The 71,884-nt window shown below is 45.9% G+C and overlaps 1 protein-coding gene and 1 pseudogene across 2 annotated transcripts in view; one reads left to right on the forward strand and one right to left on the reverse strand.

The window, feature by feature from the left end:
• Positions 1-40,076: 40,076 nt before the first annotated feature.
• On the reverse strand, positions 40,077-60,473 carry il2rga (interleukin 2 receptor, gamma a). Its single transcript, XM_084338223.1, has 8 exons — positions 60,383-60,473; positions 57,669-57,753; positions 54,586-54,758; positions 51,147-51,280; positions 49,407-49,581; positions 45,470-45,569; positions 41,754-41,829; positions 40,077-40,340 (listed from the first exon to the last, which is right to left on the reverse strand). Exons 1-8 carry the CDS (start codon positions 60,441-60,443, stop codon positions 40,104-40,106), a joined length of 1,041 nt encoding a protein of 346 aa, XP_084194349.1. The 5' UTR covers positions 60,444-60,473; the 3' UTR covers positions 40,077-40,103.
• Positions 60,474-64,158: 3,685 nt separating this feature from the next.
• The window catches only part of LOC311223372 (E3 ubiquitin-protein ligase TRIM35-like), a 36,820-nt pseudogene continuing 29,094 nt past the window's right edge, over positions 64,159-71,884 (forward strand). Inside the window, exon 1 of the transcript in view lies at positions 64,159-64,272. The product of the transcript in view is annotated as an E3 ubiquitin-protein ligase TRIM35-like (transcript). The remainder of the gene's footprint in view (positions 64,273-71,884) is intronic.

Below are 71,884 nucleotides of genomic sequence, written 5' to 3' on the forward strand. Positions count from 1 at the left end.
AACCATCACAGTCAGGACAGCTGAAACCATCACAGTCAGGACAGACAGCTGAAACCATCACAGTCAGGACAGACAGCTGAAACCATCACAGTCAGGACAGCTGAAACCATCACAGTCAGGACAGACAGCTGAAACCATCACAGTCAGGACAGACAGCTGAAACCATCACAGTCAGGACAGCTGAAACCACCACAGTCAGGACAGCTGAAACCACCACAGTCAGGACAGCTGAAACCATGACAGTCAGGACAGCTGAAACCACCACAGTCAGGACAGCTGAAACCATCACAGTCAGGACAGACAGCTGAAACAATCACAGTCAGGACAGATGAAACCATCACAGTCAGGACAGACAGCTGAAACCACCACAGTCAGGACAGCTGAAACCATCACAGTCAGGACAGACAGCTGAAACCATCACAGTCAGGACAGCTAAAACCATCACAGTCAGGACAGATGAAACCATCACAGTCAGGACAGCTGAAACCATCAAAGTCAGGACAGACAGCTGAAACCATCACAGTCAGGACAGACAGCTGAAACCATCACAGTCAGGACAGCTGAAACCATCACAGTCAGGACAGACAGCTGAAACCATCACAGTCAGGACAGACAGCTGAAACCATCACAGTCAGGACAGACAGCTGAAACCATCAGAGTCAGGACAGATGAAACCACCACAGTCAGGACAGACAGCTGAAACCATCACAGTCAGGACAGCTGAAACCATCACAGTCAGGACAGACAGCTGAAACCATCACAGTCAGGACAGACAGCTGAAACCATCACAGTCAGGAGCTGAAACCATCACAGTCAGGACAGCTGAAACCAACACAGTCAGGACAGACAGCTGAAACCATCACAGTCAGGACAGACAGCTGAAACCATCACAGTCAGGACAGACAGCTGAAACCATCACAGTCAGGATAGACAGCTGAAACCATCACAGTCAGGACAGACAGCTGAAACCATCACAGTCAGGACAGCTGAAATCATCACAGTCAGGACAGCTGAAATCATCACAGTCAGGACAGCTGAAACCATCACAGTCAGGACAGCTGAAACCATCACAGTCAGGACAGCTGAAATCATCACAGTCAGGACAGACAGCTGAAACCATCACAGTCAGGACAGACAGCTGAAACCATCACAGTCAGGACAGACAGCTGAAACCATCACAGTCAGGACAGACAGCTGAAACCATCACAGTCAGGACAGACAGCTGAAACCATCACAGTCAGGACAGCTGAAACCATCACAGTCAGGTCAGCTGAAATCATCACAGTTAGGACAGCTGAAATCATCACAGTCAGGGCAGCTGAAACCATCACAGTCAGGACAGCTGAAACCATCACAGTCAGGACAGCTGAAACCATCACAGTCAGGACAGCTGAAACCATCACAGTCAGGACAGCTGAAACCATCACAGTCAGGACAGACAGCTGAAACCACCACAGTCAGGACAGCTGAAACCATCACAGTCAGGACAGCTGAAACCATCACAGTCAGGACAGCTGAAACCATCACAGTCAGGAGCTGAAATCATCACAGTCAGGACAGACAGCTGAAACCATCACAGTCAGGACAGACAGCTGAAACCATCACAGTCAGGACAGCTGAAACCATCAGACACAGGACAGACAGCTGAAACCATCACAGTCAGGACAGACAGCTGAAACCATCACAGACAGGACAGACAGCTGAAACCACCACAGACAGGACAGACAGCTGAAACCATCACAGACAGGACAGCTGAAACCACCACAGTCAGGACAGACAGCTGAAACCACCACAGTCAGGACAGCTGAAACCATCACAGTCAGAACAGCTGAAACAATCACAGTCAGGAGCTGAAACCATCACAGTCAGGACAGACAGCTGAAACCATCACAGTCAGGACAGACAGCTGAAACCACCACAGTCAGGACAGACAGCTGAAACCATCACAGTCAGGACAGCTGAAATCATCACAGTCAGGACAGATGAAACCATCACAGTCAGGACAGACAGCTGAAACCATCACAGTCAGGACAGCTGAAATCATCACAGTCAGGACAGCTGAAATCATCACAGTCAGGACAGACAGCTGAAACCATCACAGTCAGGACAGCTGAAACCATCACAGTCAGGACAGATGAAACCATCACAGTCAGGACAGACAGCTGAAACCATCACAGTCAGGAGCTGTAACCATCACAGTCAGGACAGACAGCTGAAACCATCACAGTCAGGACAGCTGAAACCATCAAAGTCAGGACAGACAGCTGAAACCATCACAGTCAGGACAGCTTAAACCATCACAGTCAGGACAGATGAAACCACCACAGTCAGGACAGCTGAAACCATCACAGTCAGGAGCTGAAACCACCACAATCAGGACAGATGAAACCATCACAGTCAGGACAGCTGAAACCATCACAGTCAGGACAGATGAAACCATCACAGTCAGGACAGATGAAACCATCACAGTCAGGACAGATGAAACCATCACAGTCAGGACAGCTGAAACCATCACAGTCAGGACAGATGAAACCATCACAGTCAGGACAGCTGAAACCATCACAGTCAGGAGCTGAAACCACCACAATCAGGACAGACAGCTGAAACCATCACAGTCAGGACAGATGAAACCATCACAGTCAGGACAGCTGAAACCATCACAGTCAGGAGCTGAAACCATCACAGTCAGGACAGACAGCTGAAACCATCACAGTCAGGACAGCTGAAACCATCACAGTCAGGACAGACAGCTGAAACCATCACAGTCAGGACAGCTGAAACCATCACAGTCAGGACAGCTGAAACCACCACAGTCAGGAGCTGAGACCATCACAGTCAGGACAGCTGAAACCATCACAGCCAGGACAGACAGCTGAAACCATCACAGTCAGGACAGACAGCTGAAACCATCACAGTCAGGACAGACAGCTGAAACCATCACAGTCAGGACAGCTGAAACCATCACAGTCAGGACAGCTGAAATCATCACAGTTAGGACAGCTGAAATCATCACAGTCAGGGCAGCTGAAACCATCACAGTCAGGACAGCTGAAACCATCACAGTCAGGACAGCTGAAATCATCACAGTCAGGACAGACAGCTGAAACCATCACAGTCAGGACAGCTGAAACCATCAGACACAGGACAGACAGCTGAAACCATCACAGTCAGGACAGACAGCTGAAACCATCACAGACAGGACAGACAGCTGAAACCACCACTGACAGGACAGACAGCTGAAACCATCACAGACAGGACAGCTGAAACCACCACAGTCAGGACAGACAGCTGAAACCACCACAGTCAGGACAGCTGAAACCATCACAGTCAGAACAGCTGAAACCATCACAGTCAGGAGCTGAAACCATCACAGTCAGGACAGACAGCTGAAACCATCACAGTCAGGACAGACAGCTGAAACCACCACAGTCAGGACAGACAGCTGAAACCATCACAGTCAGGACAGCTGAAATCATCACAGTCAGGACAGATGAAACCATCACAGTCAGGACAGCTGAAATCATCACAGTCAGGACAGCTGAAATCATCACAGTCAGGACAGACAGCTGAAACCATCACAGTCAGGACAGACAGCTGAAACCATCAGTCAGGACAGACAGCTGAAACCATCACAGTCAGGACAGACAGCTGAAACCATCACAGTCAGGACAGACAGCTGAAACCATCACAGTCAGGAGCTGTAACCATCACAGTCAGGACAGACAGCTGAAACCATCACAGTCAGGACAGCTGAAACCATCAAAGTCAGGACAGACAGCTGAAACCATCACAGTCAGGACAGCTTAAACCATCACAGTCAGGACAGATGAAACCACCACAGTCAGGACAGCTGAAACCATCACAGTCAGGAGCTGAAACCACCACAATCAGGACAGATGAAACCATCACAGTCAGGACAGCTGAAACCATCACAGTCAGGACAGATGAAACCATCACAGTCAGGACAGATGAAACCATCACAGTCAGGACAGATGAAACCATCACAGTCAGGACAGCTGAAACCATCACAGTCAGGACAGATGAAACCATCACAGTCAGGACAGCTGAAACCATCACAGTCAGGAGCTGAAACCACCACAATCAGGACAGACAGCTGAAACCATCACAGTCAGGACAGCTGAAACCATCACAGTCAGGACAGATGAAACCATCACAGTCAGGACAGCTGAAACCATCACAGTCAGGAGCTGAAACCATCACAGTCAGGACAGACAGCTGAAACCATCACAGTCAGGACAGCTGAAACCATCACAATCAGGACAGACAGCTGAAACCATCACAGTCAGGACAGCTGAAACCATCACAGTCAGGACAGCTGAAACCACCACAGTCAGGAGCTGAGACCATCACAGTCAGGACAGCTGAAACCATCACAGCCAGGACAGACAGCTGAAACCATCACAGTCAGGACAGACAGCTGAAACCATCACAGTCAGGACAGACAGCTGAAACCATCACAGTCAGGACAGCTGAAACCATCACAGTCAGGACAGCTGAAATCATCACAGTTAGGACAGCTGAAATCATCACAGTCAGGGCAGCTGAAACCATCACAGTCAGGACAGCTGAAACCATCACAGTCAGGACAGCTGAAATCATCACAGTCAGGACAGACAGCTGAAACCATCACAGTCAGGACAGCTGAAACCATCACAGTCAGGACAGACAGCTGAAACCACCACAGTCAGGACAGCTGAAACCATCACAGTCAGGACAGCTGAAACCATCACAGTCAGGAGCTGAAATCATCACAGTCAGGACAGACAGCTGAAACCATCACAGTCAGGACAGCTGAAACCATCAGACACAGGACAGACAGCTGAAACCATCACAGTCAGGACAGACAGCTGAAACCATCACAGACAGGACAGACAGCTGAAACCACCACTGACAGGACAGACAGCTGAAACCATCACAGACAGGACAGCTGAAACCACCACAGTCAGGACAGACAGCTGAAACCACCACAGTCAGGACAGCTGAAACCATCACAGTCAGAACAGCTGAAACCATCACAGTCAGGAGCTGAAACCATCACAGTCAGGACAGACAGCTGAAACCATCACAGTCAGGACAGACAGCTGAAACCACCACAGTCAGGACAGACAGCTGAAACCATCACAGTCAGGACAGCTGAAATCATCACAGTCAGGACAGATGAAACCATCACAGTCAGGACAGCTGAAATCATCACAGTCAGGACAGCTGAAATCATCACAGTCAGGACAGACAGCTGAAACCATCACAGTCAGGACAGACAGCTGAAACCATCAGTCAGGACAGACAGCTGAAACCATCACAGTCAGGACAGACAGCTGAAACCATCACAGTCAGGACAGACAGCTGAAACCATCACAGTCAGGACAGCTGAAACCACCACAGTCAGGAGCTGAGACCATCACAGTCAGGACAGCTGAAACCATCACAGCCAGGACAGCTGAAACCATCACAGTCAGGACAGACAGCTGAAACCATCACAGTCAGGACAGCTGAAACCATCACAGTCAGGACAGATGAAACCATCACAGTCAGGACAGCTGAAACCATCACAGTCAGGAGCTGTAACCATCACAGTCAGGACAGACAGCTGAAACCATCACAGTCAGGACAGCTGAAACCATCAAAGTCAGGACAGACAGCTGAAACCATCACAGTCAGGACAGCTTAAACCATCACAGTCAGGACAGATGAAACCACCACAGTCAGGACAGCTGAAACCATCACAGGGCAATATCAGTTTAGAAATTGGAGACAAAATTTCAGCAGACAAATCAGAGGTGGCAGACTGTCTGAATAGCTATTTTACTATAAAAAACTATATCTGAAAACATACCAGCTAAACCCGGCAACAACATAGAGAGTGAAGTCCAAAAATTCTACCTAGATCAGGGGGTTAAAGCAAATGCTTTTTCCTGTAGGAAAGTGACTGAGATGGAGGTCCAGGAAAAGCTTAAAAAACTTGACACCTCAAGGGCTACTGGATTACATTTACATTTAGGGATTAGACAACATCCCTGGTAAATTTTTGCAGGATGCTGCAGAAATCATTGCCCCATATGTAGCTCACATAACCAACCTAGCCATTGACACAGGAACATTTCCAAGCTAAATGAAATCGGCAAGAGTTATTCCTCTCCACAAAAAGGGAAACAAATTGGAACCGGGTAACTACAGACCCATTTCCATCCTGCGCGTTCTATCAAAAACCATTGAGAGGCTAGTATATGAGCAAATAGATGGGTATTTCTCCACTAATAACATCTTGTACAAATACCAATCTGGTTTCAAGAGGTCCCTCTCCACAGACACCTGCCTGCTGTTCCTCACAGATTACATCCGGAAAGAGGTAGATGAGGGAAAGTTCTATGGAATGGTAATGTTAGACCTCCAGAAGGCATTTGATTCAGTGGATCTCAACATCCTGTTAATGAAGCTTAGGGCCCTAGGCTTTAATGAGGCAGCTCAGAAATTGATAGGTTCCTACCTAACAGGGAGACAACAGGTGGTAGATATAAACGGAGTACTCTCCAGTCCTCGGACAGTAGAGTGCGGGGTCCCGCAAGGGAGTGTTTTGGGTCCGCTCCTCTTTCTCCTGTATATAAATGACCTGAAAGCAGCTTGCTCATGTGACCTTTTTTATACGCAGATGACTCCGCCTTACTAGTGTCTCACAAAGACAAACAAGTGGTTGAGCAGACATTGAGTGCAGAACTAGAGAAGGTTAGCGACTGGCTAGGCCACAACAAGCTGTCCCTCCACGTGGGGAAGACTGAGTCCATTCTATTCGGGTCAAAGGTCAGGCTCAGAAAATCGCCAGGTTTTAACATTAGAATAGGAGATACTGTTCTCACAGACAAAACATCAGTGAAATATCTCGGTTGCGTCCTGGAAAACTGTGAGGTTCGCCTTTCCCTTGACCTTTAATTCCCTGTCTCCTCACCTCACTAGCCCCCACCCTCGCGTTCGTTTACTCTCGTTTGCTCTTCAGCAGCCACACCCTTGGACTACCTGTCATTATGTGTTTGATTGGTCTGGTGCCGAACACACACTTCTAGTTCGAGTATCAATTACCATCACGCACCTGATGTGTATTCTAATTAGTGCCCCTGTGGGCTTTAAGTACCTCGCTCTTCCCCTCAGTCCGGGTCGGGTCGTTCCGTATCATATCTCTATCACCAAACTCCTTCGGGAGGTTCTCTGTCTGTAGGCTCCTACGGGAGTTTCTGTTTCTGTCTGTATGCTGTTTTATCTCCGGCGTGAGATGCGCTCAAGCCTTCGCCTCCTGTCGCCGTTTGCCTGGAGGGAGACACTGAACTGCGCTCTCTAAACCTCTACGGGGGGTATTCCAGTGTTCCACTCCAGACCTCCGAGCCAGACGCGCTCTTCACTCCAGACGCGCATCCAGACGCGCATCCAGACCTCCGAGCCAGACGCGCTCTTCACTCCAGACGCGCATCCAGACGCGCATCCAGACCTCCGAGCCAGACGCGCTCTTCACTCCAGACGCGCATCCAGACCTCCGAGCCAGACGCGCTCTTCACTCCAGACGCGCATCCAGACGCGCATCCAGACCTCCGAGCCAGACGCGCTCTTCACTCCAGACGCGCATCCAGACCTCCGAGCCAGATGCGCTCTCTGTACCGGCGCGTACTCCAAGCAGACGCGCACCTCTCAGACCTCCGCGCCAGATGCGCTCTCCGTACCGGCGCGTACTCCAAGCAGACGCGCACCACTCAGACCTCCGCGCCAGATGCGCCCTCCGTACCGGCGCATACTCCAAGCAGACGCGCACCACTCAGACCTCCGCGCCAGATGCGCTCTCCTCCAGACGTCTAGCCTGCACGCTCCTACTCTATCCCTGTAAGCAGCTCTGACCCTCGCCCAGTTCCAAGGCCCGAACCCTGTTTTCTCTGTCCCTGTTTCCCCTCTCTAGTCCTCCTAGTCCTCCTTGTCCAGTCCTCCTAGTCCTCCCTGTCCAGTCCTTCTAGTCCTCCCTTCTAGTCTTCCTAGTCCTCCCTGTCCAGTCCTCCTAGTCCTCCTAGTCATCCCTGTCCAGTCCTCCTAGTCCTCCCTGTTCCTGCCTTGTCCCTTGCCCCGGCCCTGTCCGTTAGCCTTCCCTTAGCCTTCCCCTTAGCCAGCTCGCCTCTTAAAGGCACTGTGCCTATTTTCCCAATTCATGTTTTCCTGTAAATTGTGTTCTCCCTTAAAGGGACAGTGCCGTTTTCTGTTGTTTTCAATAAATGCCCAGTTCTTGGCTTACTCTCATACCTGTCTTGTGTTGTGCGATTGGGGTCGGTTACAAACCATAACAGTACGACCCGACCAGTCGACGACCCCAGCCAGTACAGACAGTGTATGTTGAGTTTGCCTTTTTTTTTTGTTCCCTCTAGTTCCCCTGTTTAGCCTGTTAGTCTCCCCTGTTAGCTTCCCTGTTAGCTCCCCTGTTAGCCCTGTTAGCTTCCCTGTTAGCCCTGTTAGCTCCCCTGTTAGCTTGTTAGTATCCCCTGTTAGCTCCCCTGTTAGCCTCGTTAGCTCCCCTGCAGCTTGTTAGGCCTCTACTACCAGCATGGCCCCAGTCTGCTAGCTTAGCCCCGGCTGCTAGCACAGCCTCTATGTTAATGCAGCCCTTGCTGCTGGCATAGGCCCTGTAGCTAGCCATGCCCAGGCAGCTAACCCAGTCCCTCTGCATGGCCCCAGTCTGCTAGCTTAGCCCCGGCTGTTAGCACAGCCTCTATGTTAATGCAGCCCTTGCAGCTAGCAAGGTCAGTTTTCTCCCACTGCTAGGACTGCCCCTTCAGCTAGCAAGGTCAGTTTGCCCCACTGCTAGGACTGCCCCTTCAGCTAGCAAGGTCAGTTTTCTCCCACTGCTAGGACTGCCCCTTCAGCTAGCAAGGTCAGTTTGCTCCCACTGCTAGGACTGCCCCTTCAGCTAGCAAGGTCAGTTTGCTCCCACTGCTAGGACTGCCCCTTCAGCTAGCAAGGTCAGTTCCCCACAGCTAGGACTGTCCTTCCAGCTAGCTTGTTCTCTCATGCTGGTCCAGCCCTGTCTGCCAGCCTAGCTCCGGCAGCTAGCGCAGCCTCTATGTTAATGTAGCAGTACAGCTAGCATAGGCCCTGTAGCTATCAGTGCCCTGGCAGCTACCCTTTCCCTCTGCTAGCCCCTTCCCTGTTTCCCCTCTCCAGTGCCCCTGTTCCAGCCCTGTCTGCTAGCCTAGCTCCGGCAGCTAGCGCAGCCTCTATGTTAATGTTGCATTACAGCTAGCATAGGCCCTGTAGCTATCAGTGCCCTGGCAGTTACCCCTCAGCTCCTCTAGTTACCCCTCAGCTCCTCTAGTTACCCCTTCGGCTACCCTAGTTACCCCTCTGCTACCCTGGTTACCCCTCAGCTACCCTTTTCCTTTGCTAGCCCCACTTTTGTTGTTGCTTCCCCTGCTAGCATGCCCAGTACTTTTTGTTTTGTTGCCTTGTATTTTTCCCCTGCCCCTCTGTCTGTGTTTTTGGGTCGCCCGGTGGCTCCCGTGGAGGGGGGAGTACTGTGAGGTTCGCCTTTCCCTTGACCTTTAATTCCCTGTCTCCTCACCTCACTAGCCCCCACCCTTGCGTTCGTTTACTCTCGTTTGCTCTTCAGCAGCCACACCCTTGGACTACCTGTCATTATGTGTTTGATTGGTCTGGTGCCGAACACACACTTCTAGTTCGAGTATCAATTACCATCACACACCTGATGTGTATTCTAATTAGTGCCCCTGTGGGCTTTAAGTACCTCGCTCCTCCCCTCAGTCCGGGTCGGGTCGTTCCGTATCATATCTCTATCACCAAACTCCTTCGGGAGGTTCTCTGTCTGTAGGCTCCTACGGGAGTTTCTGTTTCTGTCTGTATGCTGTTTTATCTCCGGCGTGAGATGCGCTCAAGCCTTCGCCTCCTGTCGCCGTTTGCCTGGAGGGAGACACTGAACTGCGCTCTCTAAACCTCTACGGGGGGTATTCCAGTGTTCCACTCCAGACCTCCGAGCCAGACGCGCTCTTCACTCCAGACGCGCATCCAGACGCGCATCCAGACCTCCGAGCCAGACGCGCTCTTCACTCCAGACGCGCATCCAGACGCGCATCCAGACCTCCGAGCCAGACGCGCTCTTCACTCCAGACGCGCATCCAGACCTCCGAGCCAGACGCGCTCTTCACTCCAGACGCGCATCCAGACGCGCATCCAGACCTCCGAGCCAGACGCGCTCTTCACTCCAGACGCGCATCCAGACCTCCGAGCCAGATGCGCTCTCTGTACCGGCGCGTACTCCAAGCAGACGCGCACCTCTCAGACCTCCGCGCCAGATGCGCTCTCCGTACCGGCGCGTACTCCAAGCAGACGCGCACCACTCAGACCTCCGCGCCAGATGCGCCCTCCGTACCGGCGCATACTCCAAGCAGACGCGCACCACTCAGACCTCCGCGCCAGATGCGCTCTCCTCCAGACGTCTAGCCTGCACGCTCCTACTCTATCCCTGTAAGCAGCTCTGACCCTCGCCCAGTTCCAAGGCCCGAACCCTGTTTTCTCTGTCCCTGTTTCCCCTCTCTAGTCCTCCTAGTCCTCCTTGTCCAGTCCTCCTAGTCCTCCCTGTCCAGTCCTTCTAGTCCTCCCTTCTAGTCTTCCTAGTCCTCCCTGTCCAGTCCTCCTAGTCCTCCTAGTCATCCCTGTCCAGTCCTCCTAGTCCTCCCTGTTCCTGCCTTGTCCCTTGCCCCGGCCCTGTCCGTTAGCCTTCCCTTAGCCTTCCCCTTAGCCAGCTCGCCTCTTAAAGGCACTGTGCCTATTTTCCCAATCCATGTTTTCCTGTAAATTGTGTTCTCCCTTAAAGGGACAGTGCCGTTTTCTGTTGTTTTCAATAAATGCCCAGTTCTTGGCTTACTCTCATACCTGTCTTGTGTTGTGCGATTGGGGTTGGTTACAAACCATAACAAAAACAGCTTATCAGGGGAAAGCATGGCTCACCAAGCACTTACAAAAATCAATAACAGGACTAGATACCTAGCCAGAATCTCAATTTTTTTAGATCAGACAGCGATAAAGATTCTTGCTGGAACTCTCATACAGTGTCACTATGACTATGCGTGTGGCTCCTGGTACAACAGTGCCCCCAAAAGTCAGAAAATAAAACTACAGACATCACAAAACAAGCTAATCAGGGTAATACTAAGGCTACCTGCCCGAACCCACCTTGACCCATCGCACTTTGAGATCATGAGATGGCTTAAGGTGGAAGACAGAGTAAACCAGATAGGGATGTGCCTAGTTCACAGAATAGTGCACGGGTAGTGCCAGTGTACTTTAACAACTACTTCAACCGAATCAGAGACACCCATGCATACCAAACTAGGCGCAGCTCAACTGACTTTGTGCCAGTCAGATTCAGGAGCTGTATGGGGAAGGAGTCTTTTCTGTATTCAGCAGCTGTCTATTGGAACAGTCTGCCCAGTGAACTGAAAATCATAGACAATGCCGTTAGATTCAAGTCCAGCCAGAAGACATGGCTCAAAAGGGACTATACTTAATCAAATCAAATCAGATTTATTTATAAGGCCCGACAACACACGTTAATGTCCCCATGGGCCGTACAGGTCTTCTTTAAACAAGTCAAGAAGAAAACATAACAATAAGTCAAGAACAGAACAAGAGCACCATAAGGTCAAAAAAATTTAAGATAAATGCAAGTAAATGAAAGAATGCAAGCACTCCCAGACATACCCCACGCGAAGGTAAGGAAAAACTCACTAAAACCTAACAATAGGGGAAAATGCTCCACAGGCAGTGTGGAGGAGAGAAACCTTAGAAGGGCCATTCAAGGGGGGATCTCCCTTCTTAGATGTCTGTGATAGTAGTGTTGCAGACTAACAGTTGGTAAGCATGCACTCAAGTGTGTAGAGAAACACAGATGAGTGCAAGCAATAGCAAATGGACATTTTGAAAGATGACTTGACCTAGACACTTAGCTTAAGGCACCCTTGCATGTTGTATGAGTCTGTATGTATATATATGTTAAATGGTACTGTATATGTGATGTGATGTCACGTTTTGTATGATGCATGTATTAAGCATCACACTCCCCTACCCCCCTACAAGGACCACAATGGAAATAAGCTCTGAGCTTTTTTGTGTTCATCCTTGGCAGTATATCCTGACTGTGCTCTTCTGTCACATGTTTATTTTTATATTGTCAAATAAAGTCATTCATTCATTCACAGTCAGGACAGCTGAAACCACCACAGTCAGGACAGCTGAAACCATCACAGTCAGGACAGCTGAAACCATCACAGTCAGGACAGCTGAAACCACCACAGTCAGGACAGACAGCTGAAACCACCACAGTCAGGACAGACAGCTGAAACCATCACAGTCAGGACAGCTGAAACTATCACAGTCAGGACAGCTGAAACCATCACAGTCAGGACAGACAGCTGAAACCATCACAGTCAGGACAGCTGAAACCATCACAGTCAGGGCAGACAGCTGAAACCATCACAGTCAGGACAGCTGAAACCATCACAGTCAGGAGCTGAAACCATCACAGTCAGGACAGTTGAAACCATCACAGTCAGGAGCTGAAACCATCACAGTCAGGACAGTTGAAACCATCACAGTCAGGACAGCTGAAACCATCACAGTCAGGACAGACAGCTGAAACCATCACAGTCAGGACAGCTGAAACCATCACAGTCAGGACAGCTGAAACCATCACAGTCAGGACAGACAGCTGAAACCATCACAGTCAGGACAGACAGCTGAAACCATCACAGTCAGGACAGACAGCTGAAACCATCACAGTCAGGACAGACAGCTGAAACCATCACAGTCAGGACAGCTGAAAGCCGACCATTTTTCTGCATAGACTAAAAACACACTTCAATCAATATCTGAAATGAAGAGAAAGAATTATCACTCTCCTACTATGGAATCTAACTTGCCTTTATTACTACCTACTATGCTAATATGTCTATACTAGCAGGGCCGGACTGGGGAAATAATTCATACCGGGAGATATAGCGCGAAATATAGCCCCAATCAGGCCACTTTTTAAGCGGGGGGTCTGGGGGTCCCCCACCAGGAATTTTTTTGTTACAAAGACTTAATTTCCTGCATTCTGGTGAATTTTAGTGCATGTGAATCACAAACTAATGAGCCAACAATTGCTTAGTACAATGTACTGTTATGGACCTCAAATAAAACTGTTGTGGCACTAGCAATGCTACTCTCTCCACCTTCAAAAAGAAAAAAGCAAGAGCACAACATATTTTTCTATTTACTATTATAATACAGTTAACCACTCTCTCCTGTAAGGGCCTTTCTTTTTCTTTGTTTTATCCCTCTCTACTCCACCCTTTCTCTTTCTTCCACTGTCCATCTTGACATCAACGTTAATTGACTTTCGCTCTACTGTATCTCTCCCGAGTCCCTCACTACCTGGCTCACTGCCTGGCTGTTATTCTGCATCTGAGTGCCGTCTGCCATTCCATTCGCCACCTCCGCTGTCAATCAGTTGTATCGCCTGGTCCCGCCTCCACCAAGCACAAGCGGCAGCACGGCTCCATTGTGTGTGTGTGATCCGCGTGAGGGAGAGAGTCAGATAGTTCTCCAACTCTGTCGCAGACAGTGAAATCCTGGTTGTTCCCCACCCACCTAGGTTATATAACTATCGCGCCGCGCCGCCGCCACAACTAGAAACAATGGCATGGCAAAAAAAATATATAATAATAATAATAATAAAAAAATAAAAAAAAAACCTTTTTTTTAATCTGTGCAGGCCAGGCCACCGGGAAAACTCCCGGTGCTCCCGATGGCCAGTCCGGGCCTGTATACTACTACCTACTATGCTAATATGTCTGTCTATACTACTACCTACTATGCTAATATGTCTATACTACTACCTACTATGCTAACATGTCTATACTACTATCTACTATGCTAATATGTCTATACTACTATCTACTATGCTAATATGTCTATACTACTACTTACTATGCTAACATGTCTATACTACTATCTACTATGCTAACATGTCTATACTACTATCTACTATGCTAATATGTCTATACTACTATGTACTAGCGCTTTGAGATTCCTACTGTAAGGCGCTATATAAAATTAATTTATTATTATTATTATTACTATGCACTCAGAGTGTAACACCAGGACCCCAGGAAGACTAGCTCGCCACTTAGGTGACAGCTAATGGGGATCCTTTTAAACAATAAACACTCAAGTTCAACAGTGCTAGATGAACAATATCACTGACCCTTAGCTGCCAGAGTTGTACCCTTCCTGCTGACTTGTTGTACAGAACTTGTGACATGGTTCCCACAGACATTGCGAAATGAAATTCAAGGACTTTTAAATACCTTTCAAAGCACTATTTTCCATTTTCAAGGATGTCACTCGAAGGATACATTCACTTTTAAATGCTGTTCTTTTTACCCATCTTCTTGGCCCGCTTGCCAGCTAGAGCATCACACGTGAAGAGATGAGGAAAAGCAGTTGGAGCGCGCGAGACAGCGACTCCTCAGATTGTATTCAAACGGAACAAAAAAAATATTTCTTGATTCAGAACAATTTGATCATGGATGAACAAAACATTCAATGCGAATGGTTGATTTGAATTTCAAGGACTTTTTAAGCACCTTGTTAAAAGATTGTCTGTTTCCAAGAAATTCCCGGCCTTGACTTTTAAAAAATAAAAATTTATCAAGCACTTTAAGCACTTCAAGTACCTTTTGCGAACCCTGTCGCATGTCGCTTTGGATAAAAACATCAGCTAAATGACTAAATGTAAAACATTTAAATGATGATGCTTCCCTTGGACAGTTGTGATTGGTGGATTAAATGGTAAAATGGTGCATTTATATAACACCTTTTATCCAAAGCACTTTACAATTTGTTCCTCACATTTATACCCATTCACTCCCACATTCACACACCGACGGCGGAGGCAGCCACGCAAGGTGCCAACCTGCTCATCGGGAGCAGTTAGGGGTTAAGTGTCTTGCTCAAAAACACATCGACACGCTGCCCGGGAGGAGCGGGAATCGAACCACGGGAACCTCCAGACGACTGCTCTACCTCCTGAGCCCCTGTCACCCGGGATTAAGAAAAGGGGGCGGGTTGGAGATATGTCCATTGTGCTATAGCGCATCTATGATCACTTTGTTAATATGCTTATAAGACCCATGGGCTCAGAAAGGGTATTGTTCTCATGGAGAGCGTGTTATTGCTTGGAGGAGTATAATTGTTCTCACAGAGAGCGTGTTTTTGCTTGGGGGAGTATTGTTCTCATGGAGAGAATGTTATTGCTTGGGGGAGTATTGTTCTCATGGAGAGTGTGTTATTGCTTGGGGGAGTATTGTTCTCATGGAGAGAATGTTATTGCTTGGGGGAGTATTGTTCTCATGGAGAGCGTGTTATTGCTTGGAGGAGTATTGTTCTCACGGAGAGCGTGTTATTGCTTGGAGGAGTATTGTTCTCACGGAGAGCGTGTTTTTGCTTGCGGGAGTATTGTCCTCATGGAGAGCGTGTTATTGCTTGGGGGAGTATTGTTCTCATGGAGAGAATGTTATTGCTTGGGGGAGTATTGTTCTCATGGAAAGTGTGTTTTTGCTTGGGGGAGTATTGTTCTCATGGAGAGAATGTTATTGCTTGGGGGAGTATTGTTCTCATGGAGAGCGTGTTTTTGCTTGGGGGAGTATTGTTCTCATGGAGAGCGTGTTATTGCTTGAGGGAGTATTGTTCTCACGGAGAGCGTGTTATTGCTTGAGGGAGTATTGTTCTCATGGAGAGCGTGTTATTGCTTGGGGGATTATTGTTCTCATGGAGAGCGTGTTATTGCTTGGGGGATTATTGTTCTCACGGAGAGCGTGTTATTGCTTGAGGGAGTATTGTTCTCATGGAGAGCGTGTTATTGCTTGGGGGAGTATTGTTCTCATGGAGAGTGTGTTATTGCTTGGGGGAGTATTGTTGTCATGGAGAGAATGTTATTGCTTGAGGGAGTATTGTTCTCATGGAGAGCGTGTTATTGCTTGAGGGAGTATTGTTCTCATGGAGAGCGTGTTATTGCTTGGAGGAGTATTGTTCTCATGGAGAGCGTGTTATTGCTTGGAGGAGTATTGTTGTCATGGAGAGAATGTTATTGCTTGGGGGAGTATTGTTCTCACGGAGAGCGTGTTTTTGCTTGGGGGAGTATTGTTCTCACGGAGAGCGTGTTATTGCTTGGGGGAGTATTGTTCTCATGGAGAGCGTGTTTTTGCTTGGGGGAGTATTGTTCTCATGGAGAGCGTGTTATTGCTTGGGGGAGTATTGTTCTCATGGAGAGCGTGTTATTGCTTGGGGAGTATTGTTCTCATGGAGAGTGTGTTATTGCTTGGGGGAGTATTGTTCTCACGGAGAGCGTGTTATTGCTTGGGGGAGTATTGTTCTCATGGAGAGCGTGTTATTGCTTGGGGGAGTATTGTTCTCATGGAGTGCGTGTTTTTACTTGGGGGAGTATTGTTCTCATGGAGAGCGTGTTATTGCTTGGGGGAGTAATTGTTCTCATGGAGAGTGTGTTATTGCTTGGGGGAGTATTGTTCTCACGGAAAGCGTGTTATTGCTTGGGGGAGTATTGTTCTCATGGAGAGCGTGTTATTGCTTGGGGGAGTATTGTTCTCATGGAGAGAATGTTATTGCTTGGGGGAGTAATTGTTCTCATGGAGAGCGTGTTATTGCTTGAGGGAGTATTGTTCTCATGGAGAGCGTGTTATTGCATGGGGGAGTATTGTTCTCATGGAGAGCGTGTTATTGCTTGGGGGACTGGGAGTATTGTTGTCATGGAGAGCGTGTTATTGCTTGGAGGAGTATTGTTGTCATCGAGAGCGTGTTTTTGCTTGCGGGAGTATTGTTCTCACAGAGAGTGTGTTTTTGCTTGCGGGAGTATTGTTCTCACGGCGAGAAGTATGAACCAGGACATCTGGACAATCTGTCATGATATATGGAATATAATTGTACTGCTAATTGACCTATCTCAAACCCCGCCTTCTTTCCTTGATCCTCCAATCACAAAATGGTTCCCTCAAGGTCAAATTGCCCCATTTTTTGTTTTTACGTTTTTTTCTCTTTTCTTCTTTTTCTTTTTTCTACAGAATTGGGGCTTCATCTATTAATATTTCCACATGTATAAAAGGTTGAAAGTTAAATGCACGTTTTGTTAACATTAACCATTTCACTGCCACACTACCAAAGGGTTAACCCTTTCACTACCACACTACAGAAGGTTAACCTTTCACTACCACACTACAGAAGGTTAACCTTTCAGGGCGGCTGGGTGGCGCAGCGGACATTGCGCTCGTCACCAACGCACGAGACACCGGTATCGAATCCGGCTGTCGGCGTTGCCTCCAGCTTGGGCCGGCCGTCATACTAACTCAATTGCCAGAGTTAGCGGGTGGGAAGTCGATGGGTGGTAATCTGGACGTTGTAAACAGCGACTCCTACAGGTCGGTTGGGGCGCCTGCACAGCAGAGACAGGAAAATGGCGGGGGCAGTGTGAGCCTCCTATACACGTTACTCCTCGCCAAATGAGAGTCCGCGCTGTTCAGGTGAAAAGATGTGACAGGCTGCCTACACATGTATCGGAGGGGACATGCGATGGGCTTCTATCCTCCCTACAACCGGCCAAAGGGGGGCACATACGAGCAACGTTCAAGACAGGGGAGGGGAGAATTGGCACGGCTAAATTGGGATGGGAGAAAAATAGAAAAAGAGGAGAAAAAGTGGATACAAAAAAAAGATGGTTAACCTTTCACTACCACACTACAGACGGTTAAGTGGAAATGAGTTTGAACAGTAGGGTATTTAAAAAGCTCTCCGTTGTCCGCGGTGGGATCCCACCGCTGAACGCATGGCTCTCATGGAACACTGGCTCCGACACAAAGCGTTCCTCGCCAGGGTTGCCGTCGGTCTCCAGAGCTTCACACTCCGCTCCGCTACGTTCTCCCGGTGAGGCGTGATGATGAGGAGAGGCCTCACGCTATTCCATCTTTCATACATGAGAGTTTCCACAGCCTTCATCATCTGTCTCCGCGGAGCGCCGCGTGAAGGCAGGGCTGAGTGGAGCGGAGTCAGGCGGGACGCCCCCCGCGCCTCACGCTTCAGTCGTCACCCAAACTACATCTATGAATATATAAATGTTGCTGCTCATATATGTACATACAGAATATGTACAGCACATACGTACGTGTGTCTTTTGGAAAATGGGATTTTGGATTTTTCTTACCTGCTATACAATGCAGTGACATTTAATGTTTAGCTGTCATATACTCTGTTATTATCAAGAGAGATTGATTGATTGAAAACTTTATTAACAGATTGCAGAATGGGTACAATACAGTACGGCTCAATACACACAATTGTTAAGGGGATGCAGACCAGAGAAAGACCTCCGTCTTGTTTACATCAGGGTCCCCCATTTTCAATTCATCAGGACATATATGACATACATGACATACAGATAGACAGTACTACTGATCAGTCAATAATACTATATTTAGCTGTCATATACTCCTTTATTATGAAGGGATTAGTCAATAATATATTTAGCTGTCATATACTCTGTTATTATCAAGAGAGATCAGTCAATAATACTATATTTAGCTGTCATATAATAATAATAATAATAATAATAATAATAATAATAATAATAATAATAATAATAATAATTCATTACATTTATATAGCGCTTTTCTAGACACTCAAAGCGCTCCCCACAATCTAGAGGTGGAAATTGCCTCCTTCACCACCACTGGTAGCACCCAACCTTGGGCTAAGCAGGCTCAATGACTACCATACACACTGGCACCAGGCACACATCACACTACACACTGACTACCATGCACTGGCACCAGGCACACATCACACTACACACTGACTACCATACACTGGCACCAGGCACACATCACACTACACACTGACTACCATACACTGGCACCAGGCACACATCACACTACACACTGACTACCATACACTGGCACCAGGCACACATCACACATCACACTACACACTGACTACCATACACTGGCACCCGGCACACATCACACTACACACTGACTACCATACACTGGCACCAGGCACACATCACACTACACACTGACTACCATACACTGGCACCCGGCACACATCACACTACACACTGACTACCATACACTGGCTGGCACCAGGCACACAGCACACTACACACTGACTACCATACACTGGCACCAGGCACACATCACACTACACACTGACTACCATACACTGGCACCCGGCACACATCACACTACACAATGGCTGAACGGCTCAGGAGACAGGGATTGATATCAGCCAATTAAGGGGAAGGGATGATTAGGTGGCCTTGATGTCAGAGATCTGATTGGGAATTTGGCCAGGAACGTCGGGGAACCCCCTACTCTTTACGATAGGCGTCCTGGGTTCTTTAACGACCGAATTCAGTCAGGACCTCGGTTTAGCGTCTCATCCGAAGGACGGCACTCGCAGCTATACTGTGTCCCCATCACCGTAACAGGGGCATTGTTACTGACAAGTCCAGAGGACAGAGTGCCCCCTGCTGGACAACAACACCACTTTCCGACAGCAGCCTTGACTGGGGCTCGAACCGGTGATCTTGATTGATTGATTGATTGATTGTAAATTGTATTAACAGATTGCAGAATGGGTACAATACAGTACGGCTCAATACACACAATTGTTAAGGGTATGCAGACCAGAGAAAGACTTTCGTCTTGTTTACATCAGGGTCCCCCATTTTCAATTCATCATATCTTCCGATCATGAGTCCGGAGCTCTACTAATGTAGCCACGCTGCCGGACATATAGTGTTATTATCAAGGGATTAGTCAATAATACTATATTTAGCTGTCATATATAGTGTTATTATCAAGGGATTAGTCAATAATACTATATTTAGCTGTCATATATAGTGTTATTATCAAGGGATTAGTCAATAATAATATATTTAGCTGTCATATACAGTGTTATTATCAAGGGATTAGTCAATAATACTATATTTAGCTGTCATATACGGTGTTATTATCAAGGGATTAGTCAATAATACTATATTTAGCTGTCATATACATTTTTTATTTCTCATCTTATGAAAAATATCCACGCTTGAAAATTGCCAAGTGACATAATTCATCTCAGTGAACATGAAGGATTCTGTTTTATCATCATTATGTTCGGAAACCTCTCGTTAGAGAACGTGTGTTGATTTGAAGGCCCATCCTAGACAAATCATTTTACTAATAGAGGCCATACATGGAATCTTGCGCTAGTTCTTCCAACATGGCTGCCTGTAACATAGCAACCGTGGTTTTGTGCATGGCAGTGGAAGAGAAGAGACGTGGTTGCTGTGTGCATGTGTTGATATGTGAGAAATGTATAAACAAAAATGTAATAGTTTGGTGTCTTATTTGGTGTCTTATTTGGTGCCGACCTCGGCGCAACGTGGTTCGGCCGCCGCCCGCCGCGCACTGTCGCTCTCCAGCCATCTGTGGGAACAGCGACGGTGAAGAAGGTCTAGTGTCGGGCACCCAGCGATTCCCCATCTGGACACGCTGCATGGGGGAGTCCCGGCGGTACAGTAGCTCAATGTTCATTTCTTTTCGCTTTCTCTTCATAACTCCTAGAGTGTGGGCGCCGCCCCGGTGGGCCCCCCCGGGATTTATGGGACCCGGCCCGGGGTAGGCGTGGCGGTGGTAGTTGTAAAGGTGTAGGCGAAAGTTTTTTCAGCGGCCACATTAGGTGCTATGAGCAACGGATGTATTCCCAAAGGCAGAGCGGAACGCTCAGACAGTGATGAAACATAACTATATGTGATGTGTTGTGATGCCATGTCTGTGTGATGCATGTCTTAAGCATTTCGACCCCCTGCCCCCCCCCCTTATGTAGCAGGTATATAAAATATACTAATGTTGTATTCCACAAAGATCCCTCCCTAACGTTATTACTTTAAATTGTTTATTATTATTTTTACTCATAGTCTTTTATTTTGAAGCCGTCGTCACTTCCTGCCGAAGTGACGTATTTCCCCTTGCACTTCCCCTTTCGCGCCAGACTATCTGGAATGCTGAAAGGGGTAAGACGTGCTTTCAGTGTCTGTAAATATATCAGGTCTAAAAGAACGTATGATGGTTAAAATATTGTAAATAGGTTGTCGGGCAATGAACCGGAGTTGTATATAGAGGTAACTGTGTTAATGATGAACAATTCTGCACTTGTTGTAATGTGGTGGCGAACTGTTGCAAGGACATGTGGTTGAGCTAGAAGTAATGGCTGAGCAAAATGTTGTAGGCCTCGTTCTGACAGCGTGACATGTTTCCCCCATTGTAGCCTATGCAAGCTGTTGACGCCATCTGCTGGCCAAGTGTGTTGATATGTGCCCTGTTTGAATGTCTTCAACAGGTAATTTGAGATATCTTATTGTATTGTTTCATCATAAATGTGTTATTTCAATGTTTGATTAAAATGGTGGGCAGACTATCTGGAATGCTGAAAGGGCCTATGCAAGCTGTTGACGCCATCTGCTGGCCAAGTGTGTTGATATGTGCCCTGTTTGAATGTCTTCAACAGAATTAAATACTGAAATGGATCACGGCCTGTCTCTTCACTTCCCATACACAACGACTTTAAAGAGGGTGGACTTAGACCAGTTACAGTGGTGCCAGTGACCGGATGACGCAAGTACCAACACCAGTTGGTCACCGGGAGGTCGTCGAACAGAACTACAGAAGAAAGATGCTGTGATCACTAAAAAAAATTTTTTTTGCAATGAGGGTCAAGGCCAGCTTGATCATCGGAGGTCGGAGGAAGAGGAGGAAGAAGAAAAAAAAAAAAAGTGTCGAAGTGACTGTGTCACAGTTGAGAGGACATCGTGTTCTTTCTAAGAAGAAGAGAGAAGAGGACATCGTGTTCTTTCTAAGAAAGGAGGACACCGTGTTCTTTCTAAAAAAGGAGGACATCGTGTTCTTTCTAGAAAAGAGGACATCGTGTTCTTTTTGAAAAAAGAAGAAAGTTGAGTTGTTGAAAAGGACTGGTGGTCAGTTTTGTTTTTCTGTTTGGTTAAAGGTGCTGAAGCATTTGGAGAATTTTTTTTGTGATTAATGGAATATGTATACTTTTTTTCCCTTCTTTCCTGATAGCTCGTTTTGTAGTGAGAGAAGGAAGATGGATCCCTATGTTGTAGAGGGGACTTCATAATTTTTTTCTGATGGTGATTTAATACATGTAAATAGTATAATTGGGATTGTTGATCGTTATTTGGTTAGCTGTTTGACAACAGTTGCGGTGGTGTGGTGAAATGGCGGCGTGCAGAGCCTGGAATTTTATTGTCATGTCACTGGAACTCTCTGCTTTGGTGCAGAGCTGGTGCCCTACAGTACAGAGTCGGGAACTCTCTGTCATGTCGCAGGGATTCTGTGCTTTGTGCAGAGGCCAATTATTTTTTTTGATTTCTCACGCTCCTTGATTTCCACGTCCTGTGTTTGTATCTTAAGTGTTTAGGTTGGAGGGCAGTGTACTGTAGCGGCTGCAGTTAGCTCACACCGTAGAAACCGACGTTGTCTAGGTCAATGGGCAGTATACTGTAGTTGCTGTAGTCAGTGCATATTTGTTTAGTCTGTGTACACTATAGTCTTGCAATGTGTCACTGTAAGTAGTGTTACTGCATGTGCTCACAGGTAGGATATGGGACTCGAGTAGGCCGGGTAGGTTTGGTGTATAAGGCACCAGGCGATTCTAGGAGGAACATAGGACTGTACACCCTTTTGTTTTCTCTGAACCTGTTTGACAGGTAGCTTCTAGCTGATTCTGGAGATACGTTTCTTCATGTAAACCCGTGCCGGTTCTGACGTGTGTTGGAGGTCCCTGTTAGTGTGTGTCATGTCTGCCGGTTCTGACGTAGTGTTGGAGGTCCCGGTTAGTGTGTCCTGTAGGTTCGGGATTTTAGCGGAATTCAGGGGGGAAGTATGTAGCAGGTATATAAAATATACTAATGTTGTATTCCACAAAGATCCCTCCCTAACGTTATTACTTTAAATTGTTTATTATTATTTTTACTCATAGTCTTTTATTTTGAAGCCGTCGTCACTTCCTGCCGAAGTGACGTATTTCCCCTTGCACTTCCCCTTTCGCGCCAGACTATCTGGAATGCTGAAAGGGGTAAGACGTGCTTTCAGTGTCTGTAAATATATCAGGTCTAAAAGAACGTATGATGGTTAAAATATTGTAAATAGGTTGTCGGGCAATGAACCGGAGTTGTATATAGAGGTAACTGTGTTAATGATGAACAATTCTGCACTTGTTGTAATGTGGTGGCGAACTGTTGCAAGGACATGTGGTTGAGCTAGAAGTAATGGCTGAGCAAAATGTTGTAGGCCTCGTTCTGACAGCGTGACATGTTTCCCCCATTGTAGCCTATGCAAGCTGTTGACGCCATCTGCTGGCCAAGTGTGTTGATATGTGCCCTGTTTGAATGTCTTCAACAGGTAATTTGAGATATCTTATTGTATTGTTTCATCATAAATGTGTTATTTCAATGTTTGATTAAAATGGTGGGCAGACTATCTGGAATGCTGAAAGGGCCTATGCAAGCTGTTGACGCCATCTGCTGGCCAAGTGTGTTGATATGTGCCCTGTTTGAATGTCTTCAACAGAATTAAATACTGAAATGGATCACGGCCTGTCTCTTCACTTCCCATACACAACGACTTTAAAGAGGGTGGACTTAGACCAGTTACAGTGGTGCCAGTGACCGGATGACGCAAGTACCAACACCAGTTGGTCACCGGGAGGTCGTCGAACAGAACTACAGAAGAAAGATGCTGTGATCACTAAAAAAAATTTTTTTTGCAATGAGGGTCAAGGCCAGCTTGATCATCGGAGGTCGGAGGAAGAGGAGGAAGAAGAAAAAAAAAAAAAGTGTCGAAGTGACTGTGTCACAGTTGAGAGGACATCGTGTTCTTTCTAAGAAGAAGAGAGAAGAGGACATCGTGTTCTTTCTAAGAAAGGAGGACACCGTGTTCTTTCTAAAAAAGGAGGACATCGTGTTCTTTCTAGAAAAGAGGACATCGTGTTCTTTTTGAAAAAAGAAGAAAGTTGAGTTGTTGAAAAGGACTGGTGGTCAGTTTTGTTTTTCTGTTTGGTTAAAGGTGCTGAAGCATTTGGAGAATTTTTTTTGTGATTAATGGAATATGTATACTTTTTTTCCCTTCTTTCCTGATAGCTCGTTTTGTAGTGAGAGAAGGAAGATGGATCCCTATGTTGTAGAGGGGACTTCATAATTTTTTTCTGATGGTGATTTAATACATGTAAATAGTATAATTGGGATTGTTGATCGTTATTTGGTTAGCTGTTTGACAACAGTTGCGGTGGTGTGGTGAAATGGCGGCGTGCAGAGCCTGGAATTTTATTGTCATGTCACTGGAACTCTCTGCTTTGGTGCAGAGCTGGTGCCCTACAGTACAGAGTCGGGAACTCTCTGTCATGTCGCAGGGATTCTGTGCTTTGTGCAGAGGCCAATTATTTTTTTTGATTTCTCACGCTCCTTGATTTCCACGTCCTGTGTTTGTATCTTAAGTGTTTAGGTTGGAGGGCAGTGTACTGTAGCGGCTGCAGTTAGCTCACACCGTAGAAACCGACGTTGTCTAGGTCAATGGGCAGTATACTGTAGTTGCTGTAGTCAGTGCATATTTGTTTAGTCTGTGTACACTATAGTCTTGCAATGTGTCACTGTAAGTAGTGTTACTGCATGTGCTCACAGGTAGGATATGGGACTCGAGTAGGCCGGGTAGGTTTGGTGTATAAGGCACCAGGCGATTCTAGGAGGAACATAGGACTGTACACCCTTTTGTTTTCTCTGAACCTGTTTGACAGGTAGCTTCTAGCTGATTCTGGAGATACGTTTCTTCATGTAAACCCGTGCCGGTTCTGACGTGTGTTGGAGGTCCCTGTTAGTGTGTGTCATGTCTGCCGGTTCTGACGTAGTGTTGGAGGTCCCGGTTAGTGTGTCCTGTAGGTTCGGGATTTTAGCGGAATTCAGGGGGGAAGTATGTAGCAGGTATATAAAATATACTAATGTTGTATTCCACAAAGATCCCTCCCTAACGTTATTACTTTAAATTGTTTATTATTATTTTTACTCATAGTCTTTTATTTTGAAGCCGTCGTCACTTCCTGCCGAAGTGACGTATTTCCCCTTGCACTTCCCCTTTCGCGCCAGACTATCTGGAATGCTGAAAGGGGTAAGACGTGCTTTCAGTGTCTGTAAATATATCAGGTCTAAAAGAACGTATGATGGTTAAAATATTGTAAATAGGTTGTCGGGCAATGAACCGGAGTTGTATATAGAGGTAACTGTGTTAATGATGAACAATTCTGCACTTGTTGTAATGTGGTGGCGAACTGTTGCAAGGACATGTGGTTGAGCTAGAAGTAATGGCTGAGCAAAATGTTGTAGGCCTCGTTCTGACAGCGTGACATGTTTCCCCCATTGTAGCCTATGCAAGCTGTTGACGCCATCTGCTGGCCAAGTGTGTTGATATGTGCCCTGTTTGAATGTCTTCAACAGGTAATTTGAGATATCTTATTGTATTGTTTCATCATAAATGTGTTATTTCAATGTTTGATTAAAATGGTGGGCAGACTATCTGGAATGCTGAAAGGGCCTATGCAAGCTGTTGACGCCATCTGCTGGCCAAGTGTGTTGATATGTGCCCTGTTTGAATGTCTTCAACAGAATTAAATACTGAAATGGATCACGGCCTGTCTCTTCACTTCCCATACACAACGACTTTAAAGAGGGTGGACTTAGACCAGTTACACTTACAAGGACCACAATGGAAATAAGCTCTGAGCTTTTTTGTGGAGGTATTTCCAGACTGTACTTCTGCCACGTGTTGTTTTATATATTGTCAAATAAAGTCAGTCAGTCAGTCAGTCAGTCAGTCAGTCAGTCAGTCAGTCAGTCAGTTGTATAATTACTAGTTACATTGTATAATTAGTCATATTGTATAATTAGTTACATTGTATAATTAATGTACCTCATCCTCCCCCCTTTTCCTTACCTTTCAGACAAAAAAAGAAAGAAAACGTTAATAAGAAAATTAAAATCAATCTGTTCTATATGTTCTTTCCACATTTATATCTCTGGTCCCCTCATCGTCCTCCATCCTTACAGAACGATCCACCTTCATGGTAAATGGCTGCTTTTTTTTTTATTATAGCGCTTTTATCCAAAGCGCTTTAAGTTCAAGTTCAAGTTTCTTTATTAGCTGTCGTACAAAATACAGAGTACTTTTATGTAAAATGCTTCTTTCTGTTTTTCTCCAGAGATTGTGCTAGATAAAAATATAAAATAAAAAAGTATAAAATAAGTATAATAAGTATAAAATAGAAGTCAAGTACGTAGACAAAAGTGTTCAATGTACATATATACAATATACAATGCAGAGTAGAAAAGGTAACTGAGTTACAATACAATATACAGTACAATGCAGAAATGGGATGAGCTACAATTTAGGTACAATTTACAGTAAGGTGTGATGAGGTATATTTGTTCCTCACATTTTACCCATTCACTCACACGTTCACACACCGACGGCGGAGGCGACCATGCAAGGTGCCAACCTGCTCATCAGGAGCAATTGGGGGTTAAGTGTCTTGCTCATGGACACATCGACACGCTGCCCGGGAGGAGCGGGAATCGAACCGGGAACCTCCGGATTGCCAGACGACTGCTCTACCTCTCGAGCCACTGTCGCCCCCATCCTCCACCCTTACAGAATGCTCCACCTTCATCAATTAATCATCTGTTGAATCTTTAATCAAAAGAACTCAGTGTAAAGCACCCCCCCCCCCTCCTCTACATACATCTGAATCATTTACTATTACACGATTACAAAGTCAGAGGACACATTATAAATACAGCTGTCAGTTCAGCCCCATTTTGCTTAAAATATGTAAATAAAGTACTTATCGACCACAGGAAAAAGGTACATATTTTACGTTATGTTATAGCCATAAGTAATATATTGACATATTTAGAAAAATGTCTTACAAGTAAGTAATATATAATATATATAAAACCCAGAGAGCTTGCATGTGCCTAACCCTAACCTTAACCATAATGACTTATAACCCCTAACGGGTCGGACCCTAGACTCTATGGTGTGATATATGACCTTTAACCTCTCTCTCTGCATCCACCAATTGGTGAAGAACATCATTCCTTTTACATTCTTTATGTTTTGCCTCTAACAAAAGAAATGTTTGCTTCAATCTTCTCTCACTTATCCTTCCCATCTTTTTGAGTGGCAAGCAATATGCTACAATCTGACCCCTATGGTAAGCTTCTGAATCTCCCATAGTAACGTAATCCTGTCAGTGGAATTCAATTCCAAGAACCGTTTAATCTCACCCTTAATAAACTTTTGAAAAGGTATATCCCCAAGGAAGATGAGTTTAACCTGCATCTAGGTTCCCGCCAGGTGCTTAGCAACCAGACTCAGTAACAGGATTATGATCTGAAACATGTCATGTTGCTTATGTCATCTACTTCAGTTCTGTTTCGTATTCGCTCTCGCTCGGCATCGCTCTCTGCACTACAGTATCTCGCATATGTGCACGCGCACTGAATAAAGACCACAAATGTACCTTTAATCCCAATATTCGTCTGACCACACCCCTATCAGCTTACCCATATAAGCAGGGGTGGGGCCACCCACTCGCCTCCTTCTCGCTTTCACCACAAGGAAGAAGTGCCTCGGTAGATCCCCACACTTGACACCATGATGGAAGAAAGGATTAGGAGCAGCTTTGGGAAACAAGGATACGTTGACATCATATCTTTATTTTCTCTCTCACTATTTTCGAGAAAATACGGCGATATTGTCTTCGTACTGGAGTGTCTGGAAGATGATGATCATTCTAAAAACCCTCCACCGGTTTTCGTATTGGGAGCACGCCGCTGCATGCTTCTCAACTGCAGTTCCTTGCTGTGTTTGTTGGGGTGAAACCTGTCAGGCCACAGCTGAACTGTCGGACGCGCCGCTGTTGTGAGAAGCGGTGGGTTTCAGGTTGGGTGAGTACTGTTGCTGGCGGGCTTCACTTGTCTGTTAGTGCTATGGGGCTACTTGACAATGTTTATGGAAACCGGCCCCAGGCTAGGGTCCTTTGTTCAGCCACCTAGGCGACAGAAGACCTTGGTCTGAAGACCATTGTAGTTTTAACTAGTGGGCCGCGACCATTAACACTGGTGATCCCTGTGTGTTCTGGACGAGTGGATTTCTCTCTGTCCCGTGTTAAGCCCCTTCTTTCATATCCAAATGAGAGTATTCCTTCACGAGGAGATATGTGCATGGATGTGCGATAGCGGCAGATCCATGTTCAAGTCAGCTACACAGGCCAGTTTGGTATTGTGCTGATTCCGTCGGGTGTTGGTAAAATCACCGTTGTAAAGCAGTGTTGACATCTTGTTTCTCTTTTCTCTTAAAAAGTGAGGAGAGGTTCAGAACGGCGGCCTGTCTGGGTGAGTGTTATGTCTTTGTATACATGTTCAGGTGATAGCTGCTTAGCTTACGGTTAGCCAGTCAGCTGTTAGCTGCTGCGTTAGCCTGCTGGGATCGCTGCATGGCCTACTTAGGTTGGGCCTACTGTTAGCCAGTCAGCTGTTAGCTGCGGCGCTAGCATGTCGTGATCATTAGGTAACGTTAGCTTGCTGCTATAGGCCAAGGCCTGGCGCGGGGTAGCTTTAGCTCCTCGCGCGCCGCCGCGAGCTCGCTTCTGGTCGCGTGCGCCGTTAGCTCGGCGTCTCGCGAGCAGGGGCAGTAGCGCCCGAACGGTTGGAGCGGCCGTTAGCTTAATGCTACTCTGTTGAACGTGCTTTGATTATAACATGTTTTACACTCTTGACTACGACGTCATCCTTGACAGGGGATGTTCGTCGACCCTGCCCTGAGCCTGGACGGGGATTGCGTCAACAAAGAGGACTGTAGCGACTGGTTGGAGCGACGACGCTGCCCAGTTCGAGCAACACAGGATCGGCTGTGTTGTCTACGGGGTCTCGAGTCTGCACTTCGCTGATCTACGTTCCGGGTAGGACAAGGTTTGACCAGACCTTATAACACGTCTTCTGGTTTTACTTTTCTAAATGTTTTGTGAATAACTATGTTTTCCCAAAACGTGTGTTGCTGCAATGCATTTAGGATACGACGCGAGTTATATGTGAACTGTTTTTGTCACTGGCAGTTAGCTTCTCCGTGCAAATTGGGTTGTTGTTACAGATGTGAAAATGATCTGGTTGTTGTGTGAGAAACATCATGGTGTTTATATGTACCGTGTACTCACAACTAAGGTAACTAACCTATGAAGCTATGCTTAGTGACAAGTGAGTAAAAGAATGTTCTTTTCTCAGCCTGTGATGACAATGAACAGTGTGTTCGCATATTAACAGGTTTTCCTGTTTTAACTGGCCGTATTAAGGGTAAAATAGGAGGATTGTGTTTCCCCCCGGTTCCCTGGGGACTTTTTCATCCTCCTATCAGACATGTTGTGCACTAAATTGTGTCTTTTGTGTGGTAGGGATGCGATGTAACCCTTAGCTTGATTGCTGAGGTTGTGCTAAAACTGCTGGAGAAACTTTATTTTCCTAAAAGAAAAAGATTGTTTGGTCGCTGTCGTGTGTGCTTAGCAAGGCCTGTGGCCGATACTAATCGAGAATTATGTATTCTCTCATTATGAAAAACGGCGTTCCTCTGTAGAGTGTTTTTGCCATTTTTTGTAAGTGATGATGGGTTGTGTGTGTCATGTGACCTACAACTGGGTTGGACTGGCCACAGAAGCACATGTGTATGTTGGACCGGGGCTCTTAGAGCCCTCTCTATTCGGTGTTTTTTCCTTAGTAAAAATCAGATAGCAGGTTAGCTCATGCGCTGTGTGGAGCTGTCAAACGCTTCATAGAGCTGACTATGACTGTGTCATATTCTCTTTTTGTCATTACATCGTATCATGGGTGTGGGGTCGTAAAGGGGTGAACTGGTAACCTTCCCTCTCCCCCTTGTTTCTGTCGGTCAGGGGTACACCCCCTGTCCTTCAAGGTTCCCGTCACGTGGCGGTTCGGCACGTTACGTGGGGGGGGAGGGAGTTTCCTGGTCCCACGGCCTGGTATATTGGGCGTGTGCACCGCAGGAATTCCCCCGCCATAGAGTACGTCACCGTGCGCGTCTCTAAATCAAATCAAATCAAATTTATTTATAGGGCCCGACAACACACGTTAATGTCCCCATGGGCCGTACAGGTCTTCTTTAAACAGGTCAAGAAGACAACATAACAATAAGTCAAGAACAGAACAAGAACACCATAGGGTCCAAACATTTTTTAGATGAATGCAAATAAATGAAAGAATGCAAGCACTCCCAGACATACCCCACGCGAAGGTAAGGAAAAACTCACTAAAACCTAACAATAGGGAAAAAAAGCTCCACAGGCAGTGTGGAGGAGAGAAACCTTAGAAGGGCCGTTCAAGGGCCGTCTCTGTTGGTAGGACTTCCGTGTGCTGTTCAGGTCCATGTGATGGATCTGTTTCAGGGGGGTGGTCAGGGCTCCTCCTCACCAAGCGCCTATTCGGGCCTTCTGTGAGTTCGGACTCCTTCTTCCATGTGAGGGAGCCTCCATCAGAGTACAGAGCCTTCCTCCTCAGATTGTCAAAGTGAGTGGACCCTCTAGAAGGTGTCCTATTCTATTGTATATGTATTCGATTCAATTCGATTATTGAGTGTGTATGGGTTCAGTGCCTCTTCCCCGGAGAGCCCTAAAACCAATTTTTTACATGGCTCAAGGTGCAATATATTCTTTTCAATCTGTACAGCTCGCGTGGGAAGTCTCTCTGGGGATCCCCGTCTCCTTCCTATGGGAGGGTGGTGGGATGTAAAAATGTGAAAATTTTTTACCCCCGGCTGTGTAGACTGGGATACATACTGTTGATGCTTCCTTCTTTTCTATTCAAAAAGTGTTGGAGTTAGGAAGTGTCACACCCCTCTTGTCGTTCCCCTGGGCGCCTTGGGGATTCAATGACAGGTCTAAATAGCCTGTTCATTGATGGGGGTGTGTCCCGACGCACGTATAGTGCTAGCTCGCTGTAAACAGGCGACTGACTGGCACGCCTTGGTTGCTTGTGGTTAAAACGGCGTTTTTATAAAGCAACTGAGATGGGGGTTTTTCCTCTTCCGACGACCAAATCCCACGACCTGGGTTGGTTTTCGACGGATTCTCGTTCATGTCTGGGGGATGATGACGGAATGGATCTGAACATATGTAGAGGGGTCTCACGCCCTTGGGGTGGGCCACCAGGCGCGGTTCGCCCGAACGTCTGGGTGGCGCCTTCTTTTCATGTTAAGATCGACACGCATATCTGCCCTTTCTCCTCGAGTAGTCAAGTCAAGTCAAGAGTTTTAATTGTCACGGCATACAGGTATACAATGAAATGCGGGTGGTCTTGCCCGCAACGATGTGCAATACAGTGGTACATATAATAGAATCAAAAGAAGGAAACAACATTGTGCAGTAACAGGTAGCAGGTAACATGGAGTGACATCTCGGTATCTGTACATAGTTATTTACAGAGCATATGGGACATGCTAGTTAGCTTTGGTAGTGCAATACACTGTTCCTGTTATTCTAATTTAAAGTGTCCTTTCCTTTGGCCATAAGTGTGCGTGTGTGCGACATGAGTGTGTGCCCGCTCATGTTAAAGTGTTAAGTGGCTGCTCGTGTGTGAGCGTGCACAGTGTGCGTGTCGTGTGTGTGTTCATGTGTGCTTGTGTGTGGACAGTTCAATGTTCTGAGCACTCAATGTTCATTGTTCATGGCTCTGATGGCCTGGGGGAAGAAGCTGAGCCTAAGCCGCTCTGTCCTAGTAGCTGGGGTTCGCAGGCGTCTGCCTGACCTCAGCAGCTGAAACAGGCTGTTATTGGGGTGGTGAGGGTCTTTCATTATCCTGCAGGCTCTGGATTTGCACCTCTTGTTGTATAGAACCTGCAGGGGGGGTAGTGCAATACCCGTGGTACGCTCGGCTGAGCGCACCACTCTCTGTAGGGCCTTCTTGTCCTGTGCCGTGCTGTTTCCATACCAGGCAGTGATGTTTCCGGTCAGGATGCTCTCTACAGCTCCTGAGTAGAAGGACTGGAGTATCTTTCCCGATACTCTGAACTTCCTTAACTGTCTCAGGTGGTAGAGACGCTGTTTCGCCTTCTTTACTACTGTGTCTATGTGTGTTGACCATGTCAGGTCCTCTGAGATGTCGACCCCCAGGTACTTGAAGCTGCTCACCCTGTCCACGGTAGCCCCGTTAATCATCAGTGGTGTGTGCGTCTCCTGCTGTCCTCTCCTATAATCCACGATCAGCTCCTTGGTTTTACCAATGTTCAGGAGCAGGCTGTTGTCCTGGCACCAGCGTTCCAGTACCTCAACCTCCTCCCGGTAGGCCTTCTCGTCGTTGTCCGAGATCAGCCCCACCACCACCGTGTCATCTGCGAACTTCACTATGGAGTTGGAGCTGAACTTGGCCACACAGTCGTGTGTGTAGAGTGAGTACAGCAGGGGGCTCAGAACACAGCCCTGGGGGGACCCGATGCTCAGGGTGATGGTGTTGGAGGTCTGACCCCCCACCCTGACCGCCTGGGGTCTTTCGCTCAGAAAGTCCAGTACCCAGGCGCTCAGGGCGGAGCTCAGACCTAGCTCGATCAGCTTGTCCACCAGTCTGGTGGGGACTATGGTGTTGAACGCTGAGCTGTAGTCAATGAACAACAGTCTCACATAGCCCCCCTTCTGACGGTCAAGGTGCGAGAGGGTGCTGTGCAGTACCTGGGAGACCGTGTCGTCGGTGGACCTGTTTGTCCTGTATGCAAATTGCATAGGGTCCATATCACTGGGGAGGGAGGCACAAATGTGGTCCTTGACCAGCCTCTCGAAACATTTCATGACCACAGAGGTGAGTGCCACCGGTCTGTAGTCATTTGGACATGCTGGGGAGGGTTTCTTCGGCACAGGGATGATGGTAGACATCTTGAAGCAGGCAGGGACCACTGACTCCGCCAGTGATTGATTAAATATGGCGGTGAACACAGGGGCCAGCTGGTTGGCACAGGTCTTGAGTATACGTCCTGTTATGCCATCTGGGCCAGCAGCCTTCCTGGTGTTCACCTGCATAAATGCTCTTCTCACACTGTGTTCCGACAACGAGAGAGCGTCCCCCCCCCCTCGCGGTTGCCCCCCCCCCTCCACAACAGCCGGCGCGCCAGTGACGTCACTAGTAGGCATGTCGGCGTGGTTAGGGCACGGGACTGGTTCTGGTCACGCTGGTCCGGATCAGTTGAACCCGTTGTCCGCCGGGGATGCAGATCTGCTGTTCTGGTACCCTGAGGGACTTGGGCTTTTTTCAGGGGGAAAAATGCCAGGTCGGTCCGGGTGACACAGGGTTAAACGCTATGGAGACCCTGGTTGGGTACGTTTTTACTCAGCACTGTCGTAATGGCTTACGGCCATGCCATTCTGTACACGCTCGATCTCGTCGGATCTCGGCCGCTACACAGGTTGGTCCTGGTTAGTACTTGGTTGGGAGACCGCCTGGGAATACCAAGTACGGTGTGCTTAGGGGCTGGTTCTCCATTCTTTTTCGCTCCTCTCTCACGCATGGCGAAGAGGGGCCTGTGGGGGTGGTTTTTGACCTCCTCTGGTGACCCTGTGCTTCCCGTACCGCCAGGCCCGGTCCGAAGTAATGTTTCGTCGACCCGTAGGCCTGGGTTAACCCTTTTTTGGAAACTGAAACACTTGTACTGCGGTATAGCCGGTGTATACCCGCAGGTGTGTTTTGGAGTTTTTTCTTGAGGGGTTATAGGAACAACCACCGCATTGGGTAACACCAGGGTGGTTGATTCCCTGGTGTGTTGGAGCAGTGTCAACTCCCGGGTTCACCGTTGAGGGTGCCCCTGCACGTTCATGACGTCTGCCAATCGTGTCAGCCTTCTCTGCCTCGACCCCTCTGGGTGGGGGTTTTTAAATGGAGGCTTGGTCATGCAACACCGCCAGCTTACGCTCCCTCCGCCGGGGCGGCTGTGTTCAGCTGTCCCCTCTGGCGCCTGTCTCGTCCGCAGTCTCCAGGCTAGGGTTAATAGCCTGTTGCCTGGTTTTTCCCCGGTGCGCTGCCTGCTTCCGTTGGTTAACCTTTTTTGTGTGCTTACGGCCATGCTGACTGCCTGTTGCAGGGTCAGTGTGCCAGGCGGTGTACTATTGGGGGGACGGGGCCCGCTCGGCTGAGGGGCCTTTGTCCGAATACGCTGGCGATGTGGGGGGCGGGGCACTACGTGCCCACCTGGTGGGGTCTTGATGCTGGCATCATGGACTTCTCCGGGCCCCCATTCCAGGGAGTCCAGTCCTTTTTGTGGGTCTGGGTCTTCCTTCGCGCTCCGCTGCTACGGCCTTGCCACGGGGTTGGGTTTGCCCTTGACCCCGTGATTCTGGGGGCAGTAACGAGGTTGTTCCTCCGTTCGTTCCCGGGTGGCATGCGGGTTGTGCGTGTGTGTAGTCGTGGGGTCAAGCCACGGTCTGCTCACCCTGTGCGTTGAGTTGCTTGAGTGCCTCTTCGCACGGTCGGGTCCGTCGCCCTCCCGTGAAGCCCCTAATAGGGGGGGTGCCCTCCATTAGGGTGGGTCGGGGGGGCTCGGCCCTCCCTGTTCTGATGGTTGTGGGGGGCTGTCAGCGGGGTGTATTTGTCGGCCGTTGGCTCTCGCTCGGCCTCCCTTGTGCAGAGAGCGATGCCGAGCGAGAGCGAATACGAAACAGAACGTTAGGTTATGACTATAACCAAGTTCTGTTAGTATAGCGACGCTCGGCATCCGACGCCGCTGCAGCCTTTGACCTCGCCTTGTGGCGAAAGCTTGGGAAGGAGGCGAGTGGGTGGCCCCACCCCTGCTTATATGGGTAAGCTGATAGGGGTGTGGTCAGACGAATATTGGGATTAAAGGTACATTTGTGGTCTTTATTCAGTGCGCGTGCACATATGCGAGATAGTGCAGAGAGCGATGCCGAGCGTCGCTATACTAACAGAACTTGGTTATAGTCATAACCTAACGTTAAGGTTTGTGGTTTGAGACAAAAAAAATCTATCCTGGAATAACTTTTGTGAGGATTAAAAAAAGAAAAGTATAATATTTTTTTTGTAGAACGTTTTCTCTGATGAATCCTGTTGTTTATGGTATTTATTAGACATCTTTAGTTGGGAGGCACGAGACAACCGATACCATTACCTGGAATTTGTGTTCGGTCATATACTGTACATTATAATAATTAATCATTAACTCATTCCCCGCCAACAACGAGTTTACTCGTTATTGGGAGCCGACGCTTGAACGCCAACAACGAGTATACTCATTATTTGATCGTTTTTCCTTTTTTTCGATATTTGTATTCATTATTCATCCAGGGACCTTGGTGTTACCATAGGGAATGAGTCTGAGATCGCCAAAGTGCAATACCGGCCGCATCCAGCTAGATGGCGGTATCGAGCACCCTTTGTAACCTTGTATCTTGGCCTGTGTAATGGCCAAATGTCTCCGGTTTCACTTTTCTTTGTCGGGCCAGTCTAGCGGTTCTCCCGGTTGCATTGAAGCGCGTCAAATATCCCCGATCCATATGTTGTGGTGGGTTATGTCGTGGATCAAATGGACATCGGATGTACCAGATGGCGAACAAACAATTGGAATATTATTTTTGGAATACTCCCGATCACAGGTAAGGACTATCTGACGTCAATTTTAGCTTGATCGTGCAATGCTTTTATACCGATCGATCGGGCTGATAAGCGTTTTTAGTGTTCAATACAAATGCTGTTACTGGCAATCAAATAATCAGAAACGCCCCCCCCCCCCCCCCCCCCTTTCATGCATTCATGATGAAACATAATACCTGTGATATAGATTTGATTTGGGAATAATAGCGTGTACAGGCAAGAAACGACTTGACAAACTCAAACTGTTTGTTTTGATTCTTCTCTTAGAACCAAACCTGTATTTATTGTTTCCATTCCCCTATAGGTCCATGTAGTAAATAAATCATGTTATTATGGGATGCACAGCCTCTGGGGGCGTGGCCTGACGAGACCATGTCCTCCTCGTCTTTCATGTGTTCATGTGAGGAATCTTTGATGCTGTTGATGCTGCTGGCATCTGTTAGTTACACTAAACACACACACACGAACACACACAGACACACACATACTACACACACACACACACACACACACACACACACACACACACACACACACACACACACACACACACACACACACACACACACACACACGAACACACACACACACACACACACACACAGACACACGCACACACACGCATGCACACACACACACACACACACACACACACACACACACACACGCACGCACACACTCTGGATCACTGTGTTGTTGCTCCAGCAGAAGTGGTCTCCCCTGCGGCAGGTTGCGTCCTGTGAGCTCCTGCCCAGTGGAACAGGATGAAAGCAGAGCAAACCAACTCCTGATGGACTGAGAGAGAGATCCGTGTCCTACGTGGCCCAACTCGTCTTTCATGTGGAACAGCATCCCCACCTCCATTAGGCTCCTCGCCCCCTCGATAGATGCCTTCAAATCGGGGCTCAAAACCCACTTCTACCTACTAGCCTTGGCTGCCTTTCCCGTTCACTGACTCATGCCCTGTTTTCCTATGTGTTTGCCTGTGTGCCCTCCCATAAAACGGAGTGTGATTGTTGTCTATATGTATCTTGTGTATCTACCCTCTGTACAGCACTTTGGTTGACACGCGTCATGTGAAATGTGCTATATAAATAAATCTGATTGATTGATTGATTGTTCATGTGAGACATTTTTGGTCTTGTATTGTATATTTTCTATTTTGTATTGTGTTTGGTCTTTATTCTTTTACTTTTTTACTGAGGGATGTGAGGACTGTGTACAGTGTGTGTAACTAGGAGGGATATGAGGACTGTGTGTAACTAGGAGGGATATGAGGACTGTGTGTAACTAGGAGGGATATGATGACTGTGTGTAACTAGGAGGGATATGAGGACTGTGTGTAACTAGGAGGGATATGAGGACTGTGTGTAACTAGGAGGGATATGAGGACTGTGTGTAACTAGGAGGGATATGAGGACTGTGTGTAACTAGGAGGGATATGAGGACTGTGTGTAACTAGGAGGGATATGAGGACTGTGTGTAACTAGGAGGGATATGAGGACTGTGTGTAACTAGGAGGGATGTGAGGACTGTGTGTACAGTGTGTGTAACTAGGAGGGATATGAGGACTGTGTGTAACTAGGAGGGATGTGAGGACTGTGTGTAACTAGGAGGGATGTGAGGACTGTGTGAGGATACTTTAAGTTGTATCCTTTAACCACTAGAACAGGTGTCCACCTCTCCTTCTGCTTCAAACGCTGGGACTGCCAGTAGCTTCTTACTTGCCTTGAACTGGGTTTTGAAACAGAACAATTGCGCCCTCATGTGGTCAGATGTTGTCAGTGTAGATTCCAATTTGACGGGGCCTTTTCCACCGACTGATTGATTGATTGAAAAGTTAACTTTATTAACAGATTGCAGACCAGAGAAAGACTTTCGTCTTGTTTACATCAGGGTGCCCCATTTTCAATTCATCATGACATTTATGACATACAAGACATACAGATATACAGTACTGTTTAAGAGAAAGAGATCATAAAGAAATATATACATTCGAAGGGGAAGAAACTGTAAATTAAGGGGGTTGGATGGGGGTGGGGGGGGAGGGGTTTGGACATTTACTGGGGCCAGTTTCTAATTGCAGCCTCCCGTAGGTGCTCTTTAAGAGCGGTGTTGAAGGAGGGTAGAGATTCACATTCCTTTACAGCTGTGGGTAGGGCGTTCCACATTGTTGTGGCATAATTGCGAAACGTGTTTAGTCCCTTGTGGGGTCCGAATCTGGGTTGAACATGATTTGTGGAACTCCAGCCAAGTCTAGTGGTGCAGCTGCGTTCAGTTCATCTCCAGTGTGGAGGAGCTTTGTTTGTTTGTTTGTTTATTAACAGTTAAACAGAAGTAAAAACCTCTTATGGACCTCTGTCTCCTGTCTCTGTCTCCTGTCTCTGTCTCTGTCTCTCTCTCTGTCTCTCTCTCTGTCTCTCTCTCCTCCCAGGCGCGTCTATGCTTTAGGCAAGTGGCTTGTCCTTCCGCCGCGTTCCCGTTTTGCGCTCTGATTGGCCACGCACGTTTCTGGTCATGTGACATGTGCGCCCAATAGCGTGACGAGCTGTGTCTTTGCCCATTTCCGCGTCGAACAGCCTGCAAACTACCTGGCGTTCTATCGCCCTGCTCTAAGACAAACTCTAACCTTAACCAACTTCGAAAGAGTGCCTAAGCTGAACCGTCGAAAGAACTTGCCGTCCCAGGATTGGCGCACATGTCACATGACCAGAAACGTGCGTGGCCAATCAGAGCGCAAAACGGGAACGCGGAAGGACAAGCCACTTGCCTAAAGTATAGAAGCCTCCCGGGCAGCGTGTCGATGTGTCCTTGAGCAAGACACTTAACCCCCTAACTGCTCCCGATGAGCAGGTCGGCACCTTGCATGGTGGTCTCCGCCGTCGGTGTGTGAATGTGTGAGTGAACGGGTTAATGTGAGGAACAAATTGTAAAGCGTTTTGGATAAAAGCTGTTATATAAATGCACCATTTATTTACCATTCAGAACAGTCAGTGTGTGTGTGTGTGTGTGTGTGTGTGTGTGTACCTTTTGTAACGGTGACAGATGTTGGCGTCACAGACGTGTGTTTTCAACAGAGACAGGATGTGGTTTGACCTTGGAAAGCCCCTCTGAACACAGTCAGCCCTTCAGATTCAGATTCAGATTCAGGTTATTTTATTGTCACAGCTTTTTTTTTTTTTTTTTTTTTTTACACACATTGAGAAAAACAGTTATATATTTAAATTGTTGTGTTTGTTTATTGTTTATTGTTATTTGCACTTACAAACATACATTCTGGAATAAAATAAGTAAAAGAAGAACAGTTCAAATATGTGCAGGAAAGGTCAAAAAGCCAAATAAGCGACCTCCCCTCTTAAACCTATATAGGATAACTACACATAAAATATGTTTCTGTTAGATTTTGTATCTCATTCCACATCACTGCACCTTGATAAACAAAAGAGAATTTGTCTATTATTATTCATTATCGTTGTTATTATTATGCTATTTAACTGGATCATCTGGAATGTGACTGCAAGTGGTTCACGTGACACAACAGAATTACAAAAAACAAAGCAGCATCTAAATTACTAAATGTAAATGTAAGCAACGATTGGAGGATCAATCTGCTCCCCTTCAGAAGAGAGAACGCTCCCAACCAGAGGAGAGAGAACGCTCCCAACCAGAGGAGAGAGAGAGAACGCTCCCAACCAGAGGAGAGAGAGAGAACGCTCCCAACCAGAGGAGAGAGAACGCTCCCAACCAGAGGAGAGAGAACGCTCCCAACCAGAGGAGAGAGAGAGAACGCTCCCAACCAGAGGAGAGAGAGAGAACGCTCCCAACCAGAGGAGAGAGCGCTCCCAACCAGAGGAGAGAGAACGCTCCCAACCAGAGGAGAGAGAACGCTCCCAACCAGAGGAGAGAGAATGCTCCCAACCAGAGGAGAGAGAACACTCCCCTTCAGAGCAGAGAGAGAGAGAGAGCGCTCCCAACCAGAGGAGAGAGAACGCTCCCAACCAGAGGAGAGAACGCTCCCAACCAGAGGAGAGAGCGCTCCCAACCAGAGGAGAGAGAACGCTCCCCTTCAGAGGAGAGAGAGAGAACGCTCCCAACCAGAGGAGAGAGAGCGCTCCCAACCAGAGGAGAGAGAGCGCTCCCAACCAGAGGAGAGAGAGCGCTCCCAACCAGAGGAGAGAGAACACTCCCAACCAGAGGAGAGAACGCTCCCAACCAGAGGAGAGAGGAGCAGGAGAACCTCCTAGGCTGTGGCCTGCTGCTCCCCCTCAGAGGAGTGAGGAAGAGTAGAGGAGGAGGAAGAGCAGTCGGTCTGGTCCATGGCGGCGGAGGCCTCTGAGCTGACGGCCTGGGGGTCGCGGCTGGGGTCGCGGCTGGGGTCATGGCTGGGGTCATGGCTGAACTCGCGGACGAGACACGCTCGCTCGTCCAAGATAGCCTTGAAACCCTCCTTCAGGTCTTTGGAAATGGAAAGCCATTCCTTTATATATATGAAAATAAAAGGTTAGATGGGTTGTTTTATATACCATTTATATACCATTTATATACCATTTACATACCATAAATGATCATTTGTAGGATTTCCGTCACTCACTAATTTCACCAAATGGTCATTTCACCATTCAAGCGTGAGCATCCTGACAGAAGAGGTTTAAAACCATGTATTCCAAATAATTATGACAATTAAAGGTGCTATAGATAACATTCAAGTCGTGACCCAAATTTTTTTACCACAAAAAAAAAATGTGTGCAGTAATACACAATCTTTCATGCACTGTTAAAAACATGAAATAAACACAAAAAAGTGCAATAAAAGTGCAACTAGGGCTAAAAACTCAATGAAATAAAATAATAATAAATAATATGCTTCTTAGCAGATTTCTTAGCTTAACATAACAGACCTAAGTTTGGGGGAACTAATGGGATAACTGGGGTTGCAACAAAAGTGCAACTATGGCTAAAAACATATTGAAATAAAATAATAATAATAATAATAATAAATAATATATCCTTCTTAGCAGACTTCTTAGCTTAACATCCCAGGGAACTAATGGGATAACTGGGGATGTTGTTTGCTCCTGACAAGAGTCTCAAAGTCTGGGGTGATGGTAGACAAAGCAACTCTGAGGTCATGCTCAATGTCCAATCTGTTCCTTTGCTTTGTCTTCAGCTGGACCAGAGCTGAGAAGCCACTTTCACAAAGATAGGTAGTGAAACTTTTTATTTTTTTACACAGACATCCGCGACCCACTTTTGGGTCGCGACCCACCAGTTGAGAATCGATAACATTCAGCCACTAGGTTGTGCTATAGATAACATTCAGCCACTAGATGGTGCTATACATAACATTCAGCCACTAGATGGTGCTATAGATAACATTCAGCCACTAGGTGGTGCTATAGATAACATTCAGCCACTAGATGGTGCTATAGATAACATTCAGCCACTAGATGGTGCTATAGATAACATTCAGCCACTAGATGGTGCTATAGATAACATTCAGCCACTAGATGGTGCTATAGATAACATTAGGGAGAGGATACATGCAACATGTGAACAACAACATTCATTTTGGACCCGCCAAAATGTTTTAAATGATAAATTCATTATTCAATACTATTATGGGGGGGGGGGGGAAGCAATACTTTTATTCCACACCTTTCTAAAAGTTATGTGGATGATTTTTTTTTAACCCTTTCACTAGCACACTACAGACGGTTAACAGTGATGTAATAATAACTTACTAGAACTAAATTGATTGCCGAGCAATATTAGGCAATGTCAGTCCGCTTACTTTCTAGAATTGTCTTAGCTATATGAATCTCTATCGGGTGGCTTTCTGGAGCTAACGGCTGACACACAGTGTCTTATTTCTAGCGTAGAGTTCACTGACCTCCAGGTTGCCGTGGGTCAGGATTCCATCCAGCTGCTTGGTCGGGTTTGGAACGACGGGGATGAGGATCCTGATCCTGTTTGGGAACACGGAGAGACACACGTTAACGTTCCCTCAGCAGAGCTCACAGAGAGAGAGACACGTTCCCTCAGCAGAGCTCACAGAGAGAGAGACACGTTCCCTCAGCAGAGCTCACAGAGAGAGAGACACGTTCCCTCAGCAGAGCTCACAGAGAGAGAGACACGTTCCCTCAGCAGAGCTCACAGAGAGAGAGACACGTTCCCTCAGCAGAGCTCACAGAGAGAGAGACACGTTCCCTCAGCAGAGCTCACAGAGAGAGAGACACGTTCCCTCAGCAGAGCTCACAGAGAGAGAGACACGTTCCCTCAGCAGAGCTCACAGAGAGAGCTCACAGATGGTGTGGTCACATGGTGTGGTGGTCACATGGTGTGGTGGTCACATGGTGTGGTCACATGGTGTGGTCACATGGTGTGGTGGTCACATGGTGTGGTCACATGGTGTGGTGGTCACATGGTGTGGTGGTCACATGGTGTGGTCACATGGTGTGGTCACATGGTGTGGTCACATGGTGTGGTGGTCACATGGTGTGGTCACATGGTGTGGTCACATGGTGTGGTCACATGGTGTGGTGGTCACATGGTGTGGTCACATGGTGTGGTCACATGGTGTGGTCACATGGTGTGGTGGTCACATGGTGTGGTCACATGGTGTGGTGGTCACATGGTGTGGTGGTCACATGGTGTGGTCACATGGTGTGGTCACATGGTGTGGTCACATGGTGTGGTGGTCACATGGTGTGGTGGTCACATGGTGTGGTCACATGGTGTGGTCACATGGTGTGGTCACATGGTGTGGTCACATGGTGTGGTGGTCACATGGTGTGGTCACATGGTGTGGTGGTCACATGGTGTGGTCACATGGTGTGGTCACATGGTGTGGTGGTCACATGGTGTGGTGGTCACATGGTGTGGTGGTCACATGGTGTGGTCACATGGTGTGGTGGTCACATGGTGTGGTGGTCACATGGTGTGGTCACATGGTGTGGTCACATGGTGTGGTGGTCACATGGTGTGGTCACATGGTGTGGTGGTCACATGGTGTGGTCACATGGTGTGGTGGTCACATGGTGTGGTCACATGGTGTGGTCACATGGTGTGGTGGTCACATGGTGTGGTCACATGGTGTGGTGGTCACATGGTGTGGTCACATGGTGTGGTCACATGGTGTGGTGGTCACATGGTGTGGTCACATGGTGTGGTGGTCACATGGTGTGGTCACATGGTGTGGTGGTCACATGGTGTGGTGGTCACATGGTGTGGTCACATGGTGTGGTCACATGGTGTGGTGGTCACATGGTGTGGTGGTCACATGGTGTGGTCACATGGTGTGGTCACATGGTGTGGTGGTCACATGGTGTGGTCACATGGTGTGGTCACATGGTGTGGTCACATGGTGTGGTGGTCACATGGTGTGGTCACATGGTGTGGTGGTCACCTGGTGTGGTCACATGGTGTGGTCACATGGTGTGGTCACATGGTGTGGTGGTCACATGGTGTGGTCACATGGTGTGGTCACATGGTGTGGTGGTCACATGGTGTGGTCACATGGTGTGGTCACATGGTGTGGTCACATGGTGTGGTGGTCACATGGTGTGGTCACATGGTGTGGTGGTCACATGGTGTGGTGGTCACATGGTGTGGTGGTCACATGGTGTGGTCACATGGTGTGGTCACATGGTGTGGTGGTCACATGGTGTGGTCACATGGTGTGGTGGTCACATGGTGTGGTCACATGGTGTGGTCACATGGTGTGGTCACATGGTGTGGTCACATGGTGTGGTGGTCACATGGTGTGGTCACATGGTGTGGTGGTCACATGGTGTGGTCACATGGTGTGGTAGTCACATGGTGTGGTCACATGGTGTGGTCACATGGTGTGGTGGTCACATGGTGTGGTGGTCACATGGTGTGGTGGTCACATGGTGTGGTCACATGGTGTGGTCACATGGTGTGGTGGTCACATGGTGTGGTCACATGGTGTGGTCACATGGTGTGGTCACATGGTGTGGTGGTCACATGGTGTGGTCACATGGTGTGGTGGTCACATGGTGTGGTGGTCACATGGTGTGGTCACATGGTGTGGTCACATGGTGTGGTGGTCACATGGTGTGGTCACATGGTGTGGTGGTCACATGGTGTGGTCACATGGTGTGGTGGTCACATGGTGTGGTCACATGGTGTGGTCACATGGTGTGGTGGTCACATGGTGTGGTCACATGGTGTGGTCACATGGTGTGGTGGTCACATGGTGTGGTCACATGGTGTGGTGGTCACATGGTGTGGTCACATGGTGTGGTGGTCACATGGTGTGGTGGTCACATGGTATGGTCACATGGTGTGGTCACATGGTGTGGTCACATGGTGTGGTGGTCACATGGTGTGGTGGTCACATGGTGTGGTCACATGGTGTGGTCACATGGTGTGGTGGTCACATGGTGTGGTCACATGGTGTGGTCACATGGTGTGGTGGTCACATGGTGTGGTCACATGGTGTGGTCACATGGTGTGGTGGTCACATGGTGTGGTGGTCACTTGGTGTGGTCACATGGTGTGGTGGTCACATGGTGTGGTCACATGGTGTGGTCACATGGTGTGGTGGTCACATGGTGTGGTCGTGTGCTGGAGCTGTATAAGTAGCTCTGACGGCAGGCTGCACTTCAACCAGGGTTCCCACAGACATTGCAAAATTAAATTCAAGGACTTTCAAGTACTTTTCCAAGCACTATTTTTTTTTAATTTTAAAATGGCATTTAAAAGGATACAATTAACTTTGAAATGCTGTTTTTTATAGAAAAAATTTATCGGATCCATTATGTATGGCTTAAAAAAACAATTTCCAACAATTAGTTACACTTTAAATAAAAATAAATGTGGCGGCTAGGTGGCGCAGTGGGCAAGGCGCTCGCCACTGACGCAGGAGATGCTGGGTTCGAGCCCAGCTCTCGGCGTTGCTACCAGCTTGGCTGGTCGTTCATTCTAATACAATTGGAAAGTATTAGGGGGTGGGAAGCTGGTGGGTGGGGATCGGACGTTGTGGACAGCGACTCCTACAGGTCGGTTGGTGCGCCTGCGCAGTAGAATCAGGAAGCGACGAGGGCGGCGTGTCCCTCCCTTTTCCTGCAGGTGAAAAGATGCGACGGCTGCCTCCTCGAGTACCGGAGGGGACGCGTCTATACTTCCCACAAGCAAGTTGTCCTTCCGCGTTCCCGTTTTGCGCTCTGATTGGCCACGCACGTTTCTGGTCATGTGATCGCGCAAAAGGACAACTTGCTTGTGGGAAGTATAGACGCGGAGGGGACACGTGATGCAAGGCTTGGTCATCACTGCAGCCGGCCAGTGGGAGGCATGGCCTAACAGCGTTCGAGACAGGGGAGGGTATAATTGGACAATACGAAATTGGGGAAGGGAGAAAAATAGAAAAATGGGGAGAAAAAGTAGATAATCTTTTTTTGTTTTTTTAATGTATTTCTTGATTCTGAAAAACGTTATCATGGATGAACAAAACGTTCAATGCGAATGGTTGATTTAAATTTCAAGGACTTTTTAAGCACCTTGTTAAAAAAATTCCCGTCATGGTGGACCAGCAGAGAACCCTGTTAAACCCACCCGTCATGGTGGAGCAGCAGCAGAACCCACCTGTCATGGTGGACCAGCAGCATCGTCAGCAGCAGGAGCGTGAGGGCGCCCCCTAGGGACAACAGGGGGGTCCACACGGACATACTGGGTCCCATCGGCTCTGAGGGACGAGAAGAGACACTGTGATGTAAATGGCTGCTTTTTTATATAGCAGCATGTTCCTCACATTGTTACCCGTTCACGCACACATTCACACACCGACAGTGGAGGCGACCATGCAAGGTGCCGACCTGCTCATCGGGAGCAGTTAGGGGGTTAAGTGTCTTGCTCAAGGACACATCGACACGCTGCCTGGGAGGAGCGGGAATCGATCCAGACGACTGCTCTACCTCCTGAGCCACTGTCTCCCCCCAATGTCTATCACTATAACGTATACCATATTGTGCATATATATATTCACTGTACTGTGTTTAATGTATACATGTATAGGCCTGTATACCATATTGAGTATATATTCACTGTACTGTGTATAATAACAGTAGACTAGTATTATCATAGATATTATAGTTCATTAGGAAACTGGATATGTATACATTACTTATATTTTAGTCCATTAGGAAACTGGATATGTATAAAGTACTTATATTTTAGTCCATTAGGAAACTGGATATGTATAAAGTACTTATGTTATAGTCTATTAGGAAACTGGATATGTATAAAGTACTTATATTATAGTCCATTAGGAAACTGGATATGTATAAAGTACTTATGTTATAGTCTATTAGGAAACTGGATATGTATAAAGTACTTATATTATAGTCTATTAGGAAACTGGATATGTATAAAGTACTTATATTATAGTCCATTAGGAAACTGGATATGTATACATTACTTATATTTTAGTCCATTAGGAAACTGGATATGTATAAAGTACTTATATTTTAGTCCATTAGGAAACTGGATATGTATACATTACTTATATTTTAGTCCATTAGGAAACTGGATATGTATAAAGTACTTATATTTTAGTCCATTAGGAAACTGGATATGTATAAAGTACTTATGTTATAGTCTATTAGGAAACTGGATATGTATAAAGTACTTATATTATAGTCCATTAGGAAACTGGATATGTATAAAGTGCTTATATTATAGTCCATTAGGAAACTGGATATGTATAAAGTACTTATGTTATAGTCTATTAGGAAACTGGATATGTATAAAGTACTTATGTTATAGTCTATTAGGAAACTGGATATGTATAAAGTACTTATATTATAGTCCATTAGGAAATTGGATATGTATAAAGTACTTATATTTTAGTCCATTAGGAAACTGGATATGTATAAAGTACTTATATTATAGTCCATTAGGAAACTGGATATGTATAAAGTACTTATATTATAGTCCATTAGGAAATTAGATATGTATAAAGTACTTATGTTATAGTCTATTAGGAAACTGGATATGTATAAAGTACTTATGTTATAGTCTATTAGGAAACTGGATATGTATAAAGTACTTATATTTTAGTCCATTAGGAAACTGGATATGTATAAAGTACTTATATTATAGTCCATTAGGAAACTGGATATGTATAAAGTACTTATATTATAGTCCATTAGGAAACTGGATATGTATAAAGTACTTATATTATAGTCCATTAGGAAACTGGATATGTATAAAGTGCTTATATTATAGTCCATTAGGAAACTGGATATGTATAAAGTACTTATATTATAGTCCATTAGGAAACTGGATATGTATAAAGTACTTATATTATAGTCCATTAGGAAACTGGATATGTATAAAGTACTTATATTTTAGTCCATTAGGAAACTGGATATGTATAAAGTACTTATATTATAGTCCATTAGGAAACTGGATATGTATAAAGTACTTATATTATAGTCTATTAGGAAACTGGATATGTATAAAGTACTTATATTTTAGTCCATTAGGAAACTGGATATGTATAAAGTACTTATATTATAGTCCATTAGGAAACTGGATATGTATAAAGTACTTATATTATAGTCTATTAGGAAACTGGATATGTATAAAGTACTTATATTATAGTCTATTAGGAAACTGGATATGTATAAAGTACTTATATTATAGTCTATTAGGAAACTGGATATGTATAAAGTACTTATGTTATAGTCTATTAGGAAACTGGATATGTATAAAGTACTTATATTTTAGTCCATTAGGAAACTGGATATGTATAAAGTACTTATATTATAGTCCATTAGGAAACTGGATATGTATAAAGTACTTATATTATAGTCCATTAGGAAACTGGATATGTATAAAGTACTTATATTATAGTCCATTAGGAAACTGGATATGTATAAAGTACTTATATTATAGTCCATTAGGAAACTGGATATGTATAAAGTACTTATATTATAGTCTATTAGGAAACTGGATATGTATAAAGTACTTATATTATAGTCTATTAGGAAACTGGATATGTATAAAGTACTTATATTATAGTCCATTAGGAAACTGGATATGTATAAAGTACTTATATTATAGTCTATTAGGAAACTGGATATGTATAAAGTACTTATATTATAGTCCATTAGGAAACTGGATATGTATAAAGTACTTATTATAGTCTATTAGGAAACTGGATATGTATACATTACTTTGTGTGGAAAGAGCAGGTTTACTTAGTAAACAAACTCGTGGTGAGTAGCATTCAAAAGGGGAATTCCACTTAAATTAAAATGTAATTTTGACATTTTCCTCAAATCTTCGCAGACTTTCTTATTGTTCTGTGAGTTCCTGGTATCATGTGGGTTGAACTGCATCACCTGAGATGTTGACAGTAATGTTACCTGCCTATCAAACATGTACAATGTGGAGAATATCTAGATTTAATTAGATTAGACTAGACTAGACTAGATTAGATTAGATTAGATTAGACTAGACTAGATTAGACTAGACAAGATTAGACTAGATTAGACTAGATTAGACTAGATTAGACTAGACTATATTAGATTAGATTAGACTAGATTAGATTAGACTAGACTAGATTAGATTAGATTAAATTAGATTAGACTAGACTAGATTAGACTAGACTAGATTAGATTAGATTAGACTAGACTAGATTAGATTAGATTAGATTCAAATGTATTGTCATCATACAGCACAACAGTACAATGAAAATAAATTTGGCATCCAACCAGAGTGCAAATGTAACAGTAAGATGGTTCGTTTTTCTTTTTCTTTTGTGTGTTTTCAGTCGATGCCGGAGAATTGTATGTACTTACAACCTAAATCCACTTTGTCTGGGTTTCTCTGTAAAAGAAGTCCTAGACCAGTGGTCTAGCCTCAGGAGTCAGGACCCACATTTTCTCCTTAGTTATTAAGTCGCGACCCACATTTTTGAACCACCAAACATGAAATAAACAAAAAAAAGTGCAACAATAGCAACGTACAGCACATCCGGGTAAACCGTGCGCCAAAAAAAAAGCTCTCCAGAATTCCATTTCCTCGTCCATGGGCCATTCATTCGAAATGTGATTCACTTCTGCTTTTCGCTCGTCAACTTTCACCTAGATCCCTTATTCGCACCACCCCCACGTGGGGTATCATTGGAAAGCTACACTCATTGGCTACAACGCTGACCAATCATTTTCGCCATCAGCGAATGATTGGCAGCTCTGGAGCGTCGGGAGTCCGGGGTGGTCATCCAACGTGCGCGCATAAAAAGACACTCGCCTGACATATCGTCATGTAACTCGAGAATTTATATGTTTCGGCGAAAATTGCAGTCCCGAGCCGCTAGACGCTCGCAAAGTGCAGTGACTTTGTGTGTTCCGCACACATCCGTGCGACTCACTCAAAATGGCCCTGCGACCCACCAGTTGAGAACCACTGCTCTAGACGTCGCTCTCCTCACCTGTGCTGTTGTTGAGCTTCACGGAGCCCCAGGACACCTCACCTGTGCTGTTGTTGAGCTTCACGGAGCTCCAGGACACCTCACCTGTGCTGTTGTTGAGCTTCACGGAGCCCCAGGACACCGTCTGGCTCCAGTCGCTCCAGAGCTCCGAGGCCCCGCAGTCCTGGGCCACTCGGCTCCTCGCCCGCAGCTCGTAGCGGGAGGCGCTGGAGGGCAGGTTGATGCAGTAGCTCTGCTTCTCAACACTGAGTCTGGACCTCTGAGAGGATGGAGAGAGGGGGGAGAGAGAGGGGGGAGAGAGGAGGGAGAGAGAGGGGGGAGAGAGGAGGGAGAGAGGTGGGAGAGAGGGTGGAGAGAAGAGGGAGAGGGGGGAGAGAGGAGGGAGAGAGGAGGGAGAGGGGGGAGAGGAGGGAGAGAGGAGGGGAGATAGGAGGGAGAGGGGGGAGAGAGGAGAAAGAGAGGAGGGTGGAGAGAGGAGGGAGAGAGGAGGGTGGAGAGAGGAGGGAGAGAGAGTGGAGAGAGAGTGGAGAGAGGGGAGAGAGGGGGGAGAGAGGAAGGAGAGAGGGGGGAGAGAGGAGGGAGAGAGGGGGGAGAGAGGAGGGAGAGGGGGGAGAGAGGAGGAGGGAGAGAGGGGGGAGAGAGGGGGAGAGGGGGGAGAGAGGGGGGAGAGAGGGGGAGAGGGTGGAGAGAGGAGGGTGGAGAGATGAGGGAGAGAGGGGGGTGGAGAGAGGGGGGAGAGAGGGAGAGAGGGTGGAGAGAGGAGGGAGAGAGGGGGGAGAGAGGAGGGAGAGAGGGGGAGAGGGTGGAGAGAGGAGGGGAGAGAGGGGGGAGAGAGGGGGGTGGAGAGAGGGTGGAGAGAGGGTGGAGAGAGGAGGGAGAGAGGGGGGAGAGAGGAGGGAGAGAGGGTGGAGAGAGGGGGGAGAGGGTGGAGAGAGGAGGGGAGAGAGGGGAAAGGAGGGGGATGAAGACAAAACGAAAGAGCATTCCACGAGGGGAAATAGGAACTAGGGAGGGGATACATGCAACATGTAAACAACAACATTCAACATTCATTTGGACCCGCCAACATTTTTTAAATGATACATTCATCATTAATCAATATATTTTTGGGAGAAAAGCAATACATTTATTTTGTTTATTTGTTTAAAATGTTTTAATGATAAATGATGTATAGATAAATGTTATGAAGGAAGAGGGCAGACAAATGAATACTCTAAGGGCCAACTTGACTAAACAAAAACAATAAATCTATAAAGCCCTTGAGGAGGCTGTTACCGGCTAAAACCTATAGTTGACGCGTCTGTGGCTGCTGCTGTATACCGTCTGGTGAAAGGATTGAATGTCCACAAGGTCCGTCCCAACTGGGTTTATTTACCACATAACTACTGCATGCACCAATTGCATGTGATATGAAGTAATTGCCAAAGTACCTTCAAAAGAACAAACAAACACTATACACTACAAAAAAACGATAACAAAACAACGTGCCGTGTCAACGTGACAACGTGACGGTCAAAAACTGTTTAGCTCTGCCGGTAAACCAAACGCACCTGCCTGTCATCAGTCCGTTATTCATTAAGTAGCTGAGTATGTCACCTACTGGTGAGCAACGGGTACTGATGCCACAAACTCATTTTGGCAGGCTGGCAGGCACAATGTAATACAGGCAGAATTCATAAATACATAAAAACAAAACAAATGCATAAAATATAAACACATGGCACTACAACCATGTAAATTGGCTCTTACAACTACAAAGGGATGAATATTATTCTTGACTATGTTCTTTGTGTTTTCTCTCTCCTGCTACGACCGTCTGCCCACCTGCCAGTCGCTGTCGTCGGACCTGTAGAGAACCTCACTCTCCGAACACTCTGGGTAACTCTGGTTCCAATAGAACCACAGGTTGTAGTCGCTGCCGTTCTTGACGCTCAGGTTGGTTGGAGGATACAGCTTGACTGGACAAAGAGATCAAATAGATCAAATCATCTGTGGTATCGTATATAGAGATATGGTGAGCAGCTCTGGTGTTATAGAGATATGGTGAGCAGCTCTGGTGTTATAGAGATATGGTGAGCAGCTCTGGTGTTATAGAGATATGGTGAGCAGCTCTGAGATATGGTGAGCAGCTCTGGTGTTATAGAGATATGGTGAGCAGCTCTGGTGTTATAGAGATATGGTGAGCAGCTCTGGTGTTATAGAGATATGGTGAGCAGCTCTGGTGTTATAGAGATATGGTGAGCAGCTCTGGTGTTATAGAGATATGGTGAGCAGCTCTGGTGTTATAGAGATATGGTGAGAAGCTCTGGTGTTATAGAGATATGGTGAGCAGCTCTGGTGTTATAGAGATATGGTGAGCAGCTCTGGTGTTATAGAGATATGGTGAGCAGCTCTGGTGTTATAGAGATATGGTGAGCAGCTCTGGTGTTATAGAGATATGGTGAGCAGCTCTGGTGTTATAGAGATATGGTGAGCAGCTCTGGTGTTATAGAGATATGGTGAGCAGCTCTGAGATATGGTGAGCAGCTCTGGTGTTATAGAGATATGGTGAGCAGCTCTGGTGTTATAGAGATATGGTGAGCAGCTCTGGTGTTATAGAGATATGGTGAGCAGCTCTGGTGTTATAGAGATATGGTGAGCAGCTCTGGTGTTATAGAGATATGGTGAGCAGCTCTGGTGTTATAGAGATATGGTGAGAAGCTCTGGTGTTATAGAGATATGGTGAGCAGCTCTGGTGTTATAGAGATATGGTGAGCAGCTCTGGTGTTATAGAGATATGGTGAGCAGCTCTGGTGTTATAGAGATATGGTGAGCAGCTCTGGTGTTATAGAGATATGGTGAGCAGCTCTGGTGTTATAGAGATATGGTGAGCAGCTCTGGTGTTATAGAGATATGGTGAGCAGCTCTGGTGTTATAGAGATATGGTGAGCAGCTCTGGTGTTACAGAGATATGGTGAGCAGCTCTGGTGTTATAGAGATATGGTGAGCAGCTCTGGTGTTATAGAGATATGGTGAGCAGCTCTGGTGTTATAGAGATATGGTGAGCAGCTCTGGTGTTATAGAGACATGGTGAGCAGCTCTGGTGTTATAGAGACATGGTGAGCAGCTCTGGTGTTATAGAGATATGGTGAGCAGCTCTGGTGTTATAGAGATATGGTGAGCAGCTCTGGTGTTATAGAGATATGGTGAGCAGCTCTGGTGTTATAGAGATATGGTGAGCAGCTCTGGTGTTATAGAGATATGGTGAGCAGCTCTGGTGTTATAGAGACATGGTGAGCAGCTCTGGTGTTATAGAGATACGGTGAGCAGCTCTGGTGTTATAGAGATATGGTGAGCAGCTCTGGTGTTATAGAGATATGGTGAGCAGCTCTGGTGTTATAGAGATATGGTGAGCAGCTCTGGTGTTATAGAGATATGGTGAGCAGCTCTGGTGTTATAGAGATATGGTGAGCAGCTCTGGTGTTATAGAGACATGGTGAGCAGCTCTGGTGTTATAGAGATATGGTGAGCAGCTCTGGTGTTATAATAATAATAATAATAATAATAATAATAATAATAATAATAATAATAATAATAATAATAATAATAATAATAATAATAATAATAATAATAATAATAATAACTTTATTTGTATAGCACTTTTCATACAGAGGTTGCAGTTCAAAGTGCTTCACAACAGTAAGAAATACAGGCATAAGCGAGCATAAAAAAGATAGAGAGGTAGCAAGGTGAGGTAAATCACAGAGTTTCACATTAGGATCTAGCATCCCAATAGGCCTCTCTGTTTACAGTTTCATTCAGTAATACAAATAATAAAAATTGTTTAAAATGATTCAGTTTAAAAATAGTCTAAAAATTATAAAATAGAACGGACATACAACAGGGTATTTAACATACAACAGAGCAGTGCATCAGTAAGAAGTAAAACGTGTGATAAGATAGTTCTCTTAAAATTACAGTGCATATAAAATTAGCATATAACCGACACATGAATTTGATAGGCAGTGTATAAAAGTAAGCAGGGTAAGAATAGTGCAGGTAAGTACAATTTGTGTCAGGATATCCCTGATGTTTCATTGAAATGCCTGAGCAAAGAGATAGGTTTTAAGCTGTCTTTTGAATATGTCTAGCGAGTTGGCTTCCCTGATGTTTTGGGGTAGTTTGTGCCACAGTTTTGGGGCATAGTTGATAAAGGCTGCATTACCGATCCTCTTTTGACTGTTTCTGGGAGCCTCTAGTAGTCCAGCAGCTGATGATCGCAGTGTTCTTGCTGGTGTGTAATTTATTAGAGTGTTGGCGATGTAGCTAGGTCCCTGTCCATTTAGAGCTTTGTATGTAAGGAGAAGGACCTTAAAGTCAATTCTAAATGTTACAGGAAGCCAGTGTAGAGCAGCTAAGACTGGACTAATGTGCTCTCTCCTTTTGGTTCTAGTTAGCAGTTATAGGGAGTAGATGACAATTTTAACAGGTGTATCAAATAAGGAGGGGTCAGACCAAGGAGGGTTTTGTAAATGAGTGTAAGCCAATAGATTTCTTGCCGAGAGTTTAACGATTTGCAATCTACAGATGGGTACAAGTCACAGTGATGTGTTGAAAAGGGAGCATTTGTGGTGGCCGGGTAGCGCAGCGGACTAAGCATCTGTCTACCACCGCAGAGACAGTGAGATCGAATCCAACTACCAGCGGTGCCTCCGGCTTGGTCGGTCGTCCATACTGACACAATTGGCAGTGTTAGCGGGTGGGAAGCCGGTGGGGTGGGTCCTGGTCGTTGTAAACAGCGACTCCTACAGTTCGGTCGGGGCGCCTGCACAGCGAGGGAAGGATCTAAGAGAGGTAGTGTGACCTTCCACACGTTACACTCTCCCAGTGAGAGTCCGCGCTGCCAGGTGAAAAGAAGCGGTGGGCTGGGTAGACATGTGTCGGAGGAAGCACGTGATAGTCTCCGCCCTCCCGGACCGACGGTAGGGGGTAGAGTGCGCAACGACTAGGAAGGGGATTGGGAATTGGCATAACGACTAACATTGGGAGGGGAGAAAAACGGAAAAAGGAGGGGGATAAAAAGATAATAAAAAATTAAAATTAAAAAGGGAGCATTTGTAGCAAATCGTATTGCTGAGTGAGATACAGAACACATCGCTGTGAAGGGGAGCACTAACAGGTTACCTAACAGGGAGCACTAACAGGTTACCTAACAGGGAGCACTAACAGGTTACCTAACAGGGAGCACTAACAGGTTACCTAACAGGGAGCACTAACAGGTTACCTCTGGCTTTGAGGAAGTGCCTCTGCTCCACACTGACGCTGCCACGTTCCAGCTCGGTGTAAAAGGTTTTAAAGCGTTTTGCTCTCAAATCTTCATAGGGATGTTGACATCCAGTAACTGTGCCGTTCTCCACGATGTAATCGGCGCACGGGACATACTCATCGGACGAGAACCTGGGGAACACAGGGTACATATATCACAGAGAGAGCAGCCATCAGACAGAGACCTGGGGGACACAGGGTACATATATCACAGAGAGAGCAGCCATCAGACAGAGACCTGGGGGACACAGGGTACATATATCACAGAGCAGCCATCAGACAGAGACCTGGGGGACACAGGGTACATATATCACAGAGCAGCCATCAGACAGAGACCTGGAGGACACAGGGTACATATATCACAGAGCAGCCATCAGACAGAGACCTGGGGGACACAGGGTACATATATCACAGAGAGAGCAGCCATCAGACAGAGACCTGGGGGACACAGGGTACATATATCACAGAGCAGCCATCAGACAGAGACCTGGGGGACACAGGGTACATATATCACAGAGAGAGCAGCCATCAGACAGAGACCTGGGGGACACAGGGTACATATATCACAGAGAGAGCAGCCATCAGACAGAGACCTGGGGGACACAGGGTACATATATCACAGAGAGAGCAGCCATCAGACAGAGACCTGGGGGACACAGGGTACATATATCACAGAGCAGCCATCAGACAGAGACCTGGGGGACACAGGGTACATATATCACAGAGCAGCCATCAGACAGGGACCTGGGGGACACAGGGTACATATATCACAGAGCAGCCATCAGACAGGGACCTGGGGGACACAGGGTACATATATCACAGAGAGAGCAGCCATCAGACAGAGACCTGGGGGACACAGGGTACATATATCACAGAGAGAGCAGCCATCAGACAGAGACCTGGGGGACACAGGGTACATATATCACAGAGCAGCCATCAGACAGAGACCTGGGGGACACAGGGTACATATATCACAGAGAGAGCAGCCATCAGACAGGGACCTGGGGGACACAGGGTACATATATCACAGAGAGAGCAGCCATCAGACAGGGACCTGGGGGACACAGGGTACATATATCACAGAGAGAGCAGCCATCAGACAGGGACCTGGGGGACACAGGGTACATATATCACAGAGAGAGCAGCCATCAGACAGAGACCTGGGGGACACAGGGTACATATATCACAGAGAGAGCAGCCATCAGACAGGGACCTGGGGGACACAGGGTACATATATCACAGAGAGAGCAGCCATCAGACAGAGACCTGGGGGACACAGGGTACATATATCACAGAGCAGCCATCAGACAGGGACCTGGGGGACACAGGGTACATATATCACAGAGAGAGCAGCCATCAGACAGAGACCTGGGGGACACAGGGTACATATATCACAGAGCAGCCATCAGACAGGGACCTGGGGGACACAGGGTACATATATCACAGAGAGAGCAGCCATCAGACAGAGACCTGGGGGACACAGGGTACATATATCACAGAGCAGCCATCAGACAGGGACCTGGGGGACACAGGGTACATATATCACAGAGAGAGCAGCCATCAGACAGGGACCTGGGGGACACAGGGTACATATATCACAGAGCAGCCATCAAACAGAGACCTGGGGGACACAGGGTACATATATCACAGAGCAGCCATCAGACAGAGACCTGGGGGACACAGGGTACATATATCACAGAGCAGCCATCAGACAGAGACCTGGGGGACACAGGGTACATATATCACAGAGCAGCCATCAGACAGGGACCTGGGGGACACAGGGTACATATATCACAGAGCAGCCATCAGACAGAGACCTGGGGGACACAGGGTACATATATCACAGAGCAGCCATCAGACAGAGACCTGGGGGACACAGGGTACATATATCACAGAGCAGCCATCAGACAGAGACCTGGGGGACACAGGGTACATATATCACAGAGCAGCCATCAGACAGAGACCTGGGGGACACAGGGTACATATATCACAGAGCAGCCATCAGACAGAGACCTGGAGGACACAGGGTACATATATCACAGAGCAGCCATGAACACAATGGGGGGGGGTTAAGTTAGTTCAAGTTCAAGTTTCAAGTTTTGTTTTATCTGTCACATATAAGGTACGGTACATATGTACATTATAGTGAAATGCTTGGTTCTGTATATTGCTAGGGTGACCATATTTTGATTTCCAAAAAAGAGGACATGCTGGCCCCAGCCTCGAGATACTTAATGATACTTTGCACAATCGAAGCGGGCATGGCCACCTTCATTTCACTATGTCTTGTGTACTGTACTGTATGTGATGAATAAACCTCTTGAATCTCTACTCAAAGTTTACTCAAAGATGCCTTTATTGTTTTAACATATGCTTGGAAACATGCACCCAGAAAAGCGGCAATTTTTTTTTATACTTGAACTTGAGGACTGCATACTTTTTTTGCAAAGCTTATCTTTATACATTATGCTTATCACACGCATAAGCCTGGTCTCTTTTGAAAGATAACATTCTGAAGTTACTAATGCAAAAAAGGAAAATCACTTAGTGCTTATATTCTGAAAAAATATCTTCAACTGAAACCTCACTTAGAATTCAGCTCCTCACAGCACGCCTGGATGGTCAGCTGACTTTGAATGAATGTTTCTTTTTTTATTACAATTCCATTATGATTTGATGTCCTTTATGTATTTAAACTTTTTAACTTAACTTTTTCATATCCACTAGATGGATCGGTAGGATTAAAGCACTGATATTCAGGATCTAGTCATCTTGAAAAGTCTGAATCTGACATCAGGGTGATCCTATCCTGGATCGCTTTGAAGAAATACCGGGACAAAATCTGGCCGAGTTGTCTGATCCTGGATCACAAAAAAATGGGATTTTCTAAATCTGATGGGATCAGATATAGGGATTAAACGTTTTGAACTCCTGTGCCCTGGAGGGCGGGAAGCCCACCTCAGTTAGCATTCATAACCTGTAAACAGACACTTTTGTACTGTTCATTCTTCTCATTTCCTCATCAGTAAGTCTCTGACACACCTGCTATGGAAGGTGTAGTTGAGCTCTGGGGGTCCAGTCCAAGAACAGAGGACATAGTCCAGGTCCAGCAGCAAGCAGCTCACATCTGGACACGGAGACAGAGGAGACAACGCACCAAGAATACCATTAAACTACTTTCTTTGGCTCCGTTTCTACATATCTGCACACATGCATATAGGCTATACACAAGCAAAGCACAATACTACACAACATCTATAAGGACCAACCATTTCACCTCAGTCTGTAGTTGTTTTGATTGATTGACATTTTTTAATTGATTGACTTTTCTGTTTCTATATTGTTTTTGTATCATGTGTTGTTCTTCTCGACATCACTGTAAATGAGAGCTTGCTCTCAATGATTTTTAGAGAGTGGGGGGACTGGGAGACCCATGTTACTGACCAGACACTCTGTATCAGCGATGTCTGTTTACTGCAGAGTGGGGGGACTGGGAGACCCATGTTACTGACCAGACACTATATCAGTGATGGCTGTTTACTGCAGAGTGGAGGGACTGGGAGACCCATGTTACTGATCAGACACTCTATATCAGTGATGGCTGTTTACTGCAGAGTGGAGGGACTGGGAGACCCATGTTACTGACCAGACACTCTGTATCAGTGATGACTGTTTACTGCAGAGTGGAGGGACTGGGAGACCCATGTTACTGACCTGACACTCTGTATCAGTGATGGCTGTTTACTGCAGAGTGGAGGGACTGGGAGACCCATGTTACTGACCAGACACTCTGTATCAGTGATGACTGTTTACTGCAGAGTGGAGGGACTGGGAGACCCATGTTACTGACCAGACACTCTGTATCAGTGATGACTGTTTACTGCAGAGTGGAGGGACTGGGAGACCCATGTTACTGACCAGACACTCTGTATCAGTGATGACTGTTTACTGCAGAGTGGAGGGACTGGGAGACCCATGTTACTGACCAGACACTCTATATCAGTGATGACTGTTTACTGCAGAGTGGAGGGACTGGGAGACCCATATTACTGACCAGACACTCTGTATCAGTGATGTCTGTTTACTGCAGAGTGGAGGGTCTGGGAGACCCATGTTACTGACCAGACACTATATCAGTGATGGCTGTTTACTGCAGAGTGGAGGGACTGGGAGACCCATGTTACTGACCAGACACTCTATATCAGTGATGGCTGTTTACTGCAGAGTGGAGGGACTGGGAGACCCATGTTACTGACCAGACACTCTATATCAGTGATGGCTGTTTACTGCAGAGTGGAGGGACTGAGAGACCCATGTTACTGACCAGACACTCTGTATCAGTGATGGCTGTTTACTGCAGAGTGGAGGGACTGGGAGACCCATGTTACTGACCAGACACTGTATCAGTGATGACTGTTTACTGCAGAGTGGAGGGACTGGGAGACCCATGTTACTGACCAGACACTCTGTATCAGTGATGGCTGTTTACTGCAGAGTGGAGGGACTGGGAGACCCATATGGTACTGACCAGACACTCTATATCAGTGATGACTGTTTACTGCAGAGTGGAGGGACTGGGAGACCCATGTTACTGACCAGACACTCTATATCAGTGATGACTGTTTACTGCAGAGTGGAGGGACTGGGAGACCCATGTTACTGACCAGACACTCTATATCAGTGATGGCTGTTTACTGCAGAGTGGAGGGACTGGGAGACCCATGTTACTGACCAGACACTATATCAGTGATGGCTGTTTACTGCAGAGTGGAGGGACTGGGAGACCCATGTTACTGACCAGACACTATATCAGTGATGGCTGTTTACTGCAGAGTGGAGGGACTGGGAGACCCATGTTACTGACCAGACACTCTATATCAGTGATGACTGTTTACTGCAGAGTGGAGGGACTGGGAGACCCATGTTACTGACCAGACACTCTATCAGTGATGACTGTTTACTGCAGAGTGGAGGGACTGGGAGACCCATGTTACTGACCAGACACTCTGTATCAGTGATGACTGTTTACTGCAGAGTGGAGGGACTGGGAGACCCATGTTACTGACCAGACACTCTATATCAGTGATGGCTGTCAGAATGTAGAGTTAACACTTATTTTAACAAAAATAACACCACTTACAGCACGACACATATTGACGTCGATGAAAGTGAAAACTTAAAATGGCATTTTCAAGGAAGTAGCCTGCGTACATACTTTTATATTGGACTATAACTAGCCTTTTGTGTTTATCTTTAGTATACACAGTACAACTACATTCCTGTAACATTATCTATTCATTCAATATCAAATAATATATATACTTATTTTCTTTATCAACAAAATAGTTTAATTCTTCAATCAAGTATTGAAAACATTTGATTGAATTCCAATGTAATCTTTTCTTTCTTTTCCTTTGTTAAGGATTAGTTAAATTCAATACATGATGTAGGTCAGCTTCTGCTTAAAACTTAATTTAAATACACACAATGGAGCCAAGACCATATATTTGTGTAGACATTTCACAGAATCAGTTAAACACTAAATATATAATCAAGAAAGTATGCTGATGAGGCCAATCTAATGTAATACTGAAAGAATAACGTGTACAAATTAGACACATTGCTGGCCGGAAGCTCTTCATCACTGTGCATTATCTTGATGCAACGCCAACATGTCAAACAGATGATCGTATTAAACGGGAAAACTATAACCTAAATATATATTGTATAGTAAAAAGGAGAATGACTGATCTTACCAGGTTCCTTTGAAAACACACGGCCACTGAGGTAGAAGAGGAGAAACAACACGGCCCGCATGGTGGCAGAGAGACACGTTCGCCTCGAAGAGCTCTTCTCCATCTGATAGGTGGCACTTCCTCCTCACCTCTATCTCTGCAGTCGCTTCCTGTTACTAGAACTGGGACCGACAGCATCAAGTCTAGTTGAAACCTGTTAGTCGTGTGACTTGTGTTCAGTGTTGGTCGTTGGTCAGTTATCCAGTTGTAGAATAATAACATTAGATTGGATTCAAATGTATTGTCATCATACAGCAACAAGTACAGTACAAAGAAAATAGGTTTGGCATCCAACCTGAGTGCAAATGTACAGTAAAGTGCAATAACAATATACAATGTACAGGTTATTAAACTGGGTATAAAATGTATTTGAGTTGTATTAATATGTAAAGTGATACAGGTCTAAAGACACTATGGTAGTAAGTAATACTGGCCAGCAGTGTAACTAGTAAGAGTATAGATGAGGGCAGTAGTTATACAGTTATTAAGCACATTAAATGGTAAATGGCTGCTTTTTTATATATAGCACTTTTATCCAAAGCGCTTTACAATTTGTTACTCACATTTTACCCATTTAGACAAGGTGCCAACCTGCTCGCCTGAATGCCTTCTACAACAGAACTGCGTTTCCGCGTCTCTGATTGGCCAGGTAATTTCTGGTCATGTGACATGTACGCCCAATCGTGGGACCGCAAGTTTCTACACTGGTTAAGCCTAGGCGCTCGTTCGAAGTTGGTTAAGGTTAGAGTTTGTCTTAGAGCGTGACGATAGAACGCCTGCCCTGATTCCGACGGTTAAGCTTAGGCACTCTTTCGAAGTAGGTTAAGGTTAGAGTTTGTCTTAGAGCGTGGCGATAGAACGCCAGGTAGTTTGCAGGCTGTTAGACCCGGAAATAGGCGCAGAACTTGCTGTCCCACGATTGGCGCACATGTCACATGACCTGGCCAATCAGAGCGCAAAACTCGAACGCGGAAACGTTCATCAGAAGCAGTTAGGGGGTTAAGTGTCTTGCTCAAGGACACATCGACACGCTGCCCGGGAGGAGCGGGAATCAAACCGGGAACCTACCTTTTTATTTAATATTTTACATATTTATAGCCTATTTTTGCTAGGCTGCAGCTTTCTTAAAAGGTCTAACACAGAATATGTGTGTCTGAGAATGAGCCGATTCTACTGTCCCCCATCTGATAAGTGCTTTTTCTTCAGCGTTTTATCTGTGTGGCTGTGGTCGACAACACAGATACAGATCCAGGCTACATATCTCAGCTCATTTCCTGTGAACAGCGGAACTGGTCTGTTCTCAAATAAGAGAAGGCTGGAGCTGTTTCTCTAGATAAGTGGTTCTTTTTTTGGGACATCTGACGTCCATGTTCCATAACGACCCCCCCCCACGCCAGTTAGGGTACCTTATGAATACTGCACCTGTGTATACTGTATACATTACTTACTCATGGTATATATTTACATTCTAGTGTTTATTGTAACCATATTTATTGTAATGTATAATATAACTGATAGGGCGCACAGACCCTCACCTGCACCTTTGATCACACCGCCTACTTGCTCAGATGCGTATATTCAGAGTTAATTATATTGTTTACACTGCCTATTTCTACTTATACTGTACTATAATTGTATTGCCTGTATGCATGTCTTCCACTATGACCCTGCTCAGACCTGTACCGTTTGAAGGCCAGAGATGAGTCCAGCTCCTCCTCCTTCTACACACAAGTCCATGATCAGTGGTTCTGGACCCGTTTCCAAAGTGCTCCAGGCTTTAGGTGGAACATACAGCGGATATACAGTTAACCCTTTCACTGCCACACGACAGCCGGTTAACCCTTTCACTGTGACAATACAGAAGGTTATAGCCCTTTACTATCACACAGAGCCCTTTACTATTCACTCATAATCCAACATATGTGTAAAGAAACAACATATTCCGATTGGAAGGACTCCCAGCTCCTTCCTGCTCGCGTCTCACAGGGCTGAGCTGTGCACGGCTTTGCTCTCACTCGAGTGAGGAGGAGCGGAAGACCGCTGGTTCTCCAACATACAGCGGTGTGCTCTTCAGAATGTACCGGGAGAAACGTTTACTGTACCCCGCAGACATAATAAGCATATAAGCAGTGCTTACTAACGTTATTAGTTACGTTATTTCTGACCGAATTAGTCATTCATTTGTCTAGCACAGTCTCTAACAGTGTAACAGTAAGAAGCATTTTGGATAAAAGTATTCTGTACTTCTTCTGTATGACAACAATGTATGCCTTTCAAATAGGGATGTCCGATATTATCGGCCGACCGATATTATCGGCCGATATCGGCAGTAAAATGTGATATCGGAAAATATCGGTATCGGTTTAAAAACAAAAAAAACAATAACAATATTTGTTATATATATATCCAGTGAAATTATTAGTTACCTGAAATTATTCAGTTTTTTGGATGGGGAAACCCTGCATATATCGGTATCGGTTGATATCGGTTGATATCGGTATCGGAAATTAAGAGTTGGACAATATCGGAATATCGGTATCGGTAAAAAAGCCAATATCGAGCATCCCTACTTTCAAATGTTAAATGATTAAATGATACACAGCGAAATCTACGCTCTCTCATCCTGCTTTCGCCAAACGGCAGCGATGTGAAAGGCAAAGTGAACTCCAGCAGTAGCGCGCTTGCCGCTGCGGCTGCCGCGGGGGCGTGCCACGCGCGTCACGTGCCTGTCGCGGCCAATCAGGCCTACCCCGGAAATGGAAACGGTTGCGGAACTGATACAGGTTGATGGGGAGGGAGGAGCAGATGTTGCATATCAATAGCGCTGGTCGTCAGGTGTGTTAAATACGTTCTCAGATACATTCACACCTAAGGGCCGGACTAACGACCGGGCCGTCTGGGCCGCGGCCCGTGGGCCTCTAGTGACGAGGGGCCTCAAAAAAAGAAAAAAAAAAAGAAAAATATTTTATTTTTATTTTTAATTTAAATTTTTTTTAGGCCCCTCGTCACTAGAGGCCCGAACATTCTTTTTTTTTAACTTATATCTTTTTTTTTGGGGGCCCCTCGTCTTGGACTTCCTGACGGGCAGACCTCAGGTGGTGAGAGCAGGACAGTATGATGTCATAATAGGAAATTCTAGAACATTTGTGATGTCACAGTATGATGTCATAATAGAACATTCTAGAACATTTGTGATGTCACAGTATGATGTCATAATAGAACATTCTAGAACATTTGTGATGTCACAGTATGATGTCATAATAGGACATTCTAGAACATTTGTGATGTCACCATATGATGTCATAATAGAACATTCTAGAACATTTGTGATGTCACAGTATGATGTCATAATCAAACAATCTAGAACATTTGTGATGTCACAGTATGATGTCATAATAGACATTCTAGAACATTTGTGATGTCACAGTATGATGTCATAATAGAACATTCTAGAACATTTGTGATGTCACAGTATGATGTCATAATAGGACATTCTAGAACATTTGTGATGTATTCGCGATCAGTGGAAGGGTAAGGGGTCGGGTGAGAGTAGGGGGGAGGAGAGTGGGGGAGAAGGGAAGAAAGTGCGGGACGATAGCTCAAGTGGAAGAAACGATGGTGACATGAAGGGGAGTGACAACAAGTGGTGGGAATTGATGAGCCTTGACGAGCTGAAGACGCGTGACGACGGGTGGGAATTGTTGAGCCTTGACGAGTATAACTCGGTCTTGGCGAGAATGTCGCGAGCTAAAAAGGAGCTGCAAGCAAGGAGCGACAGCGATAGGGGTGAGAATAGCCAGGGCAAAGAGTCGGTGGTGACAGAATGGAGTATAGTGAGGAGGAGAGGGAGAGTGAGAAAGAAGAGATTGAGAGGGAGGTGTGGGAAACGGCGGGGAAGAAGAGGAAGAAACAGACGGAGAGGAACGACAGCGATGGGGGTGAGAGTAGCCAGGGCAAGGGTAAGGGGTCGGGTGGTGCCGTGGAGAGTAGGGGGGAGGAGAGTGGGGAAGAAGGGGGGAAGAGGAAGAAAGCGAGGGACGATAGCTCAAGTGGGCCGGGAGGCGAGGGTGCTGGAAATGATGTGGCAAAAGAGGAAGTGATTCATATAGTGGTCAGGCTTGAGGGGGAGAGGGGTGAGGGGAAGGTAGGTAGGCTCGAGTGGCCCAAACTCATTGCCGCGCGACTAGGAGAGGTAAAGTACGTGAAAGTTTTGTGGGATGGGAATCTGGCCGTAGGGTGTGGTAGTGAGGGGCAGGTGGAGGTGGCTAGGACGATGCAGGGCATTGGGGGGGTGGGTATAAGTAAGGTGGCGAGAGTAGGGGAGAAGAGGGGGGGGGGATGTAAGGGGGTGATAGCTGGGGTACCAGTCGAGGTTACAGTAGAGCAGCTGGTGGAAGAGCTAATGGAGGACGGGCGTAATGGCATAGTTAAGAGTGCAGAAAGGATGAAGAGGGGAGCGGAGAGGGCAGTGACGGGGACGGTAGTGATTACGTTTGAGGGTGGGGTTGTTCCTAGGGAGGTGTTTGTGGGGCATAGGATGTATAGGGTTAGGGAATTTGTTCATGATCCTCTTAGGTGCTATAGGTGCCAGGAGTTTGGCCATATAGCTACCACGTGTAGGAAGGGGCTGAGGTGCGCTAGGTGTGGCGGGGAACATGAATATGGGGAGTGTGGAAAGGGAGTGAAGCCGAAGTGCTGTAGTTGTGGTGGGGAGCATAGTGTAGCGTTTAGGGGGTGCGAGGTGATGATGAAGGAGGTCGCAGATCGGAGAGAGAGAAGGGAGGGTAAGTTGACGTATGCTGGGGCGGTTAGCAGGGCAGGACAGGGTAGCCAAGAAAGGGTGCAGGGGGTTGAAGGAGGGCATTTGGCAGTGAGGGTAGAGCAGGTGGAAAGAGAGAGGGGAAGGGAGGAGAAATTAGGTATTGTGGCCTTCGTGGCAGGGGTAGTTACTGGTATGGCAGAGGCTAAGGGTAAAACAGAGATGGTGAAGATGATTGTTAGGATAGCGGTTCAACATCTGGGATTGGAAGGTCTGGACTGGAAGGAGGTGTATAGTGAATTGGCTGAGGGGGCTGCGAGGGACAAGGCTGCGAGGGACAAAGCAGCCCAGGATAAGATAGCAGGGGGCAAGGTGGGTCCCGCGGAGGGGGGCTCAGACAGGAAGTAGCAGCAGTAGCTGCACTCCAATGGTCAATGTAGTTGATGACGGGGTCCAGTAGAAGAAGAAAAAGAAGGTGAAGAAGGAGAAGAAGGAGAAGAAGAAGAGCCCATAAAAAGAATTGCGGAGGGCAGTAATACGCCATGATGCGTCTACTCTGCCGGAAATTCAAATAAGAAGAAGAAGAAGAAGATCTCATTGTGCATCTTGAGACAGTACTGAACAGATAGACTAAACAACACATAGACTGAAGCCTGCATTTCTCAACCAAGGTGCCTTGCCTACCGTTTTGCTGTGGAAAGGTGAGTGTCCACAGCGGCTAGCTAGCTGTTCTACTTGAATACTGAATGTTAATATTGAATAAGACAATATTGAATACGTAAGGGATAATGTATAGCTACGAGGTCATTGTCGCAAAATAATTTAATAATAATAACAGAGACTGCGTTCTGGAACGCGCCGAGGTGTTCTAAACGCAGTTAAAGGGGAACTCCAACATTTTGGGAAATTAGCTTATTTAACATCTTCCCTGGAGTTAGACAAGAAGATACATACCTTTTTGCAAGGTCTGACATTGACCAAATTTGATATGCATGACCTTGGTGGGCTCTAGGTCAAGTCCTGAAAAGGGGGTCAATGTCAGACCTTGCAATCAAAAGTTAGGGGGCACACTGAAATTATGGCAAGGGTTATTAGCCCCCTAACTTTTGATTGCAAAGTCTGACATTGACCCCCTTTTCAGGAGTTGACCTAGAGCCCACCAAGGTCATGCATATCAAGTTTGGTCAATGTCAGACCTTGCAATACACTGTAAGGCACTGTAAAGCTACTGTCCTGTTCCAGTGATGAAGCTAAGCTATGCTAACGGAGCGTCTATTCCCAAAGCTAAAATGCACGCACAGAGACAAAAAAGGTATGTATCTTCTTGTCTAACTCCAGGGAAGATGTTAAATAAGCTAATTTCCCAAAATGTTGGAGTTCCCCTTTAAGGTCAATTATTTTGCGACAATGACCGAGTATAGCTATACATTATCCCGCTTATTACAGGGCTAACTTACTAACAATATACGTAATTCATTTTACACCATCGACAAGACGAGATCAAATGCAGACGCGGTTGTACTGTCGCTCCTCTGGCGTCGTCGGCAGGTGTGTGGACTTGATTGCACCTGATGCAGTGCAGCTGTGCATAAAGCTTAGCTTTCGTGACTGCAATCAAAATGCTTGATTGTGATTGGTCAATAGCGCTCCGTTGCCCCTAACAGCGGTCATTATTGCGCGTTGCCCCTAGCAGCAGTGAATTATCGAGAAATAATTGACTGCTGCTAGGGGCAACGGAGCACTATTGACCAATCACAATCAAGCATTTTGGCGAATTTTAAAACACCATGTAATAATGAATGTTAATTCAGGTTGACAGTTGACATCATTTGACAGTTGACAGGGGGCTGGAAAGTTGATTTAATAAAAGAGAAAAGACTCATTTAATTGAGGATATATAAAAAAAAAAATTAAGAATTTATAAAATACATTTCTTTTATTCGAAAAACCCTGACGAAGTTTGAATCACCTTATTAAAATTATGGATTTAGTTTGAGGATATAAAAAAGAAGAAAGAAGAAAGAATTTATAATTTTTTTAATTTTTAATTTTAATTATTTTATTAAAAACGAAGGTTCGAACGTCCGTTCAAAGAACCCTGACGAAGTTTGAATCCCAAAAACAGGCTTCGGGGACAGCCTTACCATATATATTATTTATATTATTCAAATGGTACTCAAACATGTTCTGTTGTGATGTCACAGTATGATGTCATAATAGGAAATTCTAGAACATTTGTGATGTCACAGTATGATCTCATAATAGATCATTCTAGAACATTTGTGATGTCACAGTATGATGGCATAATAGAACATTCTAGAACATGTGTGTTCTATAATATATATAATATTTTTTTTAATCTAAGTATTGTAGTATAACCAGTAGGATAAAATTGATCTGTTAAGTGAGTTTGTGACACTATACTCTATAAGAGTGAAGATATTTAATGTTTTTTTCCAATACAAAATCCCCAGAATTATGAAAAAGATCTAAGTGTTGTAGTATAACACTATAATATAATAGGATACCACTGATGATGTGTGCAGTGATTTTGGTGACACTATACACTGTATGACAGTGAAGTTATTGAATCTTTTTGTAGTGTCTCTTTTCGGTGTTGCACTTTTTAGACGGTCCCTGGCTGCACACTTGCCTCAAGGCCGACTGCACATATAGATCAATATTATTATTATTATTATTAATTGTACAGCTCCGAGGCCGGCTCGCCTCATTTAGGGAAAATAAGGTTGTAGCTCATTGTCTACCTTACTACGATAGGAAAGAGGTGTCCTTTGTGTTTTAAAAACATTTCGCTTAAGAATGATTGACCGCGGAAAATCGAATCGGTGAATATCTTTCTTTTTTTTCTCCACTTTTTCTCCCATTTTTCAATTTTTCTCCCATCCCAATTTCGTATCGTCCAATTCAACCCTCCCCTGTCTCGAACGCTGTTTCTTGCCTCCCACAAGCCGGCTGCAATGTGGACGTGTAAGCCATACATTGCACAAGTCCCCTCCAATACTCGAGGTAGCAGCCGTCGCATCTTTTCACCTGCGCAGCGCGATCTTTCAGCGTCAGGGGTCCTTATTTCAGTTTTTCCCCGTTTTTTCGATTTAGGTTTCAAACGGAAATAGGAAAACACCTCGTATTTCCGTTTTTTTTTCTTTGTTTTTCCGTATTTCCATTTGAAACGAAAAACGTAACTATCAAAACGTACACGGACCCTCCACCTCTTGTCTGACTTGAGTTACAGGAAATAAACATCTGAGTTTCTCCACTCCTCACTGACTCACGTCTACACTCAGGAACACACCTTAACTGAGAAACGCTACCCATTCTTCACTATAGGAGAGGCTGGTGATGCCACACCCTGATATAAGCATCTGCCAATCAGAGGTGTCTCCCTGTGATATAGTCATGACAGTGCCAGGGTAGCTGGCATAAAGCTAGATTAGATTAGCCAACCACATGCTAGTAATTTGAGAAAAATAATTAAAATAAATACGAGAGAGAGAGAGAGAGAGAGAGAGAGAGAGAGAGAGAGAGAGAGAGAGAGAGAGAGAGAGAGAGAGAAAGAGAGAGAGAGAAAGACACACAGAGAGAGGGAGACAGAAAGACACAGAGAGAGGGAGACAGAAAGTCACACAGAGAGAGGGAGACAGAAAGAGACACACAGAGAGAGGGAGACAGAAAGACACAGAGAGAGGGAGACACAGAGAGACACACAGAGAGAGGGAGACAGAGAGAGACACAGAGAGAGAGAGAGAGAGAGACACACACAGAGAGAGACACACAGAGAGACACACAGAGAGAGGGAGACATAGAGAGACACACAGAGAGAGAGAGACAAAGAGACACACACAGAGAGAGAGAGAGAGAGAGAGAGAGAGAGAGAGAGAGAGAGAGAGAGAGAGAGAGACACAGAGAGACACACAGAGAGAGAGACAGAGAGACACACAGAGAGACACACAGAGAGAGACACACAGAGAGAGGGAGACAGAGAGACACACAGAGAGAGAGGGAGACAGAAATAGACACACAGAGAGAGAGAGACAGAGAGACACCCAGAGAGAGACACACAGAGAGAGAGAGACAGAGACACATAGAGAGAGACAGAGAGACACACAGAGAGAGTCAGAGAGACAGAGAGAGACAGAGACACACAGAGAGAGACAGAGAGACACACAGAGAGAGAGAGGGCGAGGCGTTTGTCAGGGCTGCAACCTCAGCCCGGCACTCTTCAATATCTATATTAATGAATTGGCTAATATACTAGAAAAGTCCTCTGCTCCCGGTGTAAGTCTCCACAATCGGGAAGTGAAATGCCTGCTCTTTGCAGATGACCTGGTTGTGTTGTCCCCCACAGCAGACGGCCTACAGCAGAGCCTGGACCTGCTAGAGCATTACTGTCAGACCTGGGCCCTGGCAGTAAACCCCAAAAAGACCAAAATAATGATATTCCAAAAAAGATCCAGATCTCATTGGCTCCCCATTAATTATCGTGTCCATTTTAAAATTCTTGTTTTAACTTTTAAAGCCCTCCAAGGTAGATCCCCTGTGTACATTTTTAATTTACTGCGCCCCTACTCCCCCAGTCGTGCACTTAGGTCCTCCCACCAAAATCTCCTGGTTGTCCCACGGACCCGGTTACAGTTTTTCTCAATTGCTTTGGTGCATTTCTCTGATCAGAATTAAAGTTCTCATAACTGTTAGTTCAACCTCCACAACATTTTGTAATTTGTGCACATCATAGTAGCAGTTTCTCATTCCTCCGAACAAATTGCAAATGCTTTTGGACATGCATCAATTGCTTTCATACAATTCTCTGCTGTTTTATAACATTATCATTTGCTTAGGTCATGTCAGTCAAAATGAACTATACTTATGACTGCTGAATAGTCATTCCCTATAAAACTAATAGTCCTCATTTCATTGCTTGAGTCATTACATACAAATATGTTAAACTAGTTGTCAAAATCTGTCAAGCAAATTTTATACATTTCTTTATAATTTTTCCCCTGAATGGAACTGGATGCCAGGGAATCGCTGCACACATTCATATATGTTGATGAGGCGGGTTTCAATCTGGCAAAAGGTAGAAGGCGTGGAGGAATCGCATTGGACAGAGAGCAACCACTGATGTCCCAGGCCAACAAGGAGGGAATATTACAATGTGTGCAGCCATCTCAGAAAACGGCGTCCTCACCCATATGCCCCGCATTGGTGCATACAACACACAACATCTGCTGACTTTTTTAGACTCTTTACAGGGACATAATCCCTGAGAATGAGAGGGGTCTAAATGGCGACCATCTGACCAAGTACGTTGTTGTATGGGATAATGTGCGTTTTCACCACGCAATTCTGGTCACACAGTGGTTTGCAGCACATGAAAGAATGCTGGTGGAATATCTCCCTCCCTACTCCCCATTCCTGAATCCAATAGCCAGACAGACAGGAACGTCTGGATGTGAATGAATGATTTACAGTACTGTGTATGTTGTATGTTCCAATTCAGTTCCAATATGTACTGCAATATTGTTTACAGTTGTGCACAGCTCTACCCAAAGGCCAAAGGGTGTTTCTTATGTTTGTTGTAAATTAGTTTGTATTTTTCTTTTGCACAATGCTGTGAACAAATTAAAATTGCAAAAAGCATATGCAGTAAAAATGTGAAACATACGTGTCTTGTACTCATTTACCTCACTAAATACAGCAATGTGTAACTGTAGATTTCAAATGGCTGTGCAAATAGTGTATAGTGCTGTCTTGAGCATTTTCAGAAAGTGTCACCAAGATCTGACTTTCTTTGCATTGGAAAACACTTACAGAGTGAACTGTCATAACGAAAACATGGCAAAGACATTTGACTATCTTGTTCATAAAACAATGGTGTCAGGACTTTTCATTTGATGACAGTGACACTTTCATTGACATGAATACTTGCTTTTGAGGAATGAATTATCCATTTTGAGCAAGTGACACGCTTCTGCAGGTTATCACCTAGGTTTTGCAGTTTGTACTAATTGTTTTGAGAAATGCACTAACAGTTATGAGAACTTTAATTCTGATCAGAGAAATGCACCAAAGCAATTGAGAAAAACTGTAATAACAAAAGGTGACCGGTTCCTTCCAATTTATGGCCCCTACACCCTCCCCCCTTTCTATGCGTTCACTTGACTCCCTATCCACTTTTAAGGAACAGTTGAAAACGTTTTTATTCAGACAGGCTTTTAAATAATTCCTGGTTGTATACGTTGTTTATTTATTTATAATTGTTGTTTTGTTTTTAGGTTTTTAGTTGCACTCATATTTAGTTATTTAATTGTAACTATGCCTATGCTTACGATGTGTCAGAATTGTTTTATGTTTTACTTCTGTGAAGCACTTTGTGATTTTATCTGAGAAAGGTGCTATACAAATACAGTTTACTTACTTACTTACTTGCTGCCTGCCACAAACTGAGGGACAGTGAGTGACAGTCACCTGATGTTTACGCCGTAATATTTGATGTTTTAATTTAAGATGATATTTTGTATGTACTTATATCTGTTTGTAATCCATGTTTAATATTGCTTTGGCAACATGTAGAAGTACGTCATGCCAATAAAGCCATTTGAATTGAATTTAATTGAAAGACACAGAGAGAGAGAGACACAGAGAGACACACAGAGAGAGACACACAGAGACACACAGTGAGAGGG

This window comes from Notolepis coatsorum (genome assembly GCF_963971535.1).
Source record: "Notolepis coatsorum genome assembly, chromosome: 2".
In the NCBI taxonomy this organism is placed as follows: domain Eukaryota; kingdom Metazoa; phylum Chordata; class Actinopteri; order Aulopiformes; family Paralepididae; genus Notolepis; species Notolepis coatsorum.

What these genes read in the sequence shown, in the direction of transcription:
- il2rga (XM_084338223.1), bottom strand. Translation starts at nt 60,443, where the DNA reads ATGCGGGCCGTGTTGTTTCTCCTCTTCTACCTCAGTGGCCGTGTGTTT. An exon ending in GAAGCTCAACAACAGCACAG is followed by an intron (nt 45,570 to 49,406) that starts GTGAGGTGTCCT and finishes CTCGTCCCTCAG; the next exon opens with AGCCGATGGGACCCAGTATG. An exon ending in TGACCCACGGCAACCTGGAG is followed by an intron (nt 40,341 to 41,753) that starts GTCAGTGAACTC and finishes ATATATATAAAG; the next exon opens with GAATGGCTTTCCATTTCCAA.